Raw genomic sequence first — 72,089 nt, 5'->3', positions numbered from 1 at the left:
GTATTTGTATGCTACATATAAGAGCAGGCAGTATTTGTATGCTACATATAAAAGCCGGCAGTATTTGTATGCTACATATAAGAGCAGGCAGTATTTGTATGCTACATATAAAAGCCGGCAGTATTTGTATGCTACATATAAAAGCAGGCAGTATTTGTGTGCTACATATAAAAGCAGGCAGTATTTGTATGCTACATATAAAAGCAGGCAGTATTTTCCTGCATGCACCCCTTAAATTGCTACATGATTTTGGGCCTGATTCAGTGGTGGACTCAGTGCCGATGTTCATGCAGGTGAGCGATGTTTTGCTAATGTGCATGCAGGAAAAGTCAAATAAACACATACTGCGCACACCTGAACCTAACTGTACGATAGCAGTTTCGGGATGGATACACTGCATGACCTGTAGGCTGTGCGAGGGGTCGATAGTGTGACCGATGGTGTGTCAGAGGTAGAGTGTTCTTAAGCACCAGCAGATTTGCACTGTGCTCAGATAATGGAGGTGGGTGTGTCAGGGTTTACTGTGACCCCCTATTACACAAGGTGAATGCTGAAACTGCATATTTTCGCTACTGCAAATCCATAAGAAAATGGAACAGCACATGAATTGCGTCTACTGTACCCGTAGCCAGCTGCAAATTTGCAGCCTTTGTGGTTGATTCAGATTTGGATGCATGTCAGCCGCAATTATACTCACGTTTTTCACCTGTATGTTAAGTTATATGCCTAAAAATCACAGGATCTACACAAAAGATGTACTTGTGTATATCTCTGCAGCAGCCCCTGTGTCTATCTGTGTTTATCTATCTATCCATCTATCCGTCCGTCCGTCCGTCCACCTGTCTGTCTGTCTGTCTATCTATCTATCTATCTATCTATCTATCTATCTATATATCTATCTACAGTATATCACTCTATCTATCTGTCCGTTCATTCCTTCCGTCCATCTATCTATCCTTGTTGTTAAAGTTTTTATATATCGCTTTACAATTTATTCATTAATAATAAAAACTATAGGAAATCAAAAGGGGCCTGACTCAGCAAGGAGCGCACAAGAGAGAACACACGCACTCGGCCGATGTTTTACCTCTGCGCATGCGTTTGCATCGCAGTGCGCGAACTAGCTATTGCGAAGAGTACTGTGTATGCAGAAGCAATGCAGACCCAGAGAAGAGTGAATGACAGGAAGTGCCGTTTTGTGGGGGTGGTCGGGCAAATGCAGGCGTGTCTGTGCATTTGGACGCCATTTTAGGGGCGTGCATAATTAAGCCCTTGCGGCGATGGCCGTAATCTGAGGTCTAGTTGCACGCAGGAAGTGGCACACATCCTGCGTGGAGTCAGGACAACCATTATTATGCTAATGTGTTTGATGGTTCTCGATGTTACTGATGTTTCCGCTGTCTTGTGTGGTATAACAGAACTCACGTTAAGGGAAGTGGGAGATATTGTGTATTGCTCGGCGACTGCTTATTCTGTGTGCGTGTGCATTGATTAGGAAATGCTCGCAGCGGACGGGTGCGTGCGTCTGCATCCGTACGTTCCTTGCTGAATCAGACCTAGAGTCTCTTTTGGTAGCAGCTTTATAGTTTAGTCATCAAGTGACATATTTATAAAAGTTATTTTGCGGGGAACATTGGCAGATCCAGGAAGAGGGGGGTCAATCATGGTGATCCTGCTCAAACGCCAAACCCCAACTAACACATCTCTGCTGCCCGCGGGCATTGCAGCAGACAGGGTGATAGCAGAGACTTCTGCTGCTCAGTGGCAGTAGCCCCTTCATATCCTCCCAGCCTGATGTGCAGCAATATACAGTACCTGTACAGGAGCAGCCAGGAATAGTGAGCAATCGTTATGGGAAGAGTAGGCAAGGGGAAGGGGGGATTTCTATGGGGGCTGCTAAACTGTCACTCAAATGTACCATGCTCTGTAATGCTTTGCATTCTAAAGCTTGGCCTTCATAGCTAACACCAAATATAGGCTGCTCTTTCCCATCTTTGGACATCTCTCTGTCAGCCCCCACTGAAGCGTGCACAGCCCGACGGGCGCACATGTGCACTACTCTCGCCAGGTCCGTACCTGGAAGCAAAGTGATAGTGGTAGCTATTAATTTACTTCTAGCCCTTCGTCTGGACAGAGTTTTTTTAGATGCTTTACATTACTGTATTACCTTTACATTACCATATTATATTTACATTACCGTATTATATTTACATTACCGTATTATATTTACATTACCATATTACATTTACTTTACCGTATTATATTTACATTACCGTATTATATTTACATTACCATATTACCTTTACATTACTGTATTACCTTTACATTACCATATTATATTTACATTACCGTATTATATTTACATTACCATATTACATTTACTTTACCGTATTATATTTACATTACCGTATTACATTTACATTACCGTATTATATTTACATTACCGTATTACCTCTACATTACTGTATTACCTTTACATTACCACATTATATTTACATTACCGTATTACATTTACATTACCGTATTATATTTACATTACCGTATTACCTTTACATTACTGTATTACCTTTACATTACCGTATTATATTTACATTACCATATTATATTTACATTACCGTATTACATTTACATTACCGTATTATATTTACATTACCGTATTGTGAGTTTTGACAGTATTTTCACTCTACAACCGGTTTATGATATATATGCCACAGAATATTTTTAATAGCTATTCCTATAGAAATAATGCCTGAGTATATTTTTTACTTTGAATGTATGAAAGTACATTATTTTTCAAATCAGTAAATGAAATAATGGCACAAATGTTAATTTGCAATTGAAATAAAACACACTGTAAACAGTCTCACTGACCACTTTATTATAAATTTTTATTTTTACAGATTGATTCCGTTCATGAATGGGTTTCCTATTGTATGTGCTCAACGATTTGTTCAACATGACATCTGGTGGTAGACTACAGGTACTGAATGTTATACAAGCTAATAGAAATGTAATACTTTGCGAAACATACAGTAGCAATACAATTGTTGGAAATTATGTGTGTGCATGTGTTGATATTGCAGAGTTATGTAGGCACACACCAAGGGGCATTTCTAGAGAGGAGGGGGCTCATGTGCAGTCTCCGACACGGGCCCCCTCCTCTCTGTCCGGCAGCCGGCAGCGCACTGAGCTGTACGCAGGCAGCGCCAGAGTTATAGACTCTGTGCACTAGAGTGCGCCCAGAGTCTATAGAGTATGTGCTGGTCACCGGGAAAATGGCCGCAGCGGCCATTTTCCAGTCGTTTTTACACCGCCAGACCCCCGCGTCGACGTGGGACTCCGGAGAGGTAAGTAATACTATGGGTGCAGGGTGTGCAGTGCAGGGCCCCCCTGGATCCAGGGGCCCGTGTTCCCCGCACACCCTGCACCCATTATAGATATGCCCCTGCACACACCAGCAGATGACTCAACTCTGAACAGCCCAGTTTCTTAACTAGTGGTGTTGGTTTATTGAAGTACAGTATAGTAGGTACAGCCATACTCACTGTTATATGCACAATGGTAATGGAGCAGAGCTTGAGTGGAGCGGTGTTCTATACAGCTCACCAGCCGGTGAGTGTATGCTGTGAACTGGTAGTGGTGCAAGGATCTGGAACAGCAGGTATTAACCGGGTCTCTCATAGAAGTTAAGCAGGAGACTTCTGTCTCCCACCATGTCACTCTTATGCAGTGCTAATAAAGATGGCTGCAGTCACGTGTAGGGTAGCACATCAGGTAGTAGGTCGGAGCTCCCTGCAGACTCTGGGTCATGGTGCCCAGCATGTATGAGACAGTGTAGGAGCACACTGCTTTCTAACAGCAATACCACGAGTTTCCAAGTGCCAATGTACATTACAGTAATAGCAGCATGTTCCACCTCTAACTGATGTTCTCTGTGTTGCATGGTGGCCACTAGAATGCAGTCTGTATTGTATACCAGTCATTAGAATAGTCTCTGTATTACTAATCTGTTATTAGAATGTTCTGTATAGCCATCACAAAGATGCTCTCTGTTTTGTATAGTAGCCACTGAATTCTTCTCTGTATTATATCATACCTCCCAACTGTCCTGAGTTAGGCAGTAAAATCCTGTTTGAAGGTATGTTCCAGTCACTGTGTCTCTGTATAACAGTACCAGGTGTATTTGGCAGTGTAGAGGTGATTTGAGGGTTGGGGTGTTGGGGGTAAGTTAGCACTTCAGAGCATACTTACCTACACTCCCGGTACATCCGGGAGACTCCTGAATTTAAGGGCCCCAGTTAATAACAAAGCTTATTACCAGCTGCATTTTTCGTTTAGTATCGCAGTGATACAAATTAAATATCAATATTTACCCCTCCAGTGAGGTCCAGAAAAGTCCTAACGCTGTCAGAAACGGGCTTCTTTGTAATGCCCATGTTCGGCGGTCCATCTGTGCATGTGCATGGCACTTTAACCCGGCAGGGACCTGGCAGTGCCTGGAAGGCTTTTCTGAAGCCGGAAAGGCAGCGCTGGATCCCCATTGCCGGCATCAAAAGATGGATTGAGAGTGATGCAGTGACAATCAGCAATCTTAGATTACTGCTGTTTGTTGAATAAAGAAAGGATGACATAACCCATTTAGTGACCGCTAAAGGCTTATGCATCGTTGATAAATGGGGCCCTCAGATGGCTTTCCCAGAGTAGGTAAGTCTACCACAAGCCCCTCGCTGCTACCCTCTGCTGCCCACCTCCGAAGTAAAGAGAATGGATCCGGATAGCTTGTTGATGCGAATCACAATGAATCATGCCCCCGCCCTGCTTTACAGTGCTGGACATATCAGCTTTGTATAGCAGTTGGCAGGACCATGGTGAAACAATCGCGGCGCCATGTCCGGTTTCCTCCTCCCAGAGGGAACAGCCAGCATATCGGCAACTATGACTCAGAAGCTTTAGGCACATGCCCATTGCCTCTTTTCAAGTAAAGTCAAGATTTGTGGGAATGTCGGAAGCCATGTCACCAAAATTCTTTTTTTATCATATATATGGCCGTATTCAATTAGTTTCGCACCCGTGATACTTTTTCGCATGCCGGACTTTTCGCCTACATCATGTATTTTAGCTGCAGAAAGTTATTGTGCGCGCCCCCGCTATTCGCCGTATTCAATTCCAAGACACGTGAAAACGCAACCCAGCGAATGCAAACCAGGCGAAAAGTACTGTCAGAATTGGGGAAATCAGCCTGACACCCCCTAAAAGATGCACCAACATTGGGGATCAATGTACATGCCCCTGAATAACCATAATAAAGGTATTTGGGGTACTTAAGATGTGTCAATTGCTTCTAATTAGCGTATTTGCACAAGTGGTGAATAATAGCATTAAGCAGTTTTTTTGTAATAAAATAAGTAGTCCTGTCAAATTTGGGGTACTAGAAAATGGGTGCTAGCACAGTTTAAAGTCGCTAAAGTACAGTTTAAAAAAATTAAAAAGAACGCACCTGCAGCAACCACCTGCAATCCAAAAAACACCTCCCCCATACCTGCAGACCCTTAAAGGTATATTTCGCTAGTTTTTAAGTTTGTACCCCCACTTTGCACTTTTTTGCCCCCTTTTTCTAAGTCATTTTTTGGGGTCTCTCTATTTTTTTAGTTTTTTTTTTACGCAGTTATCCTTTGGGGGGCTGTCCCAAGGATGCAGAGTGGTTTTTCCACCTTTGCACCCCTAAATAGCAATTTTGCACTTTTTTTCGACACCTATTCATAGGCGAATCTTTTTTGCCTATTACATTGCATTGCGTCTTTGTATACGCGAAAAGAGCTTGCAATTGAATACGGAGATAAGTTTCCGCCTGGTGAAAAGTTGCAATCGGCGATACTTTTTTGCGGATTCTGACTTTTCGCTGCTAATTGAATACCGGCCATAGTATGTATTGAGGGGTTGGGTATGAAATCCCAGCTGTCAGAATCCCGACACCCATAGGAACGCATGGTAAGTATTTTCCCAACCCCTACCCTAACCCTCCCTCCCCAGTACCTAACCCTAACCTCCCCCCCTAGTGCCTACAGCTGGCCATGCACTCTACAATTATAGGGGCGATCCGCCCGATATCCGCGGGCGATAATTGTAGCGTGTGTGCGGGTGACCGGGGGTTAAATATTGCTCGATCGGGCATGCCTGCCCAATGCGATATTGATGGGGTAAACTGTCGGCCGCATCGGGCTGTGTATGCCCAGCCGCGGCCGACAGACAGACATTTCCTGTGTTCCTTCCCATGGAAGGAACAGGGAAATGTCTCCTCCCCCGGGGGCGGAGCGCAGATGTCGGGCTAATACACTGCGAGAGATCTCAGTGTATGCCGCGGACATCTGCTGCTGGCAGGCTGCCAGAAAAAATGTCTGTCGGTCTGACAGGCATTTTATCTGGACGTGTATGCCCAGCTTAAGCCTAACCTCCCTCTCCCCGCACCCTAATCCTAACACTCTCTCCCAGATGCCTAACCCTGCTACCTAACCCTAACCTCCCCTAACACCCCGATACCTTCGGGATGCCGACAGTCAGGATACGGGTTCCGAGATTTCGGCGCCGGTGTGCGGGATGCCGACTACATCCTGTATTGAGTAGCGGGTCACTAGTATAGGCTCTGCATTGAATTCTGGTCAGATTGGGATTTGTTGCGTCTTATTATGGCACTTTAAAATAACAATTTTCCATATTCTTAATCGATTATATGAAACCATGCCCACGTTAAACAAGCCACACCTGCCAACTTTTGCCTACATCAAGATTTGCCCTTTGCAGTATGCTGCGGGAACAGCCTGCAGCACTTACTTGTTTGCCCTCTTACCTGTGCTCAATGCCAGTCACAAAGTTCTGTTAGTACTTTGTTCTGGAGGATAACAAGTCCTGTCTGATTTGCTGTCTATGATGAGCTACTGACTGAATGCAGCTCAGGCATAGCATACCAGAGACACTGAGCAGTCTAATTCACTGCTGAAATCTGGTGGTGAGAAACTTCCATCTCTGGCCCGTATTCAATTTGAGGTGAAAAGCCATTTTCACGTATTTTTGGTGGAGGCTTTTCGCCGATGACGTAATTTTCGCCTGTTTTGATTTTACTCCGTATTCAATTTGGAAGACTTTTCGCCTAGGCGGAAAGTCAATGTAATGTAAGAGGCGGAAAAGTTTCGCCTATGAATAGTAGGCGGAAAAAAGTGCAGAATTGGGGTTTTGGGGTGCAACATTGCAAGAACCCCCGTGCAGCCTTCAGACAGTCCCCCAAAGGTAAACTGTGTCAATTTTTTTTTTAAAAAGACTTAAGAACACCCCAAAAAAATAATTTAGAATTTGGGGTCGAAAAAAAAAAATGTTGGGCGACAAAGTTAAAAACTAGCGAACTTGACTCTGGGGGGTCCCCAAGTATGCCCCAGGTGTTTTTCTTCAATTTAGGTGCTTGCGGCAGGTGGATTTTTCACGATTTTTTAAACTTAACTTTAGCCCCCATTTTAAAGTACCCTAAATTTGCTGGGATAAGTTATTTTCTGCAAAAAATACTCATGAAGACTATTCTGCATCACTTATACAAAAATGCTATTTAGCAGCTATTGAGCCCGTTTAAAAACACCAAATACCTTCAGTAAGCCAAATCGGGGGGTACCATAGCTAACCCCCATGTCAGAGCATCTTTTTGGGGGGTGTCAGGCTGATTTCCCCAAATCTGACAGTACTTTCCGCTTGTTTAAGTATCGCCGGGTCCCATTTTCGTGTACTTTCAAATTGAATACAGCGATACGTGGGCACGCGCGCGATACTTTTCCGCCTGCAAAACAGGCGAAGTTGGCGAAAAGTCCGGGGAGGCGAAAAAGTATCGCGGGTCTGCTCAAATTGAATACGGCTCTGTCTACAGTCTGTTAGAAGCCACAAACTAAACCAGTAAATACAATAAATGACATAGAAAACAACAGATACAATTGAACTGCATTTATTATCTAGCAATCATTCTTATAATTCAGCTACATTTTGCTGTACGCAACTCTCCTTCACATCTCAGGGCTGGGGCTGAATTGCAGCAGATTAGTAAATGATCTCTAATCAGTGGGACACCTGTATCAGGCCAGCCACAGCTTACGGGACACTTCCTATTTAAACCTCAGTCAGAGAGTTATTTGTTACAAGAGAGGAAACCTGCAGCCAGGTTAGTAGCAGAGGCTGGGTTAGTGGTAATGGTCAGAAAATGATGGAGGTCTATTGTGTTTAGCAGTAAAGGTTTCTTTTTCTACTCAAAGTCTGTGCTGTTTTGTGAAGCACTACTGTAGTGTATATCTGATAAAGATAAGCTGAGTGGCTTCATGCCCCAGGGATTGTGCTGTGTAAAATGCAAGCTCTAGATTCTCACTCCCTGTTAGTCCTGTCTGCTTTCTTCCTATTCAGTGCTCTTCGTTTTAGGCTAGTATGACCTAATCTGGTATTCCTTTACCCACACTGCCACTGTATATCATGCAACCTGATAGTCTAGGTAATCTGGTCATCTTTCCTACATTAACCAGGGCCGAAACTAGGATTTTTGTCACCAGGGGCAAGACAGTAATTTGGCGCCCCCCATGTAATTCCCCCTGCAGTAGTGCCCATATTGTAATGCCCCCATAGTAATGCCCATATGTTAATACCCCCATAGTAATGCCCCTGTAGTGCCCACCATACAGTAATGCCCCTGTAGTGCCCATGCCCCAATAGTAATGCCCCTGTAGTGCTCATGCCCCATTAGTAATGCCCCTTATTGCCTATGCCCCCATAGTAATGCCCCTGCCCCCATAATAATGCCCCTGTAGTGCAGCTTATTAATAAAAATACTTACCTTGAACCCCGCTCCAGCATCCAGCGTCGCGTCCGGTCCGACGGCTGGTCCTTGGAACTATGGGGGAGATGTCATGACTTCTCCCCCATAGTGCCCGTGGGGAGAGACGGAAGCTGGAGTTCGGGAGAGAACTCCAGCCTCCGGCTCCGGCTACACCGCGTCGCTGCAGAGAAGGAGCCGGGCGCCCGCTGGTAATAAATATTACCAGCGGACGTCCGGCTTGGAGCCTCTCTGCAGCGCAGGGCTGGAGGTCACTGGCACCAGGTACAGCGGCTCACCCGGTGCACATGCACCTCCAGCCCCCCCCTAGTTGCGGCCATGCATTAACCTGTGCAGTAGTATCTGATGCTTTAGTGGAAAGCTTGTAAATGATGTACTAAAACCTATAGTGTATATCAGGGTTTCCCAAATGTGGTCCTCAAGACATCCTAACAGTCCAGGTTTTAGGGCTATCCATGTATATGCAACACATGGTATAATCAAACTGGGGAACTAATTAAGTCACCTGTCTTTTGAGCATTGATAACCTTTAAAAACTGGACTTTAGCTGGCCATACACTAGACCAACTTTCATCCAACTAGTTATTTATTTGGACTGAATCTGGTAATGTATGGGAGCAAATGACAATCAGCAATTTGCTAGGATGAGGGGACATCACTAAGGAAGGCTGCATGTGTCCTAAGAGGGTTGAATGTAGCTCTCATATCTATTAAACACTTTGCATGTAAAAAAACCCCAAAACTTTATTTGTAATGACTCTGGTTTTTATAAAGGCAAAACTTATAGAAGCTTTATAAATTCAGTTACTATTGGCACAATACAGTCTTCCACTTCAAGATGGCACTTGTTTGGCCTATGAGTACACTTAATATCTTTCAGCTTTTCCATCACCCTGTGCAAAGCTAGAAAAGGAAACCATGAAAGAAGAAATTGCTGCCACCGTAGTCTTCATCACGATGCTGGTGAAGAGGCACAGGAAGCTGAGCAAAGCCCAAATAGAGAAGTTTGCAGCGAAGCTGACCACCGTTCTGTTTGCACGGTATAAATCTCACTGGTATGTGGACAATCCAACTAAAGGACAAGCTTTTCGGTAAGATGTGTATTCAGTCCTTTACTTTTAACGTGGTTCCCTGATCTGACACTTAGATGACTCAGTTCTGCACCAGGCCACACGTGGCCTATGCCACTGCTTATTGAGTGTCCTCCAGATGACTGATGCAGGGGTTTATGTTCTGCCTTTACCTTTCGCTGTCTATATTGAGCTGCTAAATGCATACTGTAACTAGAACCCAAAGCTTACAGGTATATAATTGATGTGTTGCTTAGCATTATTGCGAGGCTCCCTGAGACTGTTTGGCTAAGCTTAATGCTGGTAAATAGGCGTGCCCAATAAGTGCAGTATGCTACAATGAAGCTTTGTTACACAATTGGTTAGAGAGGGCAGAGAGCCATGGTATTGACAAGCCTTGTTTGCCAAACCCTGCATGCCAGGCCTTGGCTGTGTTATTCCAATCTTCGTCCAGCACTGCTCCAATCTTCGTCCAGCACCAGCTCAAATGACAAGTAGTATCTGGTTGCTATGGGCAACATCTCCACGTCTAAAAACCTGATCTTCAGTAATATACCCCTAGTACTTAAAACACATATTTTTTTTTATTTTTTTCCCTCTTCAGTGAAGGTCTGGGACTCCTGAAAGTGACTAGTGTGGAGGGAAAAAAATAAAAAAAATGTGTTTTAAGTACTAGGGGTATATTACTGAAGATCAGGTTTTTAGACGTGGAGATGTTGCCCATAGCAACCAGATACTACTTGACATTTATCTAGCACTGTCTAGAAAATGGTTAGAATCTGGTGGCTATGGGCAACAGCTACACTTTAGTTAATATGTCCCTTAGTCTTGCTGCCCTCCAGCTGCATGTATTGGTGAGGACATTACCATACAGAACATTTATTAGTCTCTGCTAAGGGGTAAGTCCTACTTGCCTACTTCCCCCCCCCCCCCCCCAAGAGCAGCCCGGGGAGGAGAAGCAGGTGGGTTGCAACGGGGGTGGGGGCCTGATGGATTGTCATTAAGCCTCGCCCCTTCACAGTGAATTGCCTCAATTGGTGCAAATTTACATAGGGGATGGGGCTAAACAGAGCCGGATTTAGACCTCATGGGGCCCTAGGCAAGATACAAATTTTGGGCCCCATCCCTCAAATAATCCATATTATATATCAATGGGAATAATTCCCTCATTATACTGTTTTGGGTATAATTCCCTCGTGTGTGCATGTTGACATTGTAAAAACTGTGCACCTATCCAGTAGGTGTCAAGGGCAAGATACACATATTATATTTATAGTGTATATGATATGAATGTGTATCTTGACCTACTGTGATATATGCAGTTTTTACAGTTACTTGCAGGCAGCTCATCAGAGTAATACCCTACCTGCCTGGCCTTGCTGGGTGCTGCTGCTAGTGGGTGGCAGGCTGGCAGAGTGGCTGCTGGGGCGGGCCGCGGCCGGAGCTACTTGGAGTAGCTGAGACAGGGCGGCAGGCGGCACAGTGGTAAATGCAGGATTTTGAAGGGAGGGTTTCCAAATACTTGGTTACAGAACCAATGAGAAAATCTCACCAAAATAACCCTGCCACATACACATTATTGTGTAGTTCAAGTGTTTTCATTATAATAGATAGGGGCATATGTATCAAAGCTTTGTGAGATAAAATTGTGAGCTATAAATCACCAACCAATCAGCTTCTAACTTACATTTTGCAGGCTGTGTTTAAGAAATGATAGTTAGGAGCTGATTAGTTAGTGATATATATTTAACAATTTTATCTCACATCAAGCTTTGATACATATGCCCCATAATGAGCAAAATCAGACAGCACTCAGGAATCCTCAGCGGTAATGAGAGAACGCTGACAGATAGTAAGATCAACGTTTTAGAGTGAATTTTTTTAAACTGAGGGCTTCTGAGTGCAATCTGATTTTGCACATTACATTTATTTTATAGGGAAGGAACATGGACATGTTGCATTATTTGAACCAGGGGAGTGCTGGGCAGTTTGGATATATTATGTATAATAGCTATGCCCTCTCAGACACATACACGCATGCAAATAAACCACAGCCACTATCATTTATTAGACGCCCCCCTCCCACAAATGAAGATAATGTAGAGAGGAAGGGAGAGAAGGACTCATACATAATACTGCTACATTTTTATATTTTGACTGCATACTTGTTATATAGTTATCTCAGGAGGGGTAGATCATGTGCTTATCAAACTGAGTTGCACACACCAGACTTGCCGACATTTAGCTCCCTCCTTCCGGGAGGGAGCTGTCGGGCTTACAGAGCAGGGGGGAGTGGTGTGTCAAAGGGGGCGGGACCCAGCAGCGACTCGTCATTGGGGGCGTGACAGCGCGATCGCGTCATCATGGCTCCACCCCCTCTTCACAATGCCGATATTAATGGCATTGTGGAGCAGGGGGCGGAGCCACGATGACGCGATTCAGTGCGAATCGAGTCACCTGCCCCCTGCTGTCGGGCTTTATACTTACAAGTCCGTGGGTTGCAGACACGTCGCCGGAGGTCGGGAGACTTGCCTGCCTGGCCGAGAGCGGCACCCGATTTTCAGGAGGCTCCCGACCAAATCGGGAGGGTAGGAAAGTATGACACACACTCACCTCTCAAATAAAACACATCCACCATCATTAACGCAAGTTACAACCCACCATTATTTAAGTGCGCCCTCCTCCCCCAAAACCCATTTACACGCAAGTGAGGCATACACCTGCATTGGCTATCTGGACATCAGAGAGGAAGATAGTGATGGCCTCACCCGGCCAACATACTTTATTAAAGACTACCTCCTCCCCGGCACCCCTCAACATACGAGACACACCTGCTGAGTTAGTGGAGACAGTCACTGCCTCTCCCGGCCAGCGCTGTCTGAAAGCTCCATGAGAGAACTCACTGCCTGAGAAGAGCTGCGCTATTCTTGCAGCGGGCAGCCTCCCAGACAGCTGCCAGCAGAAAAAAAAAAATGTGGTGAGATGAGCGGCGATGGATTGATGGGTAACTGGGTGTTCTACCTGCGTGTGCATATGCTGCAGGCCTGGTGACTGAGTCGGCATCACTCTTCTCTCCTGCGCAGGTGACCCCGACACACCTTGACTGCACACACTCTCTCCGAGAGAGCACTGTGCAGTCTGCAGACAGCAGCGCAGGACCGTGTGACATCACGCGGTACTTGCGCAGTGCTCCTGGGAGCGCTTTCATCGGGTGGATTTCTTTGGGCAAAGGGGCCCATCCACTGGCCCCTTGGGTCCCACCGGGCCCTAGGTGAGTGCCTAGGTTGCCTAATGGGAAATCCGGCCCTGGGGCTAAATGACTTGTTTCATGAAGAATCTCATCATTAAGCCCTGCCCCCTACAAGGGGGCCCAACATCGCTGCAGAAATTCTCCCCACTTCACTAGAAAGTTTGCAGAATGCGGGAGAAGTGCCTAACCTTCCGGAGGTGCAGGGGGTTACCCGAAAAATTGTGAGCCTCCCACGAATTCCGGGAGGGTAGGCATGTAAGCAGCAACTGACTCAAATAGAGGCATGATGAGAACATTTGATCAGCAATGTTAATCAGTGGGCAGGAGCAATCTTGGGCAAGGTAGTATGCTGCACTGCACATACCAGTGGTTAGAGATGAGATAGATGGAGGTGGACAACTGTAGGTCTAAACTCAGTCCTGCTCTAGTGAGGTCAAAAGGAATGTAATGTTCAGCTTATGGTGTGTTGCATAAAACTCTATATGGGAGAATTTGTACCCTTTGCTAATGCAGAAATCAAAAGTATGGTGGCACAGATGGCACTGACTATGGCTAGGGGTGGCAGAAGCAATTGTTAAAGCCTATGAAATGTTCGGGACACGAAGTATCCTATGCTTATGATCATAATTGGCCCCAGAAACCGGATCCGGTCCTAATACCAACAAGGGGCAAATGCAGGTATTTTAGGGGGGGGGGGGGGGGGGGGGTGGTTCTATTTTTTTTTTTTTGTAATGTGTGATACATCCCTGTTTTTAATCACACTGGGGGCGAGCCCAGCACATTGAAAATATAACCCGGATTCACATAAAATACGCTGACCAAGCTACTTCAGCATAAAATACACTGCAACAAGCCACTTCCACATAAAATACACTTTGAAATCCAGAACCACATAAAATACACTGGAAAAAGAAAGATCCACATAATACGTTACATACTTCAGCTTCTCCATGTGTCACTCCAGGGGGGAGGAGAAGGGGGTTTAGGGAGAGGGTGAGGATACAGACTGGCAGGTGTCTGTATACTATTACTACTAACCCTGTTGGGATTCTGACTGACTGCATCCCGTACCCAACCTCTGAAAACATGGTAGGTACTGGTCTCATCCAGGCCTGGGTGTAACTGATTACACAACTTGTGGTAATCGATTATGCATCTTTAAATCTTATATCTCCCCTTCAGTTGTTTTTGTATGTCTAATAAAAAAATATATATATAACCTGAAACTGCAATATACCGAATAATAAACTAAAGCAACATAGAGTGTGTGAATGAGGCTCTCAATTTGTGTAGGCCCCCCTTTGATAATGCTTTTTGGCATGTTCTATAAATGTGAACCAAATTAAGGCCTAATCAGAATATTTGCTTTTCTGCTCTGTACAATTGTTGGAAACTGCTTTAATATGTTGTAGCTTTTCTACTTTAATACTGCAAAAAAACTCTTTTCAAACATTAGTACCGTTTCCCCAACCACTACAGAGGGCTCATGATGTCCTTTAAAGATCTGCTACTACATTAATATAAAATGTCTCATGGGTGGAAAGCTTAAAAGGCAAGTCTTGCCACCCAAAGTTTGAACGCTGGCATAAGTTGGCTTTTTTTTTTTTTTCGTAACTCTTCAGTGGACTACAGTCCACAAGTTCTTTACTGTAGAATCTTTAACAAAACTGTTGTATTGAGCAGTGTATGTAGTTAATGCAAGCTATTGATCACCATCCTCTACACCCACTAGTTGAGGACTTTGTTATTAACTCTCTAATTCTTCTCAAGATGCATAAGAATAAATAAGTTCCAAGCTGTTGATTCTGTCTTGGCGGAGGCCTGTCTGGAGAGCAACGTGAAATTTGACGATCTTGGCCTGCCAAAAGAGATGACAATCTGGGTGGATCCGTTTGAGGTGTGCTGCAGGTGAGTGGTCCATTACTGTATGTTATCTTTGACACTTAAAGTCCAATGCATAGATCATTAACCTATAGTTTTGCCACAGGTATGGGGAGAAAAACTGCCCTTTCACAATTGCAAGTTTCTCTGGTAAGGAAGACTGTAATGTATCTAAGAGAATTAGCACTGCTGTGGATAAAGCTACTTCTGACTATCACTCTGGGACCTCTGATGAAGAGACCACTGTAAAGGAACACAGAACTATTCCTACTGTGAGCAACCCAAACAGTATTTATCAGGTACAGTGTACTACCAGAACAGGGGTCTTCTGCTTAATAGCCTGTAGTCACACACGTGCAAACCCTGCATACGATTGAATAATTTGGGCGAATACACTAGACTTGGAGGGAACTGCCTACCTCATTTAATTTGAATGAGGTACACAACATGCTTGCAGGCTAGCCCCCGCCCCCCCCCCCCCCAAAAAAAAGAGATTTGTACTCAAGTCTGAAGCTAGTGAACAAGAGGTGGTAAGGGGCTCCTTGCTGGCTCTTGATCACTAGATTACATCTTGAGTGTAGATCTTTGCTGATACTATAAGCTGTTGATCAGGTCTGTCCACAACTAGAGTCCTATGTCCTGCCGTGCCCTCAGGGCATTCTGATTTTTGGCACTGCAAATGTTAGAATACAGAACAATCTCTTAAAATTAATGGAAGCTGTAGGATAGGATGAGAACAACTTGCATTATGGCCATAGTCAAGCTTACTGCGTGAAAGCTTCTTCCTATGTTGACCCTTTTCACTTGCAAATGCAACCTAGCAAAACTTCAGTCTTCAAATGAAGGATTCCTGAGATCTCTATACAGCAACTGTTCTTGTGCAGGACTTCATGATTAAATTGGCTAATCGCAGTACTAAAATTAAATGTGTGTATCATGTCTTTTAGTGTTCAGACTACATTCAAACTCTCCATTCGTGGCCCCAGTTTCCTCGTAGAAAGAACTACATAAATGAAGGGCATCAGCCTGCAGGTTACTATCACAAATCTTCCAAATCCTACAGACCGCCTACGTCATCTGGTCCTCGTGTTGACCGTTATCACTGGGTTAACACAAGACGCTGACCCAAAGTCCCTGGTTTTTTAGAAAAGTACTCTGCCTTTTTTTAACTTAATGTTTTTAGAAAAATACTTATTTATATTTTATGTGTATGTTTGTGGCTTCAATGATGCACTGACGTTTGTTTTTATTTAAAAAAAAATATGAATAAATTAAATTTTAAACTGCATGGGGAATTTTCTTACACAGACATGGTTTTCCTGAAATGGCTAAATATTAAACCAATATGTTAAAGGATTGTTCCCTTTTTTTTTTTTTTTTTTTCCCCCAACCTCAGTTCCCAGGTGTAGTCTGTGTATGTGCTCATTCATACAGACATACAAGGAGATCAAGAGCTGTAGTCGGCATGCTTTAAACACCTTTACTGGGGACAAAACCTAAAGCCACAACAGTTAGCAGCACTGCTGTCAAGCAATGCAGTGAAGATAACAGTGGTAAGACATGGTACTGCAGGCATTACACAACAGTGATTCCAATATATAACAATTCCCTCCCCATATAGATAATGTTCTCTCCCCACATTTACAAGTCCAGTCTCTGTGGTGCGTGTCTTGCCTTAGGAGGGTAACAGTGGTCCTCATGTAGGACACGGTGTCTGCGGACTACTCTGGATTGGTGTTCACTCTGACGGTATAATGGGGTTGAAACAATTGTGCTACCCCCTGATAAGTCATCCGCACAATCCTTTATCTACTAGTGCAGGCACGAACACCAGTTTCTGTAGTAGATTTTACTTCAAGCGCAGGTAATCCCATTATGCTCCTGTAGTTGATCCATGTATCAACTACATGGCCCTTCATAGGGTATTGTGCCATTTAGAGAATAAGGATTCGTACAGTATGTTACTGTTTGTAGACTACAGCTCTGCTTTTAACACCGTTGTCCCATCTTTACTTATAGCTAAATTGTTAGCAATTGGTTTAGATGAGTCTATTTGCAATTGTTTACTGGACTTTCTGTCTGACCGTTTGTAGTCGGTTAGGCTGGGAGATCAGTTTTCATCTCCAATTGTTGTGAATACTGGAGTACCACAGGGTTGTGTCCTTAGTCCCTTCCTTTATTCCTTGTGTACATCAGACTGTTTCTAGTTCTGAATCTAATCTGATCGTAAAATTTGCTGATGATACTACAGTTGTAGGTCTGATTACTAACGAGGATGAGGACTGCTACAGCGCAGAGGTAGATCGACTTATTAGATGGGGTAAGGACAATAAGTTGCTGTTAAACAGTAAAAAAATAAATAAAGAGGTGGTGGTTGATTTTAGGAGGTCAAGGAGAAATGTTCCCTGTCCTACAATTCTGAATGGCATTGAAGTAGAGAGGTTGGGTGATTTTAAGTTTCTTAGTATTACATTTTTTGGATGACCTGTTGTGGTGGTCGCATGTTTCATTAGTGGTAGGAAAGGCTCAGCAACGCTTTAATTTCCTTAGGCAATTAAAAGGAGGTGGATTATCTAGGCCGTTGCTGGTAAATTTTTACCGTGGTATAATTGAGAGCCTTTTAACTTATTCGATTACTGTTTGGTACAGGAACTCCACATGTTTGGAACAGAAATCGCTGACTAGAGTGATCAGGGCAGCTGAAAGAATTATTGGTCAGGCCTTACCTAGGCTAGAGGACATTTATGTTAAAAGGTGTGCTTTTAAAGCTAATAAGATGGTTGTTGACCACAGCCATCCTTGTCACTCTCTATTCTCACTTTTGCCTTCTGGGAAGCGTTTTAGATGTCTCAAGTGTCCTACTAGTAGGATTCGGAATAGTTTTTTCCCTGCTGCTATAGTTAATTTAAATATTTTAAAGGGTGTTATGTAATTGACTGTGCATCTTGCATTTTGCTGATGCATTTTATGTGGATGTGACAATAAATTTGATGTACCTGTGCCATAATACACCGGACTCAATTTCCACTATGTATGACAATGGCCCCCTATATTGCGTAACTTTGTAATTACCCACTTCTGCTCTCCACAGTAGGTACGTGTCCACAGTCTGTCCTACTGATGAAGCCCACTGGTAACTTGAGACTGCTCAGTTGTTCATGAATCAGGCTGTGAATATCTGGTTTGATCAAATCTAGTCTAGACCTGAGGTTCTTACCCAGGAACGATATAGCTGGGGTTTGGTTGATTGCATACAGGAATGCTGTTCATGCCACAAACAAGAAAATGGAAAGATTGTGCTGTAGTGTTCCCTTGTCAGTGTGGCAAGCTTGCTTTAAATTTTTGTATGAAATGTTCAGCCAATCCTATCGTAGCTGGGTGATATGGGGCAGAGAATGTGTGGAATTTCATTCTTCTTCATGAAGAGCTGAAACTCTTCAGTGATAAACTGAGGCCTGTTATCACTGACAAACTGCTCTGGTACCCCTGACTTCTCAACACTTCCACTGTGTGTGCAGTTGTAGTAGAAGTAACTGTAAAAACTTCAGGCCATTTGGAACAGGCATCTCCCACCACCAGAAACATGGACCCCAAAAATGGTCTCACAAAGTCCATGTGAATTGGCTTCTGTGGGGTAGATGGCCAGTCCCAAGGGTGCAACGATGCTGGTGTGGAAATATTTTGGACAGATTGGCACCCAGAACACTCTGTAGCCAGATTCTCAAATTGCTAATCCAAGCCTGGCTGCTATACAAAACTCCTGGCAAGTGCCTTCATTTTGACTACACCAAGTGGCCCACACGTAGTGCCTCCGCCGCTTGTTCACAGTTTAACAGGCATGATGATCCGCAACTGCCCGAGGAGGCAGCCAGAATCAACTGTCAACTCACGCCTCCGATAAAAGTGAATTGCGCAACACACCCTTTTTGTGCGGGGTGAGTACTTGAGCCAGGATGGGGGTCTTGAGCAGTCTCACGTCTCATCAAATGGGCAGTTATGGGAAGACATTCCACTTGCATCACTGTGAAAACTTCCCAAGACACCTCAGATTTCGGTGTCAATGGAGCGGTCTGTAAAGGCAGTTGTGACAAACTATCTGCATTAGCGTGTTGTGTGGTCCTCTTAAATTCTATAGTATAGCAATGTCTACCTAAGAACAGGGCCCAGCGCTGCATCTTTGCAGTGACAGGAATACCCTTCTGAGGGTTAAAGTTAGACCATCTAGATAGTATTTGGTACCAGGAACCCCTTGTAACACTTGGTCCATGGCTTGTTGTCAAAGGGCAGGGGTAGAAGCGAGGGTGAACACCAAACTATTGTTCCTGTAAAGTCCTCTGTGTTATTGGTAAGGAACACCTTCTATTCGTCCTCTATCTCCATTAATAGGTATGCATCAGCTATATTAATTTTACTAAAAATGCCAGATTTGCAAAGATATCTTCTATTCTTGAGAAAGGGTAGTAACTGTCTGCAGGACTGGATTTATGGTGACCTGAAAATCACTGCAAAGCCGTACCCTGCCATTTTTCTTTACTATTGGGCCGTCAGGAGTTGCCCAAGGGCTCCCGTCCACATTGGATAAGATTTTCTCACTTTCCAGCCTGTCCAACTCCACCTTCTGCCGAATAGCATAAGGTACCAAGCAAGCCGGGGAATTGCTCCATCTGTTAGCACTAGCTTCCCTTTTATTTGTTACAACCAGTCCCAATGTCTGGTTGGAAAATAACTGTAGCTTGGTTAAGGACTTAAGGGACAAAGGTGGAGCATTTGTGACGCTTAGGCTTTTGATTGCTGCCAGTCTAACTGAATTTTTTGCAGCCATTCCCGGCCCCACAATGATGGGCTGCCTTTTTTGTACGATGTAGAAGTCCAGAGTCTCCTGCTGGCCACTATATTGTATAAGTGCAGGCAACACCCTGCCAGGAATTACCTTCTCCCCAGTATATGTTTTAAGCAGCATTGAAGTTTTGTTTAAATTGACATTTTTAAAATGACGTTGCTGTCAAGCAATGCAGTGAATATAACACAGTGGTAAGACATGGTACTGCAGGCATTAAACAACAATGAATCTGGCAGAGCCCGATTCAAATATATAACACCAGGATGTGTTTTACAGATTTCCTAGTTGGTGCAAGCGTGTATTCATTACGGGCTGGCATATTTTAAAAGACCCACAGGTGGAGCTAACTCAATTCTATTACTGAGGAGATCTGTAAAACATGCACTGTTAGGGGCCCCTGAGGACTGGATTTGAGAAATACTGATCTATCTAATCAACGATGGAAATACCAAACCTGCATTGCTGCCAGTACCTGAATTGTGGGAGTTACTCCCTCTGCTGCTGAGGTACATCAGGAAATCTGGTGCACACAAGTAGCTTGTTGCTGAACATTATGGTTGGCAATGTGAAGGAGGTGGCACAGTCATGGCATTCTGCTTACAGCTGCTGTGGGTTTCATCATGGGCCAACACTGGTATTGGATTAAACACACCCTATGGTCTAGACAGGCATGTTGTGCTGGTTGCATAATTAGCTTTGAGTCCCATAAGTGTAAGAATATGCCTGAAGTCTAGAGGGAACTATCTCTCTGACAAAAGGTGCACACTCCACCCATGCAATGTTCTTAGATTCTCACAGATTTATTGGGACACATTCCAGCATTGTAGAAGTGACACTGAACACTTGTATCCCATCTAACACTGCTGTGAAAAGTGTTATTGTAAGAGCTGCTCTGCATTACACAAATATGATTTAGCTTTATCAGATGTGCCTAAAGCAGCAGGTACTGTTGTCCTAGACAATACAGGAACATAAGACAGTACACAATGGACTGGTTTCAAGTTTTACTCGAATTTATAGCCGCATTGTAGCTGGCCTCTCGTGCGGTGGTTGTCTGTGTAACAGCATAATTGTTCATTGTTTGCAGAGGGCTATAGAAATACAACTACTGTCTCCCATTTTTGCAACATTCTGTTCACAAAGTGAAAAGCTAGTACATCTCATCTAGAACTTTAAGCTGCCTGACAAAAGAAACTTGAACCCTATTTTTTTTTATAACTGTCATTGACCTCAACAGTTTTTTTTTTTTTTGTGCAAATTATATTTATTGGTTCATGTCAAAGGATATAAATAACATACTGTGTCACACAAAATAAAACAAGACAGATATCACAACCATTAACATAATATCGAGGTGACTATTGCTCATATTGAACCACAACATTTTGTGTTTATATAAAAAAAACTAAACAAAACACTGTAAAAATTAACAGAAATAGTAGAGCACAAGAAAAGTGAAAAATAAGAAGGAAACAGAGGAAGGAAAAATTAGAAGAAAGAGCCTCAGTACCAGGAGTGGAAAAATCTATCTATAGCAATATGTGAAAACACCTGCCACACTAATACAAGGTACCTATAGAACAGACAAATGCCCCCCACATCCCGCCCAGGGGTGCCTAAACCCTAACCTCCCACTGGGGGTGCATACCCCTAAGCCCCCCTCCCACGGTTAACAGGACGGGCGCCCCGTACTCACCTCGTTCGGGCCCGCGTCGTCCTGGATTCCGGTGTTGGGATTATGAAAAGCGTTGGTATCTCGACACCTGTCATAAATCCCTAGCTGGCATTCTGCCATCGGGACTGTGACCGCCGGTCACCAGGGCTGTCTTAATAGCAGTGTGGGCCCTGGGCAAAGCAATGCACTGGGGCCCCTACCCACCCATTCACGGGGAAAAAATGTACAGTAAATGGTCAATAAAATTAAACCTTTTAGATTTAGTATTACTTTCAACAAAATCAGTTTAAATATAAAAAAAATATATATTTTGAATAATTGGCAAGCCAATAATTATTTAATAATAATCAACACAAATGTTCGTAAAACAAGTACCATAAGACACAGGACATTGCTGGGCTACAGCACTGCTCATATACACAGCTAGAAAACTGCAGACTACAATGCTATTCTGTAATAGTAATATTCCAGGACGGTGGACCATTTTTTCAGTTGTGCTTATTTTACATATAATCATGGTGAGGGATTGGTCTATTATTTCCAAATCCAAACCTAATGAAGGATGTAATAATGCCCATTGCCCAGTCAGACCCTGTCATGGAAAACAGGGCCAGGGGGCTCTTACCTAAGACAGCACTGGCAGGATCATCCGGAACGCAGTGGTGGCTCGCCTAGCAAAGAAGAGGAGTCTCCTGTCCTGACTCCGGAGGAGCTGAGAGAGACCGGGACGGATGACGACAGACCCTCGCGTGACCAGTCCAGCAGCGGCTTCAGGCTCCAGACACTGCACGGCAGGCAGTGGGCGGAAGCGGCACACTAGGAGCCAGCTGGCCTGGGTGGAGCTGCTGCGGCTCGTGCATCAAGGCAGCCAGTCAGCAGTCGTCTCTCAGAGAGACTCTGTCTGACTGGCGTAGGCGGTCAATGGTGTCGGCGGCGGGTCGTTGGTGAGTACTTGTCAAACGTGGGGAAGGGGGGTGGCGGGGATGCTTTAAAAAAAAAACTCCATGGCTTCAGTGGGGCTGGCGGGCCCCTTGATGCTTCGGGCCCTTGGGCAACTGCCCAAAAGGCCCAATGGTAGATACGGACCTGCCGGTCACATAACTACATACCCATTCAGTGATTGTGGGTATAGAAACTGGTCGCAGGTGTACTGGAATGACTGCCTTAGAGGCACAAAGTATGTGTCATAGTAATGTCTTTTTATATTGCGCCTGGGGTCTCCGTAAAAGATTCAACAGCCAGAAAGTAGGACAAGAGGGCAAATCCTCCTAGAGGGTGAAACTAGCTGTCTCTATAACCTTGTTCCAGAAAGTCCGAAGGAAAGAGCATTCCCACCATATGTGTAAAGGAGTACCCACTGCTGTCTGACACCTCCAGCAAGTGTTAGAGACTCCCGGATAAATTTTAGCCAATACACTAGGACACCAGCGGGACAGTACTTTGGGGAACTAGAAAAAGTATTCCTGAAAATGTCTGGCCAGTTGTCCTCTCCCACTAAGCCCTGTAAATCAGCCTCCCAGGCATAAATAAATTTAGTCTTAGTAGAGAAGAGGTGATCAATAAGAGTTTTATAGATAGCAGACAAAGGGATGTGATGGATACAATGGCGATATACACATATTTTCGAACGGAGTGTTTCCCTGATTATAAGATGCAGTATTGCCTAAACCCATAAAGAAATGTTTCACTGAAGATCTCCATATCTCTTTATTTGGTAGAGACCAATTGGCTTGAATATAGGGAAAACTCGAAACGCCCCATATATCCAGCAATTGACCTATCTTTGTAATCCCCTGTAAATGCCACAATCGAAACGAGGTGGGTGGAACTCCCAGGGGGGAAAGCTGGGTTCCCAAATAGAGGAGTCAGCGGGGATGGAGATGATGATAGCAGCGGGTGGGTACACACACACCGCCAACAAGAAATAGTAGGTCCCAATAGAGGTTGGGAGACTGGAGGAATAACTGAGAGCCAAGGCAGGTCAGGAGTAAGCAGAGGAAGAGAGGCTGCTTCAATATCGATCCATTGTTTCCGATCGGACAGTCGACTCCACCACCCTAGAAAGGAACACTGCATGTTGATATCAAAGGAAATGAAGTAGTTGTAGACCACCTTGATGTTTTCTCCTATACAATATTTCATGCTTAATACAGGGTCTTCGGCCCACCCATACAAAGTCCCTCACCAAGAGATGAAGTGCAGTAAACCATGAACTCGGGATCTCAATAGGGAGAGTCTGCAGAAGATAAAGTACTCTAGGGAGAATATTCATTTTATTGATACCAAGCTTCCCCGCCAACGAGATCCTCACAGAGCACCAGGCAAGAAGGTCTGCTAATACGAAGGTCTGCTCGGAGCCTAGCCAATAAGGGAGTGAAATTGTAAGAGACAATCTGGGAAATAACTCTATGTAACAAAACACCAAGTTATTTAATCTGTGTTGGATGCCACATAAATTGTGAGCCAGATTGTAAACCCTGTATAGTTGTCTCGTCCGCCGTAAGATTCAGAACCACCGATTTTTGACAAATTTACCTTAAAATTAGACAGGGCGCCAAAACGCTGGAACTCATTAAGAAGATTAGCAATGGACGTCAATGGGTTGGTGACTATAGCCAGGAGATCGTCCGCAAGAAGTGCTAGTTTATATTCTCTATCACCAACAGTTAACCCCGTTACATTATTATTACACCGGATGGCCCTCGCCAAAGCCTCCATACATAAAACATACCAGTGAAGATACCAGGTTCAGATAAGTCCCCATTAATTTTAATACGGGCAGAGGGAGTTGAATAAAGAGCTCTAATCCTCTGAATACCCACTGGACCCAGACCCAAGCGCTCCAGCATGCCCATTAGGAAATCCCAATCTACCCTGTCCAATGCCTTCTCAGCATCTGTAGATAGGCGAATAGCTGGAATCTTTTGAGTAGATGCTACACGAATCATATCTAGCACCTTACCTGGTCCAAATAGCTTCAAATCAACATTTAACAGGGAGATGGGTCTGCAACTGGAACACTGGGACGGATCTTTCCCTTCTTTGGGGATAACAGAGATATGAGCAAGCAGAGATTGGGAGGAGAAGGGTGAGGCATCTGATACAGCAATAAAAGCCCAGAGCATCAGGGGAGATAAAACATCACCAAACAATTTATAATAAGCAATAGAGAACCCATCTGGGCCCGGGCTTTTACCATTCAGGGTGGATTTAATGGCCGCCTCCAACTGAGATAGGGTAAACGGTTCCTCAAGTGCCTCCATCCCTGCTTCTGAAAGGGTGGGAAATCCCACCTCCACCAGATAGTCCTTAACAGAGGCCTTCTGAGATAGAATATCAGAGTCCCGTGTTTGAGTCTTTTAAATGATATAATTGGGAGTAATAGGACTGAAAGGCCTTGGCTATTTCCTTTGTGGAATTACAAAACCGGGCAATGAATGTAGTTTCACGTTGAGCACGTAGTGCCTTGGCCAGCACCCTGCCCGTTTTTTTTCCCCAATGGAAGTAGCGGCTACGACATTTACGGGCATTCAATTTAATTTTGTCTGACATAATCCTATTAAGTGCCAGTCGTGCGTCTGTGAGGGATTGGAGAGACTCAGTGGAAAGGGAGGACTTATGTAAGAGTTCTAGGGCCCCTATCTTCCACAGCAGGGCCTCTCTTGAGGCTAAGCACTGTTTCTTGAAGTATGCCCCTAGTTGCATGAGATTACTCCGTATCACGCATTTGTGTGCTTCCCAGATTGTAACTTTAGATGTGTTTGGTAAGTCATTTAGTGTTATGTATTCCTCCAAAGCCTCTCTAACCTGTTGCTGACAAAGAGCTAATTTAAACGCCAAGTATATGAAGTGGGGCTGGGAGATGGGAAACGAGAAAGGAGCATGGTCTGTCCAAGAAATATGTCCTATCGTCGTGTTTAATGCCAACTGTAGAAACCTATGGGAGATCAAAAAATTGCCTAGCCTGGTATAAGATTTGTGGGGATGGGAGTAAAAAGAAAAATTCTGGTGGTCGGGTGCTGAATACGCCATACATTTACTAGCTGGTGCTCGTGCATGAGTTTTTTCACTTTGCGGTGAAGTTTGTCTGAAATTCTTGGCACTGGATTAGAGGAATCAAAATCAGGCCCCAAAGGCCAATTGAAGTCACCTCCTAGTATTAACACACCATCAGCATATGTCTGAACTTGATTAAATAACTTTTCAAGAAAGGTTGGTTGGACCTTATTTGGTGCGTAAATATTCACAAGAGTAAAAGCTTGGCTAAAGACTTTACAGTTTATCAGCAGAGCTTGTCCAGCAACCAAACAGTGATAAATTACTTCAGTAAAATGGATATGATGGGAAAAAATAAATGCCACCCAACCCCACCCAACAACAAATCCCTGGGGGGGGGGGGGAGGAGAGAGAGAGAGGGAAAAAAAAAAGATAAGAGATTACACCGCTCCCGGTGGCCCAGGATCAGAGCTCGCGGTGTAAAGGGGGCAACAGGCAATAGACATTCATAACAACGATACCGATATTTAGAACACTATAAAAAACAGTATTGTAGCTTGAACCTATAGACCAGAGATGGGGAACCTCAGCCCCCAGAATCATTTGGTCTGACCCTCTGAGTTTTTTTCTGCTAGTCTCATCTGACTAGCAGAGTGCCTAGAATGGCACCCTGCATCCAGAATCTATGCAGCAGTGCCGCCTGGAGCTTCAGACAGTCACACCGCTGCCCTTACAGCTTCGCGGAGCATCCTGAGGATGCTACGGCATTGCTGTAATCACTGGTGATTGTGGCCCCGCCCCCGTGTGACATCACATGGAGGGGGCGAGGCCTGCATGGGGCCCACAAATAATGTTTTATATATATATATATATATATATAAAAATGGTCCTCAGCAGAAAAAAGGTTCCCCACCCCGCTATATGTATACTAAAGAAGCGCTTGTTTATAAATAATCTGGTGTTAAATTGAAAAGAAATAGACTAAAAAGTGGTGTGTTGTAGCAGCAATGATGAAAGATGAAAGACTTGCGGTGATGGCAGGACCGCTTCCTTTCTGCAGCGTCCTTCTGCACTACCTGATAGCTGTCTACCGCCCTCGTGAGGAGATTTCAAGGTGACAAAGTCCTACGGGATGAAACGCGTTGGTATTCAGACCCCCCACTGACGTCACGATCCAGTAAGTGCGAAGACCGAAATCTCCTCACGAGGGCGGCAGACAGCTATCAGATAGTGCAGAAGTATACTGCAGAAAGGAAGCGGTCCCCGCAAGCTGCCATCACCGCAAGCGGCAGACGGAGACAGCTGACCAAGCAGCAGGAGCACGGAGCAAGTCGGCCACACAAGGAGCGGAATCCTTTACAGGGAAAGGTAGGGTCAGACCACTTTACCATACATCGCTAACGGCAGTGACGGGGAAACCCATTTCAGGACATATCTTTTTCACAGAAAGCGCTATAAACATTCAATTGATGTTATATGTATTGAGTCTGTCTGTAAGTCTTTCATCATTGCTGCTACCACACACCACTTTTTAGTCTATTTCTTTTCAATTTTCAGTTTTCTGACCATTAAAAGAAGCTGCTTTTTATTGGGAGCACATGATCTCCATCATACATCATCCACCCCTGCTATAGACAAATGAACTATAAACATTTTTTTTTCCTTTCTGAGAAGCTTATTGAAGAGAAAATAGCATCATAACTATCAAATAGCCTACTTCAGCAGAAACAGCGTGAGCAATAAAGGGTAAGGGGCCGTTTCAGTATCGTAAGACTATCACTATAACTATAAGGGAAGCGAAGAGTTCAACTTCACTCATACAGAGAACATGAGAGTCAGAGTCCCAAAGTCATGTTCCGTCCACCTGAGAGATTGCAGAGGGAGGAGGCAAAGGATGGTGTCGCCTCCGGGAACTAGCTGAGGACCCAACAATTTGGAAAGGAGCTAACGCAGGGGGGGGCTGTGGTGGTAGAAGACGTGTGTGAAGAGATTGCCATTCCGGGATGCGAACCTGGGTAATATTCAATGCTGTACAAAAAGGGGCGAGATCCTCGGGAACACGGAGGGTGAACGTCTTCCTTCCAAGAGTTGTTGTGAGTCTGAATGGATAACCCCATCTATATTTAATGTTGTGGGATCTTAAAACATCAGTCAGGGGCTTCAAATGACGCCGTGTCTGGAGAGTATGCCAAGAAAGATCCTGGAACACCTGGATAGGTTGGCCATCGAACTCCAATCCCCCAGAGCGTCGAAGCTTATGAAGAATTTCGTCTTTTTGTGTAATGTAACGTAAACGACAAATCACATCTCTGGGACGTTCAGATTGAATACCCCTGGGGCGTAGTGCTCTGTGTGCTCTGTCGAAAACAATAGATTCATTAGGATTTAGGCCAAGTATCTCATTAAATAATTTACTGAGGACATCCTGAAGACCTTGGTGTGTGATAACTTCAGGAATACCTCGAACCCCCAGGTTGTTCTGATGCCCTCTGTTGTCTAGGTCTTCCATACGAGCCCTCAGGGTTTGAATTTCTGCAGCTTGTGACTTCACAGTGTCAATTAAGGTGTGCTGGAACTCATCCACAGCCTCTCTGCATTCTTCCAGCAGTGTAATGCGAGTCCCCAAGCTTGTCAGCTCTGTCGTAAGCCTTGTGACCTCCAAGTGTATTGCTTTTCTAAGCCTATCCTCCAAGGATGCAAAATCCGCTTTGATGGGAATATCTGCCTTAGTAGTTAGAGATTCAATAAGTTGAAGCAACTTCTAAATATACTGCCACTCGTCTTGGGCACAGGTCACTGGGGCGTCCTCCAATTCATCAGGAATCTCGGAAGAGGTGGATTGAGCAGGGGAAGCTGGACCCGGAGAGACACTAATGGCAGGATCTTTGTGCGGGTGAAGAAAGCGCAGGAGATCAGTACAGGCCGAGCCCTCAGAAGGACGGGAATGCTTGGTGTTCCTCGTTGCTTCCGTCGACTCATGAAAAGAAGATGAGAGTACAGACAAAACTAGCAACGGCCAGGACAGACCACAGATAAGGTAATGGTGTCTTGCAGTTTCCACATTTGGTGGTGTCTTCAATAGAATTCATAATAAAAAAAGGGATCTTTCACATAAGAAGTTATGAGCATTGGTTATTTTCAGCCGCCCATCCCTGCAGTGGCCTTAGCCGACCATCAGAAGGTCAGACGCACCAATAGAGTATTCACATGGCAGAGTAAAGCCAAAAGGCTTGTAATTAATATTAGTGGCCACAAGAGGGAGTCAGATGGAAACAACATATATCCACAGGGTGAACACATACAAGGCCATAGGGAGCTACTCACCCCACTGCTATTGATTCTGTCCCCCACTCAAGGAGTGCAGCAACCAGGGAGACCGGTGTATAGGAGAGGCAGACAGAGCACCCAGCCACTTCTTATAGTGAAGGCTGATGCAGGGCTCAGGGTAATGGCGCCACATACCTCAGCTGCCACCACAATGATCCTAGGGTCCACTGTATTTGTGATGTGTCTAGAGTGTCACAGCACACAGCAGGCTTTACGGAGGAGAGGCGTGAGGGGTCACAGTCCAAGACCGCCGCCCTTTGCACTTCCGGTAGCTTCCGTCGGATCGCACCCAAACTCAAGGCCGGGGACACTGGAGGTCTCCGTGGGGTGGATAGGCTGCAACACGTTAGGCCAAAGGAAAATGCCAAATGAAAAGGCCTCTGGCTTCGCTGATCGTACCCCTCAATAATGGCAGATGTGTAGGGGCCGCAGGAGGTCCCGGGTAACTGCCCAGATGGTCAGGAGGGGGTGAACTTTTAGTCCCAGCCAGGAGCCCTGGTTATGTGCGTCTTCCCCTAATGGCTGCCAGGCCACGCCCTCCTATGGCTGCCAGGCCATGCCCCCCAACCTCACCAGTTTTATGGATTTTTTTTTCTTCTAAAATTAACAAGTTTACTCTTGTCCAATGTAGTTTCTTACCTCCCACATTTTGACTGTAATTAAAATATTTATTTAATAAAATAAAGTTATAATACACATTGTGGTTTGATTCTACAATGTTGCTGTAGTAAAGGCTATGCAGCATAGTTCTGTCAGGGGTATGCAATCGGGAAGCCATGCGGCCGGCGGTATTTCATACCAATTCCCTGTCAGGGGCATGTTGTACAGTACTATAGGACTATGGCTCCTAGTACTTGCTTTCTGCAGATGGACATGTGTCCATGCAAGTTTAGTACAGGTTGAGTCTCCCATATCCAAATTGCTTGGGACCAGGGGTATTTTGGATAACGGAATATTCCGTATTTTGGAATAATTGCATATCATAATGAAATATCTTGGGAATGGGACCCCAATATACACACAGAATGCATTTATGTGTTATATACACCTTATACACACAGCCTGCAGGTCATTTTATACAATATTTTCAATAATTTTGAGGCTCAAACAAAGTTTGTGTACTGAAATTAAATTCATTTATGTTTCATAAAAACCTTATACACAGAGCCTGAAGGTTATTTTGTACAATATTTTAATAATTGTGTGCCTTAAACAAAGTTTGTGTACATTGTACCATCAAAAAGCAAAGGTATCACTATCTCACTCATGCTAAAAACATTCTGTATATCAAAATATTTGGATATGTGAGACTCAACCTGTAATACCCCTTTTCCACCAAAATCCCAGATCTGACTCGGGATTTGGAACAGTGAGCCTGATTCAGACCCGGCGCTTGCTCTGAATCAGGGCTTTTTTTTTTTATATGGAGCGGCCTCCTGGACGCTCGCTTAGCTGTGGGTTATCACCCACAGCTATTGCGGGTGGCCAGGATGATGGTCGCGATGGTCAAGACCATTGCGACCATCGGGCTTGCGACGAGACCCTTGTGGTATGCTATTGGGTATGCTGGGCATTGTAGTGCACTGGGCAATAGCTGATCATATACACTTTGCTGTTATGTAGTGGTGTGCTCCCTGGTGTCCATGCATACATAGCATTCAACTTTGTTATACCCCTTTTCCACTGCCGCAAAAACCCAGGTTATTGCCGTGTCAACCCAGGTCATGGTTCAGTGGAAAAGGGTCCCAGGAAAAAATCCTGGGTCGATTGACCAGGTATTTCTTCCCGGGTCCCGAGCAGGGTTCTACATGGGTCAAACCCGGGTCTCGCTCAGTGTAAACGGGTAACCCGGGTCATCCAACCCGAGGCCCATTTACTCTGAGCAAGACCCGGGTTTGACCCGTGTAGAACCCTGATGCAAATCTCCAACTCCCATCGGCCCGTTGCCCAGAGCAGATAAAACCATCAGTGGGAACAAAACCATCAATGATTTCATAACATCAAGGTTACACACCAATGATTACATCAATGGAGAGCAGTGGTGGATAACCCACCGATGGCTGTCCCTACCCTGGGTTAGCCAACTTGGTTATGCACCTTCAGCCAGCCCCTACCAACAGCCAAAGTGGGTGTAGCCAGTGAACAGAGCTGTTGCCAACCATTAGAGGTGTGTTCAGCTCAGCATAAGAATAATAGCAGCTGGCCCTTATTTAGTTAATACTAAGGGCCCCATTTAACAACAAGACATAACCCCTTTAGCACCCACTTAAGGGGTTATGTCCTCCTTCAATTAAAAGATTACCGCTGTTTGTCACTGTATAACTTACACCATCTATAGATGGTGAGAGCGATAAGGTCCCCATTGCTGGCAATGGGGATCCAGCAACAGCCTTTCTAGCTTCAGCAAAGGCTTTATGTGTCCCCACTGGGTGAATATGTTATGTGCATGACACAGCAGCCCACCCTGGCAGTGATAGGCTGCCAGCGGAGGATGTAGTCATTGGACCTTTCTGAATACAAGTTACATATTCATTAGTATCGCTGTGATACTAAACAATATATGCAGCTGGTGCACTGTTACGTGTGGCCCTAAGTGCAATTAGCCGTTGGTGGAGTTACTGTGCAGTAGCTAGCGTTGGATAGAATAAATGCCAGAGAAAGGGGTTGTCACTGCTTAATAAATAGACCTTATAGAATTTTCTAATAGGACAGAAAATTAATTTTTTTCTGTTTAAACTGCATGGCATGCCAAACCAACAAAAAACAAATTCTTCTCCTATTAGAAAATGTCAATCAAATCAAACAAAAAAGGAATATGAATTGAGAGAATAGATATCCTGTGAATCAGAAGGAGTTATTTATCTTCTAGAGTGTCCCTGCGGATTTCAGTACGTGGGCCAAACTAAAATAAAACTAAAAACTAGAATAGGGGAGCATATATATAATATCAAAAGAGGTCTCCAAACCCATAGTCTCCCAAAACCACAACAGAGATCCTTCCAGCCTGCAGTTCATGGGAATACAAAAAAATGGGAGAGGAGGAAATCTGACCTCGGACCTAATAAAGAATTAAATCAAATTGAAACACTAAAACACTAAAACCTCACGGTCTGAACTTAAACCCTTTTTTATAAGAAAAACCCTTTTATGCATATATTTTTTATTTTTATTTTTTCCATTTTGCATAAATATTTTATGTTTCTTTATATAGATATTTATATTTTTTGTCCCCCATCCTGCACTTGAAGAATAATATATATATATATGAGATTTTATCCTGTATTTTATTAATACACTTTTTATTATACACACACACATAAAAAATGCAAAACCTAATATTAACCATGAGGTTGCCACCAATTTTTGCTACTACCTGGAAAAGCATTTCCGTTTTGAAAACAAGAACAATAAATTTTTTTTTAAAGTTTTTTAGAAGTTATCCGGAATAAAAAGGAACCTCAGACACAGTGTCACTATCCTTGAAAAAGTGCTGAGGCACGAAACGCGTTGGTAGCTGACGAGCGGAGAAACTGGAAGTTCGGGAATGTCATAGCGGAAGTGACCAGACGGATGCACGAGGAGACCAACCTGGGAGAAGATCGCGCTGCACCTAAGGTAGGAACTTAGGGACATCTTTAACTTAGGGTAGAGTGCACATTGCCCGGAGAACACAGCACCACTCCAGAAAGCTTTTTATTGGAATACTGCAGAGGTAACCCAAACCGCAAATACTCCACAAAAGAGGCTATAAACATTTTTTACATAAACATAGTGCTTTGTTTCTTTAATATTACAATGTTCCAAACACTTGTAAATGTAACAAATGCCCTAACCATCAGCAGATCAGTACATTTACAAGCCTCAGCACAGAAGACGTTTCGGCACTGAGTGACCGAGCTGTCCGGTGCAGTAACACAAATTAGAGCTGACATGACCACTAATTTTACACGCACAGCATAACACATTTCAACCCCTACAGGATGCTTCAGCAGGGAGAACTCTAATCTGTCCCATGTAGTGTGGTATAGTGCTGATCATCTGATAAAGCTGGAAATCATGGAGGGTACCCAGCACAGGGCCGTCAAGGATTAAGGTAGACAGGATATGTATGTGTCACTGCAAAGCGGTATTGGGGGCCGGTTTTGATGCAGAGTGAGTCTGACAGATGGACTGACCTTGGGAGAAAACATCATGTTATCTAGTGAGAAGGAAGTAATAAATAAACATATTAAATAAGGTCTCCGTTGCAATTGCCCATACATATATAATATATAAACACTGAGGAAGTTTGTTCTAAACGAAATGCGTTGGAGGTTCCTGCTCACCATCTCTCAAGTCTACACCCCTCTCAGAAAATTCAAAGACTGGAAGTTCCCTGAATTTGGTACCACTCAGTTTGGACTTTCCGAATCCCTGGTTGGATGAATCATTCTTGATTGATATGCTTTATACCAACTGACTTTTGTTCCTAATCCCTACTTTTTATAATAAAGTTGTGACATACCACCCTATGAGTGTCTTTTGGGTTTGTTTTTGTGCTGGGCTATATTCTGAGAGTGAAAAATCTATGAAGTTCGTGTCCTGATCCAGTACACCATTGGTCGGATTTGAGATATGCATAAATTATTCTGATTAAATGTATGCACATTATTTATTTTCAAACAAATCTGTGTCTTACATACTACACTATTAGCACCTTCTTGTCTTGTTTTTATATCCAAATTTCTAGATCCATTCTCTGCCAAGTCTCTAAGCATGCTATCACTTTGTTTACCTCCGGTGCTCTGACCAGCTAACCAGATGTACTGTCTTTTCTTTTCAAGTATGCATATTTTCTAAATGATGCCCATCTTGATAAAGGTTCTTGAGTTGAACCGAAACGTTGATGCTTATTATGGCGGATTATAAATCAAAGCCATTCGTGGCAAATTACTGATATGTGTTATTTTCAATAAATATTGGTTGTTTAAACCTTATTGCTGAGTGCTTCCTTCCACAAATGGTGGATAAACTGATGTTATATGCATATATAAGAAGGTGAAAAATAGAGGTTTACAAATAATACATATATATTAAACAAACAAAAGAGGTGCTAAGGGGTCTATTTACTAAGCAGTGTTAGGAGACAGAGTGAAAAGTGATAAGAAAGTGATAAGGTGCCAGCCAATCAGCTCCCAACTGTCATTTTTCAAACATAGCCTGTCAGATGACAGATGGGAGCTGATTGGCTGGCACCTTATCATTTTCTTATTTCTTTTCACTCTGTCTCCTAACACTGCTTAGTAAATAGACCCCCTGAAAGTGCAAAAAAGGAAAATGTGTATGCAGCTATGGGTTGAGTTTTGGGGCGTGGTCCCCTGGATTGCTTTGGTTGGGCTGCTTCAAGGCATCACATTATAAACACATTTTACTTTTTTTGCACTTTTAGCACTTCTATTGTTTTTTAATATTTATGTATTATTTGTAAACCTCTATTTTTCACATTCTTATATATGCAGCAGCAGCTGCTCTTATCTATCTTACACTTTTTACATTTCACCTTTTCTCATTAGAGTGATGCGCTGGGGTGGCTCAGCTGGACCTGTTTGGGGGTGTCCTGTGCTCTGGATTTCAACCCCAGTATGTTAGGGACCTACCCTGAGAGGTTACCTGGGCGCAGTGGGTAGGCCCATAACCATGGCCATGATTATGCTAAAACCTCTATTTATTGCAAAATTCTATTGCATAATGTATTATATATAATTAGTAATGTTGGAGTTGTGCACTTGTACTTTTTCTTCTACAGGTGATTATCTGACAATTAATGTAAGATATTTTTATGTTACAAAAGAAAGAGATTATAATAAGCATCGCAATTATGAGAACTAGAGTAACATATATTTTTTAATTATGTCTCACACCTGTGAAACAAACTCGTTTTTTCTAGAAATATGATCCTTCTCAGCGATCATCTTTTTGTCCTGAAAATAAGATATGAAATTTCAGTTGATGCTGAAAAACAAATCTTGCCCGCTAGTTAGATATTAGTTTTGTGTTCTGAAATTAACTTCCTCCCAACACCCATTATAAATGTTTTGAGGACCTTACATACAGCTTCTTACAGAAAACAACACTGAGGACTACCATCTGTCACCGTTCTGGGTATGTACATAATTATTTTTTATGAATTATTTTTCCCGACAAAAACATTTTAAGTATTATTAGGTTGAGCCCAATTTTATATACAGGAATTGAATGTGTTAAGTCATTTAAAGTTTGCTACTGTACATTTGTAATTAAATGAGGAATTGGTAACTGAAGTACACAAACAGTATAAAATAGATATCAGTATACAATATCTTTAAAAATATAGTGCATCACAATTGAATAAACTGTGATATCCTCAACAGCCACTAATATTTTATTATCTGAGATTTCACTGCTTCACAAAAGGGATATTATGAATACTATCTAAGGTTATGTGAGTGTCTTAGCGATCTATGTGCTAAGCATTGTAGAGAGATAAAGTGTGGACGGAGATACAGTACCAACCAATCAGCTCCTGACTGTCATTTTTCAAACACAGCCTGTAAAGGGACAGTTAGGAGCTAATTGGTGGGTATGTTATCTCCGTCTACTTTAACGCTTTCCAAATCTTAGTACATAGGTCCCTTAGTAGTTTAATTGACTTTATCTCCATCATCTTTATTTCTCTCCAAGGCTTAGTACATAGACCCCTTAGTCCTAGACCAGGCTTCATATACTACAATGTGTGTGTCTAAAACACACATCTTTGTGTGTTTAATTAAATAAATAAACATATATATATATTTTATATATATATATATATGTATATATATATATAATCATAGCCAATTGATGAACCTAGTATCTTACCTAGCAGAGCTCCAAGAATTCTCAATCAGGCTCTACCACCTGCATTGTCTGTCTCATCCCCCAATGCGGTCCTGGGAAAACTCATATATTGCAACACACAAATAGGTCATTTCACCTTGGAGATTAGAAAGGCAATAAAATCACATTTTCTGTCTGCACAGTGTTTCAACTGAATAACACTCTAATCTCTAAATGTTTATATACCGTTGGTATTTCTATACTTTTATTTCAGAACTTGAAAATGAATTTAGCCTTTCTACTGCTGATAGTTATATCTTCACAGCCCTGTAGTGGACAAGTATGCTCACCTGCATTTAATCGACTGCCAGGTGAGGTGGAGCAATTGTATCTGGAGCCATTGGGGCTGATGTAGAGTTGGACATAAGTATCTACGTTTAGCGCATATTGTACTTTTTTTGTACTGTATGTGCAAACGTTATTTCCTAAATTTCCATCCATTTGTAGATTTGTTCGCAGTTTGCATTTACGAATCTTTATACTTAGAGAGGTGGAACGTGAAATGGCAGGGGCGTGCAAGGGGATCCGGTCAATATCCCGACAGTCGGGACTCGAGATGCCGTCCCCAGAATCCCGACACCTGTCAGAATCCTGGAGCCGGTATCCGGACTGTAAGTACAGCGGTTAGGGGGAGGGTTAGGCACTAGGTGGAGGGTTAGGGTTAGGCACTAAGGGGGGAGGGTTAGGTTTAAGGTGCGGGGAGGGTGGGTGCTTAGGTTTAGGCACTAGGGGGGGCTTAGCTTCAGGCACCGGGGTGGAGAGGGGAGGGTTAGATAACTGACCGACAACTGTCTGTATTCTTACCCTGTCGTGATACCGTAGTCGGGATTCTGACCGATGGGATCCCGAGTGCCGGCAGTCCATACCTTGTGCAAGTGCTGGCTGAATACAGTAAAGGTCGGTTCAAGCCAATGAGAGCCTTGCAGTCAACAACAAAGACACATGCCCTGCCAAGTGGTATGAAACATGCAGTTCATGTACCCTGATACAATATACCCACTGAGACGATCGGCAGCAGCTTCTATGTGTCTGATTGTGTCTGCTTCCCTCCCACTGATGCTATGAGTGCACCATCATTTATTTGATATTTGCAAATGTTCTGCCGCATAACAGCAGGTTCCCATTTGCTTTTAAAGTGAAAGAAAATAAATTAGTGCATTTATATTATTATTTTTTTTTTTGCATCTGCATATATTTGTATTTTACATGATAAGTGTGACTAGTATTTATATTTATTAATAACGATGTCTACATACAGATGGACAATCTTATGTATATGATACTTCAATATAGGACTATTGTTGTTTAGAAATTGGGTACTGTAACTACTGTAGCATTTGCTGCTAACATTGGCAAAATAAGCTGCATACACCACTGACGCCCTGACATGAAACTGGCACCTACGGTATGATACAATTGTAGAGCTGGGAGTCAGCCCCTGAGATTCATCTAGCTGTACACTAGGCATTTTTTTGTGCACAATTTACACCTGTGTCTTGGGTGCAAAATGCATCCTGCTCTACATGAGCCCTATTGTGTCCTGAGATCGTTGTCATTTTACCACTGTTTGTATGCTTTTTTTTCTAGATAACAGTGATATTGCTGTTACTTGTGGGCCACATGATATCCAGCTGTCCATAAACGTTTGCCCGGTTTATTTTGCCAATTTTAGTCCAACTGAGCTTGCTCTGAATGGGAAACACAACCAGACAGCATGCTTTGGTGTAATGGACAACTCCACTGCGCTCCCCGTCCTGAAATTTACTTTGCGTCTTGATGACTCCAGCAGCAATGTGTGCGGTAATTTCATTGAAGTGAGTACATGGGGTATGAAGATGTATTCCAATCGACACGTATCCATTAGACAAGTTTTCACTGTAGATGGTACATAACAAGGCTGAGCCACGACCTTTGTATAACATATTACAAATAGATCCTAAAGGCTTTCTAAATCTTATCGTACCATAGCATGTCAAACTACTTTCTCAAGTAGCCTGAAAAATAGGCTTGGATCACTTTTGGGTTACCGTATTGAACCATGACGACCTGGCATGGGTCTGCCTTAAGCTCGAAACTTGGATCGCCGAAACTATAACATTTGACGGTGGTTTTGCCTAAACCAAAATTAAACATGCCAATCTCTAAGAAAAAAATAAAATTAAATAAAAAAAATAAATAAATAAAATAAAATAAAAAAATAAATAAAAAAATATATTATATATATATATATATATATATATATATATATATATTAAACAGAAAGAAGGTGGAACTCCAGGGCTGGTTACAGTGGTAAAACAACTGGTGCTTTAATCAATGTTTCGGGGTCCGGCACCCCTTCACCATGACACACTGTGTTGTGTCCTGATGCAGGGGTGCTGGACCCCGAAATGTCCTGGAGTGCCACCCTCTTTCTGTTTTCTGCATATGGGTGCTATCCCCGGGAATGCACCCAGGCAAGGTACACCTAGGCTCCAGCTGCCTCTAGAGTGCCGGATTCATGTTTTTTTTTTCTCTCTCTCTCTCCCCCCCCTCCCCAAGGAGGACTAATACAGAGATCATTGACAATCTCCAAAATAAAATAACATAGAAAAGACAAAACAAAAATAATTACAAAATTAGGTGCTGTGAGCAATTGTCAGATGTAATTGAAAAACATGGACATCAAAAACAACAGTAACAAAGCTGGGAAGAGAACAAAGGGGAGCACAGGGAAGTATGGATTGGCGTGTGGTAATAGAGAAGGGCTACTGGGGAAGGCAGAGTCTTCATCATTTTTTTTTTTACCCAGCCATACAGTACCTGAACATTGATAGTACGGAAAGACCATAATGACATTTTGAAGATGAATGTGCTGCCAGGACTGTCACATGATTGGTAACAATGGGACTCAGGACCTCATTCAGAGTCGGTCGAAGCAGCCGCACGGTCGTACGGGAAAAGGGGCCAGATATGTAAATGATTCCCTCGCAAGTTGCGTCCCTAAGTTCGGATCGGCTGCTAGCCGACCAAGTGGAGGAAGCAGCCGTAATTCAAAAAAATACGCCCCCTTCTCGTACGCATTACACATCATCTCCGGGCATATAAGGATTAATCGAGACCATCGAGAACCATCGGAACTGGTCGTAGAGCTTAAGGTTGACCATACCTTCTCTTAAGCTCTACGATCATGTCAGTTTAAATACCTCCCATGTCACATGTGCCATGACGCTACTTTGTTAATTATGCACTCCCATAAACCGTATGCACTCCCATAAAACGCTGTTCGCATAATTAGGCACGCCTGTGTAACACCTCCAATTTGGTGGGATGTCAGTGAGTGGATCGTACCTGCTTTTCTTCTGGAACCTGCTTGGGCGTAGATCAGTGCAGTTCCTCTTTCAGGTTCCTCCTATCACAACAGAGAGACAGGAGACCCCCAAGAATCCAGCAGAGTAAACACACTTTGGGGAAAGTGACATTAATTTTATTATGCTAAGACACTTAGTCACGCTTGCACTGTTCGGAGTAAAGGTAAAGTATGCAAGGATACGACAATACCAAAAATATATAGTTACTTGAATTAACTTATGATCACTTTCCAAAGCTCACTATAACTTGCTCAAAATGACATTTATAATACCTGTTTCACTTTTGCTATTACTAACTGGCAATGAATAATTGTAATTTAACTTATCAGTAACACTAAGCGCATTACAATACAATGTCTCTGAGTATAATTACACCCAACTGCTCTGGTGTAAGGTCTTACTGCAAATTGCCAATAAGGAGCACAATGTCCCTCTCTGTGTGTCCTTGAGGTATTGTCACTTAATCTTCCCTGTACAGGCTCTCGTCGGTGCACATAAATACAAAGGAGGTGCAGGTAATCGCTGTATACTGAGATGCAGGGGTGCTGTCCCTGTAACTGTGGTCATTTAGAATAAATACTGTGGTACAGTGGTGTTAGCAGTATGATTAGGTGTCCCTCACTGCAATGGGTACAATATAGCTTGCTGCTGTACCTGGATAGCTGTCACTGATGCAGAAGGTACACTGACACACTGGAATAGTTCTGTCCTGCACTTGTGTGCACTGGGATTGTCCTTGTTGCAATCAGCTCTTAAGCTCTCTTCTCTATGTGGTCACTCAGTGTCAGTGCTTGCATTGGTTACTCACTGTGTCCCTCTGCAGCAATAGCAGGCTCTCTGGTGCTGACAGTTACAATTGTCAGACTCTGTAGGAGGCTCTTTCCTCTGTCTGCTCTCAGCATGGGCCGGTCTGTCTCTGGGGATCCTCACAGGCAGTGCAGCTCCTATCACTACTGCAGCTCTCCTCAGGCACCACGTGTGCCCAGAAACTCAGCCTCTGCCCACAGTATGCTGCTCCTCTCCCTGTCTTGTACAGGACTCACTGGGCTTCTCTAGCTCCACCCCCAACAGCCTCTCTCTAGTTTCCCTCCTTAAGGCTGGCAGAACAATCTCCAGGGGATCAGCAGGGTCCTAACTCCTGGCCATTAACCCCTTCCATGCTGGAGAAAACACTGCTGGTTTGGGGGTATCACACCTGCGTCCGGATCTCCACTCCCCCGTTTTCAAGCACCTTCCCCTGTTACCACCCAGAAACACCTCAATCTGTCACTCAAACTACCAGGGCCGCAACTGGGGGGGGCTAGAGGTGCACGTGCACCGGGTGCCGGAATGCAGGGGGTGAAAAAGGTATGACTCACGGTGGCTTGGGGGCTAGAGAGTCAGAAAACGGCCATCCAAAAATGGCCGCCGCCAAGGAGGAGATAGATGCTAGAGGTCCTTACTGGACCTCTAGTGTCTCTTAGGCCAGCACAAGTGCTGGGAGAAGATGCTGAACGCTGCATCTTCTCCCGTGAAACCCCCTGGCAGCGACCATAAAACCCCTGACAACAAGCAGGTAATTTTAAAGTAATTAGAAGCCTTACTGTGGTGCATAAAATGGTGTCGGGCAAATATGTAAGTGGCACTTTGGTAATAGGCATTACAGTGTGTGGCATAATGTGTAATGGGCATTAGTGTGTGTGGAATAATGTAAGTCACTATACCAGGGACGTTTGACTAGTGCACTGCCTTACGGAGGAGCAAGGACAAAATCCAGGTACGGGAAGGGAGGGGGCGCAAAATTGCTGCCTTGCACCGGGTGACAAATATCCTAGTTTCGGCCCTGAAACTACCGACCTGGCTGTGCTCAAGGAGAGAGAAATTTCTGATTGTAGCGGCTAGTTTGCGCACGCGCATTGCGAACCTTACGCATGCACAGTATAGCGAACATCGGTGGCGTACGACCGTGCGGCCGCTTCGACCGACTCTGAATGAGGTCCTCAGTATCAATGCTATCAATAGGGGAGGAACACCAAAGGGCCTGTACTGTATTTTGTTTTGCCTGCCAGAGAAGGTAACAGTCCTGCATGGTACAAAGTAAATTGCAGCAGGATGAAACTATTGTGACGAAGTATGGAAATAGTCTCAGGATAATTGGTTCAGTTAAAAAATTCTCTGCCTGCAGTGTGACAGGTGCTTTTCATCTCATCATCTAATTTCACAGAATTGAACCAGAGTTTAAGGTTTTATAAAGGTTTTAGAACTTGGGACTGTGACTCATGTGTAATACAACCAAATATGGGGGTCTAAGTAGTAAGCCTTGGAGAGAGATGAAGTGGATGGAGATAAAGTACCAACCAATCAGCTCCTAACTGTCACATTATAGACTGTGTTTGAAAAATGACATTTAAGAGCTGATTGGTTGGTACTTTATCTCTCTTCACTTTATCTCTCTCCAAGGTTTAGTACATCTACCCCTAAATGTTTTCACTTTCACAGATTTTGAATGAAGCGGGCAGTGGTGCATTCAACGATTACTCAACAGTCCAAACAGTTGCCATCTACGGGTTTGTGGATTCTCTACCCTTGGCTGAAATGGGAGTTGTCTCCTACAGCACAAACCTGTACTATAATTTTTCGTGTCACTACCCTCTACAGTACCTAATGAACAATACTGAATTGTTAACGTAAGTATATCATTATTTGGTTTGGTCAGTGATTCAGTTTATGTACAGTCCATTTTTTTTTCCAATGCCTGTATTTGAATTGTACAAAGTAGCAGTCTTGCAGGTTAACTCCGACTACAGTATGGGCAATTGAGAAGATGTACGGTGAGATTGTCAGTGGCCTCATAATCTATTCATATCTGCATTAGATTCCATATCATTTCATATAAGGAGGTCTCTACAATTAAGGTCCCAATCTCAGAGGCCAAAAAACTAGACACCAGGGGTTGGACGCATCAATGCAGTTTTTGCGGTCAAAATGTCATTTTCAGAGCTTTGACCGCTTACTGCATATGCACCAAGCGACAGAATTCAATACTTTTTGGGGCTTGGATGCGGCTGGCAATGCCATCTTTAGCCCATGGGCTTCTATTCGCAATTCCCCCTGAGAGGTAGTCAATCAGATCAAGGAACAGGGGATAGAACTGACAGATGTGAGGAACAAGGGGAAGCACGGGGAGATGTGAGGAACAAGGGGAAGCACTGGAGACGTGAGGAACAAGGGGAAGCACGGGGAGATGTAAGAAACAAGGGGAAGCGCAGGGAGACGGTAGGAACAAGGGGAAGCACGGGGAGACATGAGGAACAAGGTGAAGCATGGGGAGATGTGAGAAACAAGGGGAAGCACAGGGAGATGTGAGGAACAGGGGGAAGCATTGAAGATGTGAGGAACAAGGGAAGCACGGGGAGACATGAGGAACAAGGGGAAGCACGGGGAGATGTGAGGAACAAGGGAAAGCATGGGGAGACATGAGGAACAAGGGGAAGCATGGGAGACATGAGGAACAAGAGGAAGCACGGGGAGACATGAGGAACAAGGGGAAGCATGGGGAGATGTGAGGAACAAGGGGAAGCATGGGAGACATGAGGAAGAAGGGGAAGAATGGGAGACGTGAGGAACAAGGGGAAGCACGTGGAGACATGAGGGACAAGGGGAAGCATGGGGAGACATGAGGAACAAGGGGAAGCCTGGGGAGATGTGAGAAACAAGGGGAAGCACGGGGAGACATGAGGAACAAGGGGAAGCATGGGAGACGTGAAGAACAAGGGGAAGCACGGGAAGACATGAGGAACAAGGGGAAGCACGGGGAGATGTGAGGAACAAGGGGAAGTACGTGGAGACATGAGGGACAAGGGGAAGCATGGGGAGACATGAGGAACAAGGGGAAGCATGGGGAGATGTGAGAAACAAGGGGAAGCACAGGGAGATGTGAGGAACAGGGGGAAGCGCAGGGAGACGGTAGGAGACGTGGAGACGTGAGGAACAAGGGAAAGTATGGGGAGACATGAGGAACAAGGGGAAGCCTGGGGAGATGTGAGAAACAAGGGGAAGCACGGGGAGACATGAGGAACAAGGGGAAGCATGGGAGACGTGAAGAACAAGGGGAAGCACGGGAAGACATGAGGAATAAGGGGAAGCATGGGAGACGTGAGGAACAAGGGGAAGTACGTGGAGACATGAGGGACAAGGGGAAGCATGGGGAGACACGAGGAACAAGGGGAAGCATGGGGAGATGTGAGAAACAAGGGGAAGCACAGGGAGATGTGAGGAACAGGGGGAAGCGCAGGGAGACGGTAGGAGACGTGGAGACGTGAGGAACAAGGGAAAGTATGGGGAGACATGAGGAACAGGGGGAAGCATGGGGAGATGTAAGGAACAAGGGGAAGCATAGGGAGATGTAAGGAACAAGGGGAAGCATGGGGAGATGTGAGAAACAAGGGGAAGCATGGGGAGATGTGAGGAACAAGGGGAAGCATGGGGAGATGTGAGAAACAAGGGGAAGCATGGGGAGATGTGTGGAACAAGGGGAAGCAGGGGGAGACGTGAAAAACAAGGGAAAGCATGGGGAGATGTGAGGAAAAAGGGGAAGCACGCGGAGACGTGAGGGACAAGGGGAAGCATGGGGAGACATGAGAAACAAGGGGAAGCATGGGGAGATGTGAGAAACAAGGGGAAGCACAGGGAGATGTGGAGAACAGGGGAAGTGCGGGGAGATGGTAGGAACAAGGGGAAGCATGGGGAGATGTGAGGAACAAGGGGAAGCACGGGAGACTTGAGGAATAAGGGGAAGCATGGGAGACGTGAGGAACAAGGGGAAGCACGTGGAGACATGAGGGACAAGGGGAAGCATGGGGAGACATGAGGAACAAGGGGAAGCATGGGGAGATGTGAGAAACAAGGGGAAGCACAGGGAGATGTGAGGAACAGGGGGAAGCGCAGGGAGACGGTAGGAGACGTGGAGACGTGAGGAACAAGGGAAAGTATGGGGAGACATGAGGAACAGGGGGAAGCATGGGGAGATGTGAGGAACAAGGGGAAGCATGGGGAGATGTGAGAAACAAGGGGAAGCACAGGGAGATGTGGAGAACAGGGGAAGTGCGGGGAGACGGTAGGAACAAGGGGTAGCATGGGGAGATGTGAGGAACAAAGGGAAGCATTGAGAGACATGAAGAACAATGAAAAGCCCAGGGAGATGTGAAGAACACGAGGAAGCACGGGGAGACAGGAAGAACAATGGAAAGCACAGGGAGGTATGGGGAACAATGGAAAGCACAGGGGGATGTGAGGATCAAGGGGAAGCACGGGGAGACGGGAGGAACAATGGAAAGTATAGGGAGATGTGAGGAACAAGGGGAATCACGGGGAGATGTAAGGAACATGGAGAAAGCGCAGGGAGACAGCAGGAACAAGGGGAAGCATGGGGAGACATGAGGAACAAGGGAAAAAAGTGTACGCGGGAGGAACAGGGGTGGAACAGGGAGACGGGAGGATCAGGGGGAAGGATGGGGAGGAGGGAGGAACACGGGAAAGAACGAGGAAACAGAAGAAACAAGGAAGAACAGGGAGATGGGTGGAAAGGGGAAAAACAGGGAAGATGGAAAAAACAGAATAGGAGAGGATGAATAGAAAAACAGCGAGACAGGATAAAGAGAGGAAAGGACATAGGGAGATGGGAGATGCAAGGGCAAGGACAGTTGCAGATGGGAAAAACAGGGGGAAGGACTGGGAGATGGAAGGAATGAGGAAGGACAGAGGGAGATGGAAGGAAATTAGTGCACAATAGCCAGTTGCCCGGCAAATGACGGGTTAAAAATACTAGTTTTTCTATAATAATGTTGTGGGTATAAAGGCAGGTATCCACTAACCGATTAAACAGAGCAATTGAACGATAATGATATCGTTATCGTTCAATCGCTTGTTAATCAGGTACAAACTGGGCAGCTTAATGTCAAAAACGACCAGCGATGTGCCCTCCCGCTGGTCATTTTTTACATCTATCATCGCCCGAACATGCTAGTCATCTGCTGATAACGACAGATTGGCCATATTCGGAGATGAGGGAGGGTGCCTACACTGAACGAAAGATTGTTTAGTGTAGGCACAGCACAGACTGTGAAATGACTGCACGATTGCAATGTCATAATCGTGCAGTCGTTTCGCAGTCTGCTCGTGGATGTGCCCCTTAAGGTTTAAAAAATTCATGGGTGACCATGTATAGCAGGTTAAACATTGTCAATAAGTTAGCCTCGACGTTTAATGATTGTTGCCCTTTTTTCCAATGAGGCTGCTTTTTCTAGCATTAGTTTCTAATTATTTTACGCTAAAAAAACTGTTTTGATGACAATATGTTCAGAGATTACTTTCTGCACACAGTATGTTTGGTTTCTCTTCTCTTTCTCGGCAGGTCATTTGGCGCAGTAGCCGTCAACAGCAACAATGGTAGTTTTATCAGTACTTTACGTATGCAGATTTTCATGGTACGTTTGAGTACAAATCTTCAATTTTAAAAGTGTCATTAGAATGTTAACAATAATAACTTTTACATTTGTTTTTAACCTTACTTCTTAATATGTGTTTTTCTTTTTGGCATTTTACTGTATATTAAAAAAAATCTATACAGTTGTGATGGTATAATGAGAGGATGACAAAAATGTACTGCAATAACATCCATAAAAACATTTCAACTTTGATCAACTTCGTGTTCTGTTCCACTGATGGGCCTTGTAATTTGATTGCTCCTACCCCATGTTTTCTGTACAACATGATCCCGTACATACAATAGTGATCTGTATGATCTCCAAACAAAATACCATAAAATTCACATTAGATCTAATGCCAATAACATATAGCTGTGATTTGATACTAATACCATATGGAATAATGTACTCCGTACTGTAAATTATATGATATTACAATTATGTGACCATATAAGATCACAAGGCTATAATATTGTGAGTATATAAAGAGGTGCATTCTTACTTATATTGCAAAGGTTTTCCCAACTAAGAAATAATGACATCCGAATACACCAATTATAAGCCATGACATCGGAAGTCATTGTGTATAGAGATATTATATACAGGAGTTTATATATATAATGATATCACTTGTGTTTTAAGAATACAACTACTGCTAATATTCACTTATTTTATCCAAAGGATGAAAACTTCACCACTGAAACCACATCAAATGGAACCATTTATGGTTTGATGCAAACAGTATATGTTCAAGTCAACATGAATAACTCGGCAACAAGGTATGAGTACACTTCATTCAGATAAATGTGATTTACAAATAAAAATCTTTATTATCAATTAAAATATTATACTAACATGATCTTTTTTTCACAGGTGAGATAGTCACCCAATGGCAGATTACATGGGTGTAACCAGAAAATACTGAGATCTTCATTAACATTTTGAAGGGCTGTGACTCACCTGTGACGTATTACAGATCAACGAAAGTCATATACTCATTGAAATTTAGACTATACTGCTAAACTATGAACTTCTGCAACTCAACTTAATGCTTAAGAACTGCAAGCCTGATTAGGAGGTTTGGGTCTCATACAGATGTGTCCTCATACACCTAATGTCTTTTCACCATATGGTGTAAGATGCTTGGGGCAAATTAGAGGCTCCACCACAGGTAGCAATGCAAACATTTTCCTAAATGTTTCATCTTAGTTGCACGGTAGTCACATACAAAGCCGCTCACAACCTTAGGTTGCTACTTTTGTGGAAAAGGAATTCGTATGAAATGTCTATAAGGAGATTAAGCATAATGAAACTTGGCAGGAAGAATGGCTGTGGCTGCTTGTATTGGAACCTTTTTACACCGATTTGCGGCTTAGCGCACCAGAAGTACAAGTACTGCCAGCACCAGTGTTCAGTGTATGCTTGCAGTGTAGTTTTGTCACTTTAGTGGTGTGAAAGACACAAATTTTAAGGAAAAAAAAAAGAATTGCAGACTTTTTGGCGTACCAAGCGGGACTATTTGGCGCAATTAGAGCAAAGGTGTATGAGAACATATCTGTATAGCCTATGCACGTATACCTTTTGATTTAGAATCTTCTTTGATTCAAATGTTTAATGACAGTGCCCTGTGGATTTTGCTTCTATATGGTAAAGCTGGGTACACTCTAAAATGATGTATCGGCCATCCGGCCGATCCACCGTCCTATATCTTGATTGATAATTGCATACACACCAATCGTTGGCCCGATGTATCTTGACTGATGTCACAACTGGATGGGCATTTACATGTGCCCGCCCAGTTGAGGTGTCAATCATCGGCGGCTTCTGCGTGAAGTGCACAGGTGGTCGGCCAACCGCCCATACACACAGCACGATGCATCTATATATCTGCAGATATATTGGGCATTAGCTGTGGTGCACAGCTGACGTGATATGTCTGTGGACTATGTCATTCACAGACATATCATCTGGACACACTGTCTGACGCACAAACGATATCTGCCATTCAATTGAACAGCGAATATATATCGCCCAGTGTGTATCCAGCATCATTCTTTTACAGGACAATACTTTCTTTTAGTACTAACAATACCTATACCTTTAATTATGCCGGGAATTCAGATATAGAAGTATGGTATGTACACATTAGTATAGTAGCTGTTCTGTATTTGACATAAGAAATAATGAATGTGGTAGCAAATATTATGTCAAATTGACTGCACTCCATATAAGCCGATGTTTAAGTGTTATTATAACCAAAGAGTGTTCTTGGTATGAAATAAGAACTTACTACAGATGTGTCCACATACTGCTATTCTCAAATCACTCCACATAGCCCGTTTAATGCGACAAGAAACTTTGAGACGAAGTTGCGCCATTCTTCCCTCCTCACACTTTTTTACTGAATATGCGTCTTATTCACATCACTAATGCGCCAAAAGCACAATGCACAAGTACCCTGAACACTGTTGCTGGCATTGCATGCAGCTGCTGTGTGCAATTCAGTTGTAAAATGGCAAAAGAGTGAGGACTGATACCAGGGGTGTTTCTAGAGAGAAGGGGGCCCGTGTGCAGTCTCCAACATGGGCCCCCTCCTCTCCGCCCGGTGGCTGGCACTGAGCTGTGCATGGCCAGCGCCACAGTTATAGACTCTGGGCACTAGAGTGTGCCCAGAGTCTATAGTGTACGCACAGGTCACCGGGAAAATGGCCGCAGCGGCCATTTTCCCTGAACTGCGCATGCGCAAACTATGGGAAAATGTCCACCGCGGCCATTTTCCAGTTGTTTTACAGCGCCGGACCCCCGAGCCGACGTGGGACTTCAGAGAGGTAAGTAATATTATGGGTGCAGGGTGTGCGGTGCGGGGCCCCCCTGGACCCAGGGGCATGTGTTCCCCGCACACCCTGCACCCATTATAGATACGCCCTTGATTGATACAAGTAAGCCACAGCATGCATTGTTGTGTTTAATCTGCAACTTTACACATATTCAAACAAAATACTAATACTAAGTGCCTAAGGCATTATACAATAAAGCTGGGTACACACTGACTGATATATTGGCCGATCAATTGATCGGCCAATATACCTGGTGCCCGTCGGCCAGTGTGTACCAGCGATATGTCTGTGAAGGACTTTGTTCTCAGGACATATCCCGTCAGGTGTGCTGCACAGCCGATGGACAGATATATCTGTCTATCGGCAAATGTGTACAGGTGATCACCCAATCGCCCATATACATGCAACGGCAGCCTCGGGAAGGGGGATGGGACATGTCCCCGGCCAGCTGCCTGGAAGATGATGGTCGTTCATAGTCACTTGATCTGCAGATTATCTTTGCAGTGTGTACCCACCTTAAGTGACTTTGGTTGGTTGCTACAATGCAAATAAGATGCTAAATTCAGAAATAAGTATAAAAGTCTGGATATATCGCTACCGATGACGTCTATTGGAGCGTACACACGGTCAGATTTGTCAGACTTGTCAGATTTGTCAGATGAACGATTGAACGATTAAACGATTTGAACGATTTGAACGATTGAACGATTTTTGACTGCATTAAAATGAATGGAATCGTCCAAGTCTGACTGCAAACACATCAGATATCAGAAATCGTTATCTGACCATCGGGAACGCGCATCGTTGATCGTCCATCGTTCAGGCATGTCAGATATGAACGATTTTCCTTCAGATATGAACGACTGAACGATTTTTAAATCGTTATCGTTCATATCTGAAGGAAAAATCTGATCGTGTGTATGCACCATATGTCTCACCATGCCTCCCGCACCATATGGCGCAAAAAGTATGGGTGTATGAGAACTCTTCTGTATAATGTAAGGTATCTCCAACAGAATGTTTATTTCTCATCTATAGGACCAAATGAATAGCTGGGTAAAAGGTGCTGAAAGCTTGTACTGGCATAACAAGGTTATCACTGCTTTTGTGTGTACAGCTGCTCACTGCAGCACACACTTTACCTATTGTATTTGTAACTATATAGTTTACTCGGCTACACTCAGACATAAAGGGAGTGGGTCAGGCTAAGAAATGGGCATTCATTGTAGTAAATGTCATCTGCCAGTTATCAGTGAAAAGGTGCTCTGAAAAGTATGATGTGCTTGCTAAAGATTAAGGGGTCTATTTACTAAGCAGTGTTAGGAGACAGAGTGAAAAGTGATAAGAAAGTTATAAGGTGCCAGCCAATCAGCTCCCAACTGTCATTTTTCAAACAGCCTGTGACATGACAGTTGGGAGCTGATTGGCTGGCACCTTATCACTTTCTTATCACTTTTCACTCTGTCTCCTAACACTGCTTAGTACATAGACTCCTAAAGATTTAAATCTGTTAACTCTGCTTGAGAAACAATAATCTACTTGCATCTCAATTTGCATTCTGCCATTAATGTCATATTATAATGTCTCGCTCTCTTCCCTGCAGCTACAATGTATATTTGGATCAGTGCTTTGCTACACCATCCCCTTTTGTTTCAACTATGCCGAATGACAGTTACAGCTTCTTTACAGGGTAATTTGCCAAGATCCATCTCTGTTAGCATATAATAAACAGGTAGTGGTAATGTAAGTTACTGATATTACAGCATCTTCCATTTTACATGATATCTGCAATTCAGACCTTAAAATTGGTTAAATAAATGTGATAATGTAACCCCTACTATTACATATAAGGGTATTACTGGTGCCCCCACACTTCCCTTCCCTCTCCATTGACAATAGCTCTCTCTCCTTTGTTCTCCAAGGTTGTTGTCTTTATGTCATTCTTGATTCTGCCCTATCTGTCTCCCCCCACATTCAGTCCCTCTCCCAATTGTGAGTTTTTGCCTCTGTAATATCTCCAGGGAGATGTAGTTGATATCCCGGCGCTCAGAATACCCGTGCCGCAATCCTGACAGCAGTCAGAATCCTGGCACCAGAATAATTTACCACGGCTAATTGAGTTCCCCTCTAAATTACAAAAATAAATTATTTTATTCAGCTTAGCTCAGAACTACACTGCGTGGCTCTCTGTGAGTGCTTGTACATCACAGGTATACCTGAGGATTGGCTATAGCTGCAAGAGGATGTGGATTATATTTACTGGAGTTATCCTACAATATGTTTGTATTAATCTCTGGCTAAGGCAGTGTTTCCCAACCCTGGGTCCTCAAGGCACACTAACAATCCAGATTTAAGGTTAGCCAGACTTGAGCACAGGTGACTTAATTATTACCTTAGCTGTTTTGATTTAAGCATCTGTACCCAAGCATGGATATCCTTAAAACCTGGAATGTCAGTGTGCCTTGAGGACTGAGGTGGGGAATCATTGGGCTAATGTAACTAAGATGGGGAGTTAGGAATGAAACAGATAAGTACTATAAGCGGTTTTAAAATATATTCTGCCTGATTCTGATTTGGGCGCAAAGTGGCCACAAGTGCTGACAGCCATGGTAGTGAGATTTTCTCCCTTATGCAAATGCTAGTATTCATCTGTCTTCATGCGTACAGTCACACTGTCCACTGTTTCTCATGGCAGCAACCTTCATCATCGATATCAGCACTTAAACCAGGGGTTCCCAACCACAGTCCTTAAGGCACACTAACAGTCCACATTTTAAGGATAGCCACACTTGAGCACAGGTGACTTAATTAGTACCTTAGTTATTTTGATTTAACCACCTGTATTCAAGCATGGATATCACTAAAACCAGGACTGTTGATGTGCCTTGAGGACCGAGGTTGGGAATCACTGACTTACACTAACCCCATGCTGGATGCAAAAGATCCGGCAAACAGATGTCTCTTCTCCATACACATGACTCAAACTAGCACTGAAGACTGGCTACACGCCCATGACACTCCCACTAGACAGGTCTTATCAGTGTATCTACCCACTGGCCTCCCACAAATGCCCATTTCATGAATGATGAGATTCGTTTATGCACAACTCGAATCCGATGCTCTTGTAGCCACTGTCTGTTAGCATATACATTGTTCTGTACATGTGCAGTCTGAATATATCTGTTACATGCATCTGCGTGAGACTCTGAATAAGACACTTTATCTTACTTGCATGCATAAAGTGTTGCTGTAAACAGTTACAGTAGTAATACATAGTTCTTCTATATTATTTGCTGTTCTCGCCTGTCATCAGAGATGTTTCAACAACTTACATTTTCATAATACTCGTGCAATATAACTATTTAGGCTCTAATATATTGTATAATAAAAAATGTGTAATAGTGAGAATAATACATGTTATCAACATTCAATATTGTGTGGTTCTCAAAAAATACATTAAATGCTTTACTATTAAATCAGTATGCTGTATTGTGGTTCACAGACATGTTATAATCATGGTACACTCTTCTTTCCTTCAGGTGCAGCATACAAAACAAGACTACAATTATTTCCAATGGTGTTGCCAAATCTGCCAGATTCAGCTTCATGTCTTTCCGCTTTGTGCAGCACAGTTTACAAAAAACATCATCAATATATCTGCACTGTATAACGAAGCTTTGTGAGCCTGATAAGTGCCCTGTAAGTTATCACCAGTGTTAAATAAATGAATCTATTTACATTTTTTTCTTTTTAATATATTTGATGTCTTTTTTTTTTTCTAAAGAAATGCCCAACTTCAAGAAGAAAGAGGGAGGCTAATGGAGGTGGTAGTGTTGCAGACCCAGTGCTTGTTTCATCAGGACCAATCTATGTAACAGGTAAGGGTTATATTCAAGACTCAGCAAGACAATTACAGTGTATTTACATAAATTATTCTTGTTTTTAGGATTACTGAAACAAAAAACTGAACACAAGTCTGGAAAATATTTGTAAAAATGAATTTGTAATTGTATTCACCCCTAGTTTTTACTTTGCACCTATGTCTTAAAAGACAAGTAGAACCTAGTAAAAGCTGAACTTGTAAGTTGGCAAAGTTGTGTGCCAGTTGTAATGCTACTTCTCAGTGCAATTATAACATCTTCTGAATGTACCTCACTGTCCCCATGCTTCTATGTCTCTTCACATCACTGACCTACTGTATACACCAAGGGGTAAATTTACTAAGATTCAAGATTGGTCGAGATGACAACCTCTGGTGAGTTTAGGCATGTTTTTCAACTTGCAAATTTACTAAAGGCAAACTCTGGTGAGTTTGGGAGAGAGTTCTCTCTTCTCACTTGTAAAACTCAGGTGAGATCGCAAACTCGAATCTTATCACCATTGGGCAAACTCGGAAGAACTTTTCACCTAAAATATACAGCTCGTAAATTTACCAAGAATCGAGATGACAATCTCAGGTGAGATGACAGCAAACTCTCCCAAGTTTAAGTTTTAAACACTCACCTCCAGAGCTGCGAGTTTGCCAGAAACATACACAGATCAGTGTGATTTGTGTATGTTTCTGCCTGTAAATATTAAAAATAGGGTTCATTTAAAAAAAAAAAAATACGTAGGGTCCCCTACCCCAAAAAAGCATAACCAGCCCCGGACTTGGCAACCAGTCCTGGTTCCTAAAATTCCGTGGAACAAAACGAATAGTGTTCCACTGTAATTTAGGAACCAGCACCTGGCTGCAGGGCCAGTGCTGGTTTTAAATATAAGGGGGAAAAATTGCGTAGGTGTCGCCCTATATTTAAAACCAGCACTGGAGCCAAACCGACCAGGATGTAATGCCACAGCAAGGAGACCCTATCACTGAGGCTCCATGGCCAAAGTATTAACACCGTAAGCTGGCCAGGCCAAGCAGAGGAACTCAGGGGATGTGGGGACCCCCAAGAAGAGGTCCTCCTTCTCGCAAAACCCCAGGCTTGATCTGAAGCCCAGGTCTCTTCCCCGCACCCCTGGGCTGTGGGTATGGGGGTAATAATGTGTAAAATTAAAGAAAACTATTGTATTTTACAATGGAACTACAGGTGCCAGCATGCCTGCCCTTTGGCACTTGTGGAACTACAAGTGCCAGCAGGCGGTCGGCACCCGTACCTCCACTGTAAAATAAATAGTTAAATAAAGACACAACTCACACACAGTATACAGTAAAATTTTATTACATACACCTATGTATGATTGGCTCCGGCTCCTGACTTACTGACCAGCTCATGTGAGAACTGTCAGGAGCTGGAGCCAATCAGCATCCGCAGCTTCTAACAGTTCTCACTGATCAGTCAGGAGCTGGTTTGCAGTGTATGTGATCACACACATACATCGCTAATGGTAAGTATATGGATCAGGTGCCAATTTTGTGTTTTTGCAAATACCCCCCTGGATGCTACGGAGAGCAGCACGAGGATGGAGGTGAGTATAGGATCTCTTTTGCAGGTACATCCAAACAGATTTTTACATGGGACAAAAGGACGTGAACATCTGACAGCAGGTAAGTATATGTGAATGGGATAGGTTTATGTAATAACATTTTACTGTATACGGTGTGTGTTGTGTCTTTATTTAACTATTTATTTTACAGTGGAGGTACGGGTGCCAGCCACCTGCTGGCACTTGTAGTTCCACAAGTGCGAAAGGGCAGGCATGCTGGCACCTGCAGTTCCACTGTAAAATACAATAGTTTTCTACTATTTAACACTTTATTACCCCCGTACACACAGTCCAGGGGTGAGGGGAAGAGCCCCGGACTTCAGCTTGGGGTTTCGTGAGAGGGGGTACCCCTTCTAGGGGGGTCCCCACCTCCTCGGCTTGGTGTGTTAATTCTTTGGTCATGGAGCCCCGGTGATAGGGTCTCCTGGCTGTGACATTACACCCCGGGTGGTTTGGGTCCAGTGCTGGTTTTAAATATAGGAGGACCCCTATGCAAATTTCCCCCCTATATTTAAAACCAGGACTTGCCCAGCAGGCAGGTGCTGGTTGCTAAATTATAGTGGAATTCTACTCGTTATGTTCCCCATAATTTTAGGAACCAAGACTGGCTGACAAGTTTGGGGCTGGTTATGCTTTGGGGGGGACCCTACGTCATTTTTTTTAAAACATTTAACCTGTTTTTTACAGGAACAACACACAAGCAGCCTTCACTTATCTCACTGATATGTGCATGTTGCTTGCTCGGGAGAGATTTGCAGTGAGAAAACACTGTAATCTCGGGTGAGCAATCTCATCTAAACTTCTTACTCGGGGGAAATATCTCAATCTGCTTCACCATCGGAAAACTCACTTCACCTAAACTCACTTATTAGTAAATTTGAGAGATGAAAAATGGGAAAATCACCCGAGATTCAGCGATCCAAATCAAGATTAAAATAAAAACAATATTTGACCAAACTCATTTCTTAGTAAATTTACCCCCTAGACATAGGTCTTTAGGTGAAAGCATCTTTCCAAATAGGAGTATGGGGTGTTTTCGGGTGTGTCTTCATTAATATGTTCAACCTTTGCAATCTGTTGTTTTGGCTGTATGAGAAGAATGAGATATTGGTAAAAGCGATGATCTCCAAGCTACATCCAAGTCCCATGTGCAGTGTGTGTACATACCAATGCTTATTTACTGTTTTGCAGATAAGACAAGTCAGGTTTCTGAAGTGTCTAGTCTATCAACTGGTGATGGTAAGTGTTTTTAAATATCATTATTTATTTTTTATTTATATTGTGCCACAAGGGTTACCATACAAAGGGGATAAAGCATACAACAAACTTACAAAAGTACTTTAGACAGTTACAACCAAGTTGCGACTGAGACTCACATACATCAATAAATAGCTGGGTGCATGCCCAAATTCTTTCAATATATAGAGCCAGTTAAAAAGAAATCTGGCAAGCCAGCGCACCAACGATATATGCAACAAGAAGATTAAAATGTCTATTGCCACATAGAGGTACAGACTTAGTAGCATTGTACTCACCTGAATCAAGGTACCATGATATGATTATGTGCCATGACAGGATTACATAAATGCAACCACAATGTTATATTATTTTGTAGAGGACACAATAGATGAGGGGGGGTTGTTTGTAAAAGCTTACAATCTAGGGAATGTGGGAGGGGTGGTAGGTTTGAATGAAAGGATGAGTCTTAAGGAAATGTTTAAAGTCTGGGTGAATGTCTAATTGGACAAGAAAGGACATTCCAAATGTTGAGAGCAGCATGGGAGAAATCCTAAATGCGACAGTGTATAAAAACGATCAGGCAGGAGGTGAGGAGGCAATCATTGGCAGAGCATAGCGGGTAAGCAGTGAGTGTGTATGGAATTGAGGCTGGAGATGTAGGGAGAGAAGAGTGATTGAGAGTTCTGAGATGAGTGAGATTAGTTTAAACTTGATTCTAGAAGGGGGGATAGTTAAGTGGGGCAGAAGAGGTGGAATGTAGGGAGAGGAAAATTAGGTGGGCGGAGGTTTTGAAGATGGAGAAGGCAGATTGGAAGGTCGATGAGAATAAGGTTGCAGCAAACAAGGCAAGCGATTAGATTGGCTGAATGAGAGTTTTCGGGACTTCCAGGCTGAGAAAGGGCCTGATCCTGGAAATGTTACTGAGATGGAAGAAGCAAGATTGGGAAAGGAATGTAATGTGGTGGTGGAGGGGGGGAAGATGTTGCATGAATGATAGGGCACTATGGCATAATAATTGTGGGACAGAGTGTGTGTGTGAGGGGTGGGGGTATTGTCAATAGAGAGAGAGAGGTTGGAGGTGGGTCGGGGTGAGAGAACTTGGGCAGGTGTAACAACAATGACATACATTTTAGAGATATTACGTTTAATGAAGTGCTGGGTTGGTGACATGGCCGGATGAAAAATAAATAGTCATGGGACAGAGGAAGAGGTCAGGGTAAGAGAGTGGGTGTCATCAGTATAGAGGTGGTTAAGAAACCCAAAGGAGCTGTGAAGCTCAGAGATGGAAGATACAGTATGTAGATGGAGTAGAGGACTAAGGTTTAGAAACTTTGGAAGGGGGAGATGAAGTGAATACAGATGTATCCACACAGTGGCGTCACTATGGGTGGTGACACCCATTGCAGTATCTAGGGAGTCTTCGTGTGCCCTGAAGCCATGACTTCTTGGTCCAAGAGGCCATAGCCTGATCTGTCTAATTTCTGGGCATGACCGTGTGTCACCTCCCCTGTTCTCGTCATGCTGGGGGCTTGCTCAGCACTCCAGGAGCTGCTGGGCAGTCCCCAGCCTCTCCCAGCACAGTGGATGACTCGCGAATACCCACGTTATCCATCACCACTACTCGCTGACAAAATCCAAGTGGGTTACACCAAAATAGCAGAGCTGGTCTGCTATTTTGCTGTCACACCCTAGGATGGTGTCTCCTGATGTCAGTTGGTATCCACCATATGACGCTATGTGATATGAAGAATACATAAAAATTTGAAAATTGCCCATGTTGCTGCTTCTAAGTCACCCCAAATGTCTCAGGCCATATGGTGCAAAAATTCTAGGTGAAGAGGACACATCTGTAGGTGGTTTTAAAACAAACCTACAGTGCACTAAAAAAAGTTACATTATAATCTCTTTTGGAGATTAAAAAAACATTAGGGTTGTATCAATGTTTACACGTAAGTGAATTGTTATTATCTGTTATCACCTTTGGCTCTGAATTGTTATGTAAGCTCCTACCTTTCTATTTAAACAAAGTTAACATAAGCCATATTGGAGATCTTGGAGGGGATGGTCCAGTGGATAATGGGGGGGAAGGGTACAGGGGGCATGGAAGTCTGCTATGTATTAACCACCAGGGTCACCAACAGCTGAACAAGGCTCAGGTAGTGTTGGGTGTGGACAAATCTGGGAGGTGTGGCCATGCTCCCTACAAAATATTATTACTATGCATGGTGACATAGGTCCCCTCCAAAAGGCCCGGGCCTTGGTAATCAGTACCCGCTGCACACTCTTGGTGCTCCTGTTAGCTTCCTATCCACCATCTACAGATGGTGGATCATCGGCAAACTATAACAAATAACTTATGGGTGCATTATCCCACCCATTCATCATTTTAACATGGCAGTATACCATTCTTACAAAGCTTACTCCAGTCTATGAGCAATTTTCTTTAATAAAACATAATATTTCTTCAGGAAGACTTTTATTTCTTTCTTTAGTTTCATTGCCATCAGTCCATCTCATACCACCCAAACCTGATTAATGATTTTCACATTGTTTCCCATTAAATACAGGCACAAGCCAGCTGGCAGAAACCCAGACAGGAGTCATTGTCGGTGTCATCATTGCTGTCATTTTAGCATTTGGTCTTCTCTTTTTAAGTTTCATGCTGTATAAAATGTATTACAGCCGTCTCTCGCAGATAAGTGACCTGAAAGGAAAGAATGATGCCTACACCAAACAAGCACCATAATAATTATATGCAAATTAAAATAATTAACTGGGGTGAAAGCAGTATAGCATACTGATTAAACATGTACACTGCTGGTTACAGATTGCACACTGTATAACTAATCTATAGTCATCTTGTAATAAAACACAACTGAACCATTTTCTAAAATAAAATTCTTACACTTCCCTTTGCACTTTATTTTACCCATACTGTACTTTGTAACAGAGCCCAACCTGAGAAGGCAAGACAGAGGCGGTTGTCAGAGATAATGCAGTGGTTGATGTATAATCCTTAGGGGTATATTTACTAAGCAGTGTTAGGAGACAGAGTGAAAAGTGATAAGGTGCCAGCCAATCAGCTCCCAACTGTCATTTTTCAAACACAGCCTGTGAGATGGCAGTTAGGAGCGGATTGGCTGGCACCTTATCACTTTTCATTCTGTCTCCTAACACTGCTTAGTTAATAGACCCTATAGAGAGAAAAGAGGTTATGGCTGTATATACATGGTATAAGTGTCACAACTAGAGATATGTGTGGACCCTCATGTTTTGGTTTTTGCAAAACCAGCCTCAAATGTTATGGTTTTGGCAAAATCACCCTCAAGTGTTTTGGTTAGGATTCGGTTTTGGATTTCTTTAAAATGAATAAGAACAGCTAAACTCATGTAATATGGGCCTGTTTACATGCAATCCAAAACCCGGGTTTCGTTTTTTAAATTCAAGTTCCGAACTTACAGCAAATCCAAGCCATAACTCTGTTCGGGTTGAGTATGGGATCCCGGCGGTCGGGATGCCGGTGGTCAGAATATCGACAGTGGCATCCCAACAGTCAGAATCCTGAGAGAATTAGGTAAGTATCCTAACCCTAACCCTCCCCTAACTATAACCCACCTTTCCATGAGCATAACCCTAACCCTCCCCTCCCACAGCCTAACTGTAACCCTCCCCCCTAATTCTAACTCTCGCCCCCTCCCCCCCACAGCCTAACCCTAAAACTTACCGTCCGAATGTTAGAGGTCAGTATTCTGGAGCCAGGACTCCGACTGCTGTTAGGATTCTGGCATCCCAACCGCCAGGATGCCGACTATATCCCCTCTGTTCTACTCAGAACCCCAAAAGTGATCTGTGCCAGTACTATATTTGACTCGGAACCCCAAAGTTGGTATGTGCTCATTTTTTTTAGGAAAACGGAACCGCACATCTCTAGTGACAACATTGCTATACTTACAAAATGAGATTAATCCAATATATCCAAATGTGTCATACAAATTCAGAAAGTCTCTGCTGCACCTCGGTTAGAGTTCAACATCGGAGAGGAATGGCTCCAAGAGAACCAATGGACAATGCCAAATTCAGCTCAAAATGGAGGGAGCTGGTTAGAAATAAAGGAGAGAAGCCGACAATCGATCCAAGTGGATAAATAAAATTAATAAAAAAGAAGATATTTCACTCACAACTAAGATGATGGAAATAGACTCTGTAACACAAGGCCACTTCACATGTGGAAGGATGTGTGCAGCTCTGCATCAGTTTCTATATTATAGTAAAATGTAAAATAATAGATAATCCAATCCGAGTTAGCATAGGGGGGCCAAATTTGTATGAAGGCCTATCATAATTTATTTTTCCAAATGGCACCTCTGGATATTTTCCTCTTTGTGGTTTATCTCTAAAACACACCCACATATTAAAAGGCACCCAACATCAAATAGGGATAGTGTAGTGTTTTGTATTGAAAGCTTTTATTTAATATAATATTTATAGATTTCATGCGTACAATTTCTAAACTTGAACAGTTAGCTTATCTGATAAAGGTCACAGGGCCTGATTCAGACCCGCTCGCTAGGATGCGTTCACTCGTAGCTGGCCGATTTTTGCAATCTGCGCTAGCGTATGCATCGCAATGCGCATGTGCGAACCACGGCGAATTCTCGGGAAGTGAACGCTCGCTGCACATAGACAGCCCAGCAGAGTGAGTGACAGGAGTAGCCGTTTGTGGGTGGTGACAGGAGCTGGCAGCTAGAAACGGGGGAGTGGAGGTGTGCCTGAGTGTCTCAACGCCGTTTCCGAGGCGTGCATAATTAAAAGGCAGCTTCTTAGTACACGTCATTTGGTTGTATTTCACACTGAAGTGTTCGCAGTGCTTGTGGCAGGGTATAGGTAACCTCAAGCACTGCGATCGCATCCGATGGCGCTCGATGTACCAATGTTTTCATGCACTTCCAGGAGATGACGTGCACAAGTGGGTGTCTTATGAATGGCTTGTGGGCATCTGCATACACAAAGTGATCGCACGCCAAGACATAGTGGATGTTCTAATGCCTTGCCGTGCGATTGCCTGCCTTGCTGGGAGTGCGCTGGATTTGCATATGCAGGGTGCGAGCGAACGCATCTAGTGAGCGGGTCTGAGTGACCTCCACAGTCCCAAGTGGTTGGAATTTTTCAGTCTTCAGTTTCATCCAAAAAAGACGGGAGCTCCAGCAGAAGGTGGAACCTCAGGGTTCTGCACACCAAGTTCCAGATGATAGAAGCTTTAAAGGTTAAATCCAGATATTTTAGGTAAAATTTTCAATATAAACGAATGTCAGATATACTACCTACTCAATTTTCTATGTATGTAATGCTCTCTATCTGTATAGTGTACTTTAGAATACGAATTGGAAAATAGTAAATATGTTGGGACAGAGAAAGGGGTCATAAACACAATATCCAGGAGAGCCTCTGGTGTAGCCCAGAGTTAGACATCAGAGTCTACCTCAACTGTCTTATTCAAATCATCCAGGTACAAAGTATGCATTTTATGAATCCAGTAGAATTGTCTGAGACACAAGAGATTAAATCTGTCTCCACCTCTTTCTGTTTTTGGAGCTTCTTCTATGCCTGTAAGGCACATAAATAAACTCCTGTTGATGTTTCTCTATACCTGCGGTTGCCAACCCACCACACGAGAGCCACCGGTAGCTCACCTCATGGTGGTAGCACAGCGGGTGCTCTCCTTATGGCAGTGGGCTGACGGCGCACAAGCTTTGTATAGGGCAGTGATCGCAGAAGCCCTATAGTAGTCCACAGCAACTCCTTGTCCAATCACCACTCAAGCCCTGCTAACCACCCTCCCACTGACACTGCCTCCTACATCCCGGCAGCCACTAGGATATTATTGCGGGCCACCATTGGTGTCTGGTCGCTCAGGGCAGCCTCAAGAGCAGTTCCAGTGCGGCTGCCACTGGACACTAGACTTGCGCTGACCCCCAGCTGCCGGCAAAAGCACCGGGGTCCGGCGCAGGTGAACAGCCGAATCTGCCCCACAGCTGACGTTCCACGGTCTAGCTGATGGCATTTGTGCCCTTCCTCCCATCCTGTGCTGACTCAAAGGCCACAGCCTTCTTTCCATGATGGCCTCTCCACATCACTCAATAGTTAACAAGGTAATGGGGATATACAAGGGTTGCCATCTGTAACTTGAAGTTCACCTGTTGCTGTCCATGCAGTAGGCCAGGGACATGGACACTGCCCGGTACAGAAGGGAGCTGGAGGTCTACACCCAATTGTTATCTACCCTTGACCCCCTCCCTATCCCCAGTACTGCCCCAGCTGCTGTCCTGACATTGGACAGTGCATGATGGACACTGCTAGCAGCCTCACCGCTGAATGCTTTAAGAGACATCGGGCACTTGTTTGGAGGGCGTGTGGGACCTGGCCATCCACTGTCCCACCTGCACAGTCCATCAACCAGTCCCCTGCTCCCCGTTGACAGCTATCAGGCATCAGAGGTAGAGTCAGGCACTTTGAAAGAGTGTGTGGAGCCTGTCCATCCACTGTCTCGCCTGCACAAACCATCCAGCAGCCCCCTGCTCCCCGCTGACAGCTCTCCACATTTTTTTTTTAAAACTAAAATCTGGCTAATAATTACATTTTTCATAGAAAAACAACAATGCATTAATACAATGATTTATCACTGTATTAATAAATGCATTGTTGTTTTTCTATGAAAAAAATGGTTATTAGCCAGATTTTAGTTTTCAAAAATAAAATGTGCCTCTTCAAGACATCTCATTTTTCTCAAGTAGCTACCACCCTAATTAAAGTTGGGGACCACTGCTCTATACAGTGTTGAAGTACAGAGTGTTCTTGGTTTTTCTTTATGGAGTTTCTACAATATTCCAAAAACCTATCCTTCAGTCAATTGTAATCAACCTCTTTTTGGTTATGTATATGTAGTGATGTTATTATCCGTTATTGAGAGGCAATCTAGACAATTTGTCAACATTTGATAACTGTGCTAGTGAAAGAGAGGTGAAAAGGATTACAACTGAGATAACTAACAAAGGATAAAGCTGACTACTTATCTACCTTTCAAATGGCAAACTGTTTGTCTATGTATCTACCAAAGAGGACCAAGTTTGCTACAACTCATTCCCCAAATGAGCCTCTCCTCAAGGAGGTCCATATAGAGGTTGGCAATGCAAAGGGAAATCCAACACAGTATGCGATTGTCTGGCAGGTTCTGTAAGTTTCTCCACAATGGTGATCATATCAGGCACAGCAGCAGAAAGGGTCGGGCAACTTTGTTGATTCCTCTGTAATCGATAGTCATGTGAACATGGGCATTTAATGGGATAGCTGCTTACCAGAATACACCAGCTTGTAGCAAAGCTTGCACAGAGTCTCCAATTTCCCTATAGTCACCTTATAATTGATATTGTTTCAAGTTCACAGGCAGAGCAGGTGGTGGAATGTATACTGGGGTCTGTTTTGCATTTCCCTTAACTACTGGTTTTACTGCTGACATGATGAAGTATCTTACAGAACATACAAACACATATTTTCTAGGGGTGAGCGGGTTCGGATTTCTGAAATCCGAACCCCCCCGAGCCCCCCCGATCCAAGGCCGATCCGAGTCAGGCTCGACTTTTCCCGCCTGACTCGGATCTGAAATCGAGGCAAAACATCATCATCCCGCCTTCCGGGTCTCGCGGGTTTTGGATCCTATATAAGGTACCCGCGTCGGCGCCATTTTCTCACTCGGCTGTGGACAGTGAAGAGGGAGGGTGGGAGTTAGGGCTGGCTGGGCTGTGTAGTGTAGTCTAGTGCAGTGTAGTGTTGTGCTGTGCTGTGCTGCGCTGTTGTCCATAGGGGCTGTGTCCACTACTTCAAAGTCCATAGGGGCTGGCTGGACTGTGTTGTGCAGTCAGTTGTCCATAGGGGCTGTGTCCACTCCAAAGTCCTGTGCAGTGTCCCAGTCCTAAAGGGGTGCTGTAGTGTTGTCCAGGGGGTGCTCTGTCCGTCAGGGGTGCTCCCCCTAAGTGCAAAAAAAAAATTATTTTTTCTGTGTTTGTGAATTGTGTGCACTGTGGCTGCACGTGCATCAACAAAGGAGCAGCGCCAAGCGTGCGCCTGTGTCCCATAAGTAAAGGGCCGGCTGGCTCATTTCTTAAAGGGTGGTGTAACCCACAAAGTGCACTAGTCTCCAACAAAAATAAAAAAATATTTTCTGTGTTTGTGTGCGCCTTAGCCGCACGTATATATCAATATAACATAAATGGAGGACCAAACTTTCTCCGATAAAAATAAAATAGGGAAAGATCAATAACCACTTCCTCCTATTGCTGAAGCTGCTGCCACTAGTCATGACATAGACGATAACATGCCATCAACGTCGTCTGCCAAGGCTGATGCCCAATGTCATAGTAGAGGGCACATACAATCCCAAATGACAAAGTTCAGGAAAATGACCTTGAAAAAAACATTTAAATCATCTGAAGAGAAATGTAAACTTGCCAATATGCCATTTACGACACCTGGTGGCAAGGAATGGCTAAGGTCTTTCCCTATGTTCATGACTAGTGGTTCAGCTTCACATGACGATGGAAGCCCTCCTCCCACTAAAAAAATCAAACGAGTTAAGCTGGCAAAAGCACAGCGAAGAACTGTGCGTTCTAAGAAGATATGACAAATCCCCAAGGAGAGTCCAAGTGTGGTGGTGGTTGCGATGCCTGACCTTCCCAGCACTGGACGGGAAGAGGTGGCTCTTTCCACCATTTGCACGCCCCCTGCAACTGCTGAAAGGAGCACCCACAGTCCACTTGCTGATATGCAAATTGAAGATGTCACTGTTGAAGTACAACAGGATGAGGATACTGGTGTAGCTGGCGCTGAGGAGGAAGTTGGCGAGGAGGATTCTGATGGTGATGTGGTTTGTTTAAATCAGACTCCGGAGGAGACAGTTGTTGTCCTTGGGATGAAAAAGCCCATCACGGTCATGCCTGGGCAGAAGACCAAACATTCCACCTCTTTGGTCTGGCAATATTTCTATCCAAATCCGGACAACAACTGTACCATATGTAAAGGTGAAATAAGTAGGGGTAGGGACGTTAACCACCTAGGAACATCCTCCCTTATACGGCACCTGCAGCGCGTTCATAAAAAGTTACTGTCAAGTTCAGAAACTTTGGCTAAGACCGTAAGCAGTCCAGGGACACCTAAATCCCGTTGTCCTGTTGTATCCAAAGCGCCTGCAAACCACACTGTCAACTCCCTCCTCGTCAATTTCCTCCTTAGTCAGGATCGGAAGTAGTCCTGCAGGCCATGTCACTGGCATGACTGACTCTCCTATCCGGGATTCCTCCGGAGGATCCTGCATTGCTACGCCTCCTGCTGCCGCTGCTGCTGTTGCTGCTGCTGGGAGTCATTCATCATCCCAGAGAGGAAGTAGGAACACCACTACTTTTACTAAACAATTGACTCTCCAACAGTCCTTAGCAAGGAGGATGAAGTACGACAGCAGTCATCCTGAAGCAAAACGTATAACTGAGGCCTTGACTGCTATGTTGGTGTTAGACGTGTATCCGGTATCCACCATTAGTGCAGTGGGATTTAGACAATTGATGGAGGTAGTGTGTCCCCGGTTCCAAATCCCGTCTAGATTCCACTTCACTAGGCAGGCGATACCGAGACTGTACAGAAACGTCAGAAAAAGTGTCCTCAGTGTCCTGAAAAATGCGGTTGTACCCAATGTCCACTTAACCACGGACATGTGGACAAGTGGAACAGGGCAGACTAAGGACTATATGACTGTGACAGCCCACTGGGTAGATGTATCACCTTACGCAGCAACAGCAGCAGCGTCACCAGTAGCAGCATCTCAGAAACGCCAGCTCATTCCAAGGCAGGCTATGCTGTGAATCACTGGTTTCAGTAAGAGGCACACCGCTGACAACCTCTTAGAGAAACTGAGGGAAATCATCGCCCAGTGGCTTACCCCACTTAGACTCTCCTGGGGATTTGTGATATCTGACAACGCCACCAATATTGTGCGGGCATTACATCTGGGCAAATTCCAGCACGTCCCATGTTTTGCTTACACAATAAACTTGGTGGTGCAGAATTTTCTGAAAAGCGACAGGGGCGTGCAGGAGACGCTTTGGGTGGCCGAAAAATTTCTGCCCACTTTTGCCATTCAGCGACTGCGTGCCGAAGACTGGAGCGCCAGCAAACACTCTTGAACCTGCCCCGCCATCACCTGAAGCAAGAGGTTGTGACGCGGTGGAACTCAACCCTCTATATGCTTCAGAGGATGGAGGAGCAGCAAAAGGCCATTCAAGCCTATACATCCACCTATGACATAGGCAAAGGAGGGGGTATGCACCTGACTCAAGCGCAGTGGAGAATGATTTCCGTGTTGTGCAAGGTTCTCCAGCCCTTCGAACTTGCCACACGTGAAGTCAGTTCAGACACTGCCAGCTTGAGTCAGGTCATTCCCCTCATCAGGCTTTTGCAGAAGCAGCTGGAGAAAGTGAGGGAGGAGCTAAGATGGAGCGATTCCGCTCGGCATGTGGGACTTGTGGATGAAGCCCTTCATTCGCTTTGCCAGGATTCCAGGGTGGTCAATCTGTTGAAATCAGATAACTACATTTTGGCCACCATGCTCGATCCTAGGTTTAAAGCCTATGTGGTGTCTCTCTTTCCGGCCGACACAAGCCTGCAGAGGTGCAAAGACCTGCTGGTGAAAACACTGTCAGCTGAAGCGGAACGTGACACGTCAACAGCTCCTTCTTCATTTTCTCCCGCAACTGGGGCTGCCAGGAAAAAACTTAGGTATCCTAAGCAACCCGCTGGCGGTGATGCAGGGCAGGCAGGACCAAGTTTGGACATCTGGTCCGGACTGAGGGACCTGGCAACAATTTCTGACATGTCTACTGTCACTGCCATTGACAGAATGGTGGAGGATTACATCGGTGACAGCATCCAAGTAGGCATGTCAGACAGTCCGTACCTGTACTGGCAGGAAAAAGAGGCAATTTGGAGGCCCCTGTAAAAACTGGCTCTATTTTACCTGAGTTGCCCCCCCTCCAGTGTGTACTCCGAAAGAGTGTTTAGTGCAGCCGGGAACCTTGTCAGCGAAAGGCGTCGGAGGTTGCTTCCACAAAATGTGGAGAAGATGATGTTTACAAAAATGAATTATCAACTCTTCCAGGGAGACCAGCCTCCAGAACGTACAGAGAGACCTGTGGTGGTGGATTCCAGTGGGGACGAGTTACTACTCTGTGAGGATGAGGATGTACACAACACTGAAGAGGGTGAGGAATCGGTGGATGAAGAGGATGAGGACGACATCTTGCCTCCATAGAGCCAGTTTGTGCAGGGACAGATTAATTGCCAGCTTGTTTTGTGGGGGCCCAAACGAACCAATCATTTCAGCCACAGTCGTGTGGCAGACCCTGGCGCTGAAATGATTGGTTTGTTAAAGTGTGCATGTCCTGTTTATACAACATAAGGGTGGGTGGGAGGGCCCAAGGTCAATTCCATCTTGCACCTCTTTTTTTTCTTTGCATTTGCATTATGTACTGTTTGGGGCCTAGTTTTTCAAACTGCCATCCTGTCTGCCACTGCAGTGCCACTCCTAGATGGGCCACGTGTTTGTGCCACCCACTCGTATCGCTTAGCATAGTCATCCAGCTACCTCGGTGCAACCTTTTGGACATAAAAACACTATTGTGAGGTGTGAGGTGTTCAGAATAGACTGGAAATGAGTGGAAATTAAGGTTATTGAGGTTAATAATAGCATAGGAGCAGAAAAACCCACAAATTCTGTGATTTTAGCTGTTTTTATGCTTTTAAAAAAAAAAAAATACAGATCCAAAACACAAAACCCAGAACCCAAAACACGGAAGGGTGGTTTTGGCAAAACCAATCCAGATCCAAAACACGAAGAAAGATCCAGATTCAAAACCAAAACACAAAACACGAAAAGTGGCCGGTGCACACCCCTAATATTTACTAGAGTGGGTGTCTATGGATTAACCCCGCAGTATATCCACTCTCAGCACCCCTGCACAAATTTTATTGCTTCTCTTATACATGGAGTCCAGGGACCGATACTAGACCACTCACTAGGTAATTTCTTTCAGGTTCAACACTCTTCCTCCACTTTAAGAATATTCTCAATTTTCTGCACATATCAGCATAATAGCAACTTTCTGCACAATAACAACCTTTCTGAGCATGTCAATGCGTGTTCAGTAAATGTCCATTCTGGGGCAAAAGAAATGTAGTTCATCATCGGACGACTGTACATCTCTGAATTAGGCCCAGTGTTCGCTGTTCTGGCAGCAGAATTGTCGATGTTGTCAGAATCTGATGTCACATCCTAGCCCCTGTAGCTCGGGAATGCTTTAAAGAAGCTGTAATATTTGGCACCTGAGACTGCATTTAACTGCTAGAAACTCCTCCTCTTATATCAAGAAACTCCTGAGACACACTATTAGGGATGCGTTCTGATTCGCTGTCCCTGAATGTACCGGGGAGGTGATGTAAAGCCATGGGATTTTTGCTTCTATGGGGGAACACACCAAACAGGGTATAGCTGCGATACTCCGAGAGGTGGTAACATGCAATATAGTACACAGATTCATTAGCACTGTTTGTACAGCGCGTAGCATCAATAAGGTACACAAAGCTGTTGGCACTGTTGTACAGTGCATAGCATGCAATGAGGTACATGGAGGTATTGGCACTATGGGAACAGCGTGCAATGAGATACACTAATGCGTTGGCACTGAGGGAACAGCAAGTAGCATGCAATGAGAGAACCGGATGTGTTGGCATTGTGGGAACAGCGCATAGCGTGCAATGAGATACATGGAATAGATGCAATAACCTTAGCGCTCAATACCAGGCAGTGAGTGTATCAGAGTACACACATAAACATTGATCAACAATGCAGAACCAAATACACTGGCATGGAGTCTAAAGGCCTGATTCACTACGGATCGCAACTGCCAATGCAATAGCGATTACACGTTAATATGCTAATCCATTGCGATCGCTATGCCATACTCAGCACTACATAAGAACGCCAACTTTACCTTACGCACATCCGTAATGTTTAGCAAATAGAAGGGAGTGGTTACCGCGCTCAACCCCTGGATGGTGTATTTGATGCTTGTGTATCTATAGATCAAACTGGTATGTGGGTTATAATGTAATTTATTAATACAATACGATATGGACTTTTATCTGTCAAAGAATAAAGTCACAGTATTACACACAAATATACAAACATACAAGTGAATACATTCTGAATGGTACAGTTGCAGTAGGTCAGAATAAAGTATTAACACAAGAATATAAATGCCTGACCGGCAGTAGACGGCAGAGTGCGGCGTCCCGCAGTGCTGTTATAGTTAGTTGGCATGCGTATAGAATAATGAAGTCGGTGGTTAGTGGTGAAAAACAAGGGCTATGCACGATCCAATAAGGTGCACAGATCGGATATAGAAAAAAATTGTTAAAAGATTGAAGAAACGTGGCCAGGAATAGTTACTGTAGATGATGGTAGTGGCTGTTAATGCACAATAATTTGGATAGCTTGGAGAGTGAGGTAGAAACAGAACAGGGGGGAGGACAGAGTGTGAATCAGTCTCGGCAGAAGCGGATCAAGTACCTTTGCAGATAGCCTCAGTCCCGGTATGCCTTATTCGGATGGAGCGCTGGATGGTTATCAGCTGGGGTGGTATGCCGGCTTCCCTGCAGTGTGGGCTGCAAACAAAGTGCCTGATGCGGCCGTATCGTTGGGCACACTGGGCTGCCTGGATGTCGACTGGTTCAGTCTGGCTACGGATTTCCTTCTGTGGGTTAGTCGTGGGGGGGACCGTTCCTTCCTCCTAGCTGGTGGTGTTGGGGACCTCTGGCCTGCGTTCCTCCTTCGCTTCCGGGTAGGCGTCCGGAAATCCCGGTCATGTGACGCAGGGAGCTGGGGCTACTGGATGGTACTAGTCATATCCAGCTCATATGATCGGAGATTGTGGGTGTGTCCCAACACGTTTCGGCCGGGTTGGCCTTCCTCTGGGGGTGTGGAAACTCAGTCTCATCTGTGTCGTTGGTTTATAGTGGTGCATGGGTCTGCCCCCTGTTCTGATAGGGTGGTGGTGCGTGAGACTGCCCTCTGTTCTGATTGGGTTAGGGGCTGGAGGTGAGGTCTCCGGGTTATTGTAAGTGCATTGTCTCCTGTTTAATTGCTTGGTGGCCATCTTTCCGGAGTCTCTGTATGTTTCAGCTCCCATATGCTTACTGCATTGTCCAGCCGATGGGGGGTTAATCAGCCATTTTGTGGTGGTTGACTGGATAAGTAATATTCGTGCTTGCAGATTGTTGTAAGTGCATTGCCTCCTGTTTAATTGCTTGGCGGCCATCTTTCCGGAGTCTCTGTATGTTTCAGCTTTTATATGCTTACTGCATTGTCCGGCCGATGGGGGGTTAATCGGCCATTTTGTGGTGGTTGACTGGATAAGTAATATTCGTGCTTGCAGATTGTTGATGAACATCAGGGGTAATTATAGACAGTATAAAACATCCTGCATGGATAAATTAACTGGTATGCATAATAAATGGAAATATGTTCTGCATGAATGCCGATAGCCATATCGGTGCACATCACATGACATATTGGTATGCATACCATGATAAACTTATGTTGTGCAGCAGTTGTATATGGGCTGGCATAATTGATATGCTCCTATAGAATTACTGACTCGTGAGGATTAGTAGTCTCGGTATGTGGAGTGTGGGTTGGATTATGATAATGTCACACGTACATTGTTAGTGTTTGGACTTGAAGGTAGATTACGGCATAGGCTGGTGTGTGGAGTGCTTGCACGTGTGTAGAATCTCTATTTGCAGATGATAGATCTCACTTTGTTGTCCACATTTAGTCCTCTTGAGGTTATTGTGTCTAGGTGGATGATCATTCTTAATTCTTCTTTGTTAATCAGGTTGTGGTATTCCCCCCTCTCCATCTTTGTTTTACTTCTTTTATCCCTAGGAATTTCATTTGAGCTGGATTGCAATTATGGTGTTCCTTATAGTGTGATGAGAGAGGGTGTTCCTCTGTGCCTTTTTGGATGTTCCGTATGTGCTCACATACTCTTGTTTTTAGGGGCTTGATGGTTCTTCCCACATACATTTTTGGGCAGGGGCATTCTAGTACGTAAATTAATCCTTTTGAGTTGCATGTTAATCTGTCTCTGATCTTGAAGACCGCTTGGTTCCCTGGGGAGGTTATTTATTGTATTGGTTTTGTGCTTCTGTTTTGGGTGGTCTTACAGGCTTTGCAGGTACCACAGTAGTAGAAGCCTCCTATTTTCTTGGTTGTTTGTATTGTTGTTTGGATTAGGTTACTTGGAGGAATGTGGTTTTTAGTTAGTTTCATTTTGATATCTGGTGCCCTATGGAAAATTACTCTGGGTCTTGATGGGAGTACTTCTGCTAGGGTCTCGTCTTGGAGTAGTATATGCCAGTGTTTCTGTATTGTTCTTTTGATCTGATGGGCATTTTGATTGTATCGTGTGATGAAACTTATGTTTGTGTTAGAGTCTGTTTGTTCTTTTGTGAGTTTGTATTCTAGTAATGGTTGTCTATCGGCTTGTCTTATTGTTGTTCGTGCTTGTTCAATGGTGTTTGGGTTGTATTTTTTTGAGATGAATTGTGATTTTAGGGTAGCACTTTGTGTGTCATAATCTCTTATTTTGGAGCAGTTGCATCTTAGGGGGTCATTCAGACCACTCGCGAGCGGCAGTACGCTCGCAAGTGGGTCGATGTTTCCCACTGCGCATGCGCATGACGGAGGGAGCTCCATCGTGCGCATGCGCAAGACCCGACGAGCGAATTACTTTCCTTCGCTCGGAGTGTCTCATCAAAGGGGGTGTGCTGTCGATGGTGATTGACAGAAACTCAACCGCAGGCTTTTACTCGCAGTTCAGATGGTCGCGATGGTCAAGACCATCGTGACCATCATTTTGCATGATCGTATATGCTGTGGGTGGTGACCCACAGCTATACGAGCGTCCAGGAGGACGCTCCATATTAATGGAGGTGGGCCCTGTTTCAGAGCGAGCGCTCTGGTCAGAGCGTCCGGCTCTGAATCAGGGCCTTAGTCTTTTAAATAGGCCTAAGGGGACACTTTGCAGCCAGTTGGGGTGATGTCCACCCCAAGCTATTGACATCCACTGTTTTGTGGAAGGTGTTAGTATGGATTGTGTCATCTTCAATGAAGATATTAAGGTCAAGGAATTCGACTTTGGTTCTGCTGTAGTGGGAAGTGAATATTAGGTTATTGTCATTGTTGTTGATGTATGCGAGAAATTTGATGAGATTCTTCCTCGCCGTCCCAGATGAAGAATATATCGTCAATGAATCTTACCCATAGGACGAGATTTGCGCCAAGCTCGCTTTGGGACCAGATGTATTTGTTCTCCCATGTGCTTATAAAGAGATTTGCGTAGCTTGGCGCAAATCTCGTCCCCATTGCTGTCCCAGTGGTCTGTAGGAAATAGGTATCGTTAAACCATACATAATTGTGTGTAAGAATGAACCTTATGCAGTCTGTGATTAATTTGTTCAGTATTTCTGTCATGTCCGGGTCAGTGCTAAGGTGGTGACTGATGCTTTCTAGTCCTTGTTCATGGTTGATGATAGAGTATAGTGAAGTTACATCGCTTGTCACAAGCCAATATCTGTTGTTCCATGGTGTTCTGTGTAGTTTATTTAAGATGTCTGTAGTGTCTTTGATATAGGATTTCTGTGTTTTGACATAAGGCTGTAAGAAGGTGCCTATGTAGCGGGACAGGTTTGAAGTTAGGGAGTCAATGCCTGAGATTATCGGTCGGCCTGATGGATGTGTCGGATTTTTATGAATTTTTGCCAGGTAATAAAGTACCGGAATGATG

At 44.1% G+C, this 72,089-nt stretch overlaps 2 protein-coding genes across 3 annotated transcripts; both read left to right on the top strand.

Annotated features, from left to right (window-relative positions):
* The first annotated feature begins 8,123 nt into the window (after positions 1-8,123).
* Positions 8,124-16,340, top strand: BTG4 (BTG anti-proliferation factor 4). The gene is made up of 5 exons (XM_088481419.1): positions 8,124-8,191; positions 9,732-9,942; positions 14,942-15,079; positions 15,159-15,351; positions 16,000-16,340. Exons 2-5 carry the CDS (start codon positions 9,770-9,772, stop codon positions 16,174-16,176), a joined length of 681 nt encoding a protein of 226 aa, XP_088337545.1. The 5' UTR covers positions 8,124-8,191; positions 9,732-9,769; the 3' UTR covers positions 16,177-16,340.
* Positions 16,341-34,999: 18,659 nt separating this feature from the next.
* Positions 35,000-58,053, top strand: LOC148513767 (zona pellucida-like domain-containing protein 1). 2 transcript variants are annotated; one of them, XM_088481417.1, is made up of 11 exons: positions 35,000-35,031; positions 35,999-36,095; positions 37,372-37,598; positions 41,613-41,800; positions 45,526-45,598; positions 46,280-46,377; positions 50,039-50,125; positions 51,975-52,134; positions 52,220-52,313; positions 55,096-55,143; positions 57,711-58,053. In XM_088481417.1, the coding sequence occupies exons 2-11, from the start codon at positions 36,008-36,010 to the stop codon at positions 57,887-57,889; spliced, it is 1,242 nt and encodes a 413-aa protein (XP_088337543.1). In that variant the 5' UTR covers positions 35,000-35,031; positions 35,999-36,007; the 3' UTR covers positions 57,890-58,053. The 2 variants fall into 2 exon arrangements, with proteins under 2 accessions (XP_088337543.1, XP_088337544.1); XM_088481418.1 differs by lacking the exon at positions 35,000-35,031 and having other exon boundaries at positions 36,057-36,095; positions 37,457-37,598.
* The last annotated feature ends 14,036 nt before the right edge of the window (positions 58,054-72,089 follow it).

This window comes from Taudactylus pleione, unplaced genomic scaffold, assembly GCF_031769625.1.
Source record: "Taudactylus pleione unplaced genomic scaffold, aTauple2 ptg000270l, whole genome shotgun sequence".
NCBI lineage: Eukaryota > Metazoa > Chordata > Amphibia > Anura > Myobatrachidae > Taudactylus > Taudactylus pleione.
The sequence above is the reverse complement of the archived record's forward strand: the minus strand, read 5'-3'. Positions and strand labels throughout refer to the sequence as shown.

Bases quoted from the DNA above. Each gene is read 5' to 3' on its own strand.
- LOC148513767 (XM_088481417.1), top strand. From the start codon at position 36,008: ATGAATTTAGCCTTTCTACTGCTGATAGTTATATCTTCACAGCCCTGT. The intron at 46,378-50,038 runs GTATGAGTACAC...TCTTCCCTGCAG, and splicing joins ATGAATAACTCGGCAACAAG to CTACAATGTATATTTGGATC. The intron at 52,135-52,219 runs GTAAGTTATCAC...TTTTTTCTAAAG, and splicing joins GTGAGCCTGATAAGTGCCCT to AAATGCCCAACTTCAAGAAG.
- BTG4 (XM_088481419.1), top strand. From the start codon at position 9,770: ATGAAAGAAGAAATTGCTGCCACCGTAGTCTTCATCACGATGCTGGTG. The intron at 9,943-14,941 runs GTAAGATGTGTA...ATTCTTCTCAAG, and splicing joins ACTAAAGGACAAGCTTTTCG to ATGCATAAGAATAAATAAGT. The intron at 15,352-15,999 runs GTACAGTGTACT...CATGTCTTTTAG, and splicing joins ACCCAAACAGTATTTATCAG to TGTTCAGACTACATTCAAAC.